Genomic DNA, 72,089 nt, shown 5'->3' with positions numbered 1-72,089 from the left:
AGCCCTTGAACTTCTGCGTCATTGACCTGCACATCGACCCACCCAAGATCACCAATCAACGACTGTCTCCCACTGACTCGAACCATGGAGTGTCAATCATCCACCCCTCCCAGCGGCTAACTGTGAAGGGATGCTGGGACCACTCCAACCTGCTTCCTTGACAGCGGCCCTCCAAGTGCACAGAGGACCACCTTCATCCCTACCCGATGCCTGCTTGCTGCCTGGGTCCGATGATCCAACATGCCCGAACTGAGCTTGATCCACTTGCATCTATGTTCGACACCGTACTGCTGACTTTGAACTTCATCCCCAGGTCACTTGGACACTAGAGACTGGTTAGGTCATGATCAATCCTGGTTTCATCCAAGATATATCCTTTATTGTGGATAATGATTCAACTAGCACCCTTGGAACTGCACTCTGAGTGCTACTTTCTCCAGTATGTTGGTTCTTCTCTGTCCTTCCTTTGGGGTGCGTTTTTGTACAGTATTTTCTATTTGTTCGATTTTCAGATGGTGTGTTTAAATACATTTTATAGGAACTTGATTGGACATTTCCTTTATTTTAGACTGTGAAACTGTGTTGTTTGGGTCACTACAGGCTCACATGTACACACCTCTTCACAGCATAGTGCCCTCAGCCCATGTTACCATAAAAGAAGAAGGAGATATAGCTCTTTAATGTCCCTGTTTTGTGTTTTGGCTTGTAAAAGTGTGAGGGCAGAGTCGGCCAATTTACCTATACTCATCAGATTCCAATTCGTCACACTAGTAGCAGCTGTGGAATTGGAACAGACTGTGCCTGTAGCCTGAGAAGCCAAGATAAAAGTGTACAGTTAACGTTTGTTTTTACTGCCAACCTAATTTTACAACCATGGTGTCACGCTCACCTGATTCCCACGGAGGCGCAGATCTGGCTTCGCGTGCTGATGCTTCATCAATGGTAAAGCGCAGGACTCTGAAGATGGACAGGTAGGGCCCCTCTACTCTGGCTTCTCTGACTCGCAGGAATATTCCCCTGTGCGTGAAAAGGGAGTATTACCTACTGACGGAATAATGCTCAAGCCTCCCACTCCCTTCCAACCCTCCACGATCCCCTTCCACGATTCCCCGTGAAGTCTCACCTTAGGGTCTGGAAGGATGAGTTCTCCATCCTGCTTCTGATGCAGGGGCGCGTTGAAACCCAGTTACTTCACTGGATTGAGGTTTGTTGGAAGTTCAACTAAGCTTGACTATTCAGGTAAGGCGCTATAAGAGTTCTGTTGCAAGTTCAAAAGTTCAAGCCTTTAATAATGTTCATAGTCTTATTGCAGCAAGCGCTAACGCTTATGTCTTTTTCCCCTTAGGGGCCGGGGTTCGGAATGCCGGAGATATGGCGCCGACCCGAAGTGAAACGTGCAGTTCCAAACAATGACAGGTAAATTCTGGATGAGCGTTCGGGTAATGTCTTTGCATTCGCTCATTCAATGTCTTTGTCTTTTTTCCCCATAGGGTCCGGGGTCCGGAATGCCTGGAAGCGGCAGGACCCGAAATGAAATGGGAATGACCCAACAGGTAAGTCTTAGAAGGAAACTGAGCTTTGCCTATTCCCTTCCTTCTCTCACCTTGTGTTCTTGTCTTTTTCTCTCTAGGCTCTGGGAAGTGGCTGCGGATCCGGATGATCGCTGCTGAAGATGGAGGTGCCCAGGAAAGGTGAGTGAAATGCAGCGCTGCAGCGATCGAAGCGAAATGCTTTTAAAAATGATGTCTTCCCTTTCAGGATCGTCGGTGTTATGTCTCCGTGATACAGCTTTAGCAGGTAAGGTCTTCTTTCTCTCCAATTCTCTCTTATCTCCCTTTGCAGGTGACCCAGGATGCTGACAGGCGTGGCTGAAGTCCAGATGCAGGAGCTGACACGGTGAGCGTCCAGCTGCGAGGAGCAGAACAACGCAAAGCGTGAGTTGCTGATCGGGCGTGGTTTAAATAGCTTTGGAAGAAGTTCCAGGTATGTATCCTTCCACCGATCAGGTATGTATCCTTCCCCAACCACACCCAGGTGGAAAGTAGTCCCACAGGTAAAGTAGTTCCATTCAGGCCTCAAGAGGGCCTGGATGTAGCAGCATGGTCTGCATCAGGTAAGTGCACATTAAAACACTTGAACACATGTCTAGCTTTATGAGCCTGGTGCCTAAGGCGCCAGGACAGGGGTCCAACATGAGCCTGGCGCCTAAGGCGCCAGGACTGTGTCCAAAGGGCCCCAGCTTGGGCCCGCTGGCACTTCCCTGGGGGGAATGATGCCTGCCTCTGGGGTTGCTGGGTCGGACCTGGCTCCTTGGAGGTAGGCATCATGACACATGGAACTTGACATGACCATGGTGCAGACCTTGACAGCAAGTGTTTTGAGCAACCTCTTTCAAGAGAGGGCTGTCACTCACAGCAGTCAGGTAAGGAAAGCCTTGGCACCACCTCCCCAAGGAAGGACTTAGTGCAGCCGTACAAGGAGGGGAAGGACATTTTAAACTGGTTAGAAAAGATGGAGTTAGTTTTACATTCCCGGGAGGTGGAAGAGGAGCTGTGGGGTTCAACCCTTACGAACCATCTACAGATGGTTGGAACTGTTGTAATTATTCAGTTTACTCCAGAAGACAGACCCATCTTTTCCAAGATGAAGGCCACCATCCTCAGGAGGTTCTGCAAAACCCCAGAACAATACTGCAATAGCTTTAGAGATCTCAACAAAAAGGGGAGTCAAACATTTGAGGCATTTACACATCAGTCCCTGAAACATTTGAGTGTTAGGGTCACATGTAACATAGTTGACACATTTTAGGGCATTTTTAAAATGATTGCAGGTCAGAGCATACTTGAACAATGTGAGATGGAGTACACCTGCATCTATTGGACAAGAATGACCCTCAGGAGTTTACAAAGGCAGTAAACTGGTTAGTGGCTACTCCATTCCAGAAAAGGCTGTGGTTAGTGCATCCATACAAGATGACAACAGGGTTAAGAAAATTAAGTATATGGAGGGTAAGGACAAAGGTCTGTACCATCTTGCAAAGAAAGGTCCCCAAAAACCAAGGGGAAATTCCAATCACCTACATTGTCTGCTCCATCAGAAAGGAGAAATGACTGCACCACTAACACTGGGGCTCCCACATTCCGGCCCTCTCAGGGCTACTTTACCTGCAGGATCAGAGATATAGAAGGGAGACCCTGCCAGCATGGGTAGACCCAAACCAGCAGTAGTAAAAGCTGCACTCATGGAGGAGGAGGAGGAAGAAGAAATATTCAACTTGGGCATCTTAGAGGATCTATTACTACTTGGCCTGCAGCTGGCCGAATGCATCCTAGTATCTCTGAGCAGAAAAGATACTGTGGGCCTCATTACACGGACGGCGGTAACCATGGCGCTATTAGCACCATGGTTGCCGCCGGTATTTTACCTAGTCCGCCTTGGTGAATGGGGAATTACCGCCCCATTCCAAGGTTGGCGGGGCAGTAATTCCCCATTCACCAAGGCCCTTCCCCATTCCCATTTGAGCCCCGATAGGGACCTCGTAGTATGGCACTAAGGGATTACCGCACCGGTGCCCTTACCGGTGCTGGTAATCCCTTAGCGCCATCCGTGTAATGAGGCCCTGTGTCTTCCATTGAGGCCCCAGTTCCTGATAACACAGAGATTTGCACGGAAAACATGTTCATTAATGGGAGGAAAGCACCAGCACTTTGTGATACTGCTGGGAGTGTCACCGCTATCCGACAACAGTGGGTGCATGAGGATCAGATCCTCCCTGGTCCACACGAACTAGTTAGGATATGCGTGAAATTACTGAGTTAAAAAGTCTGACCACCAAAAGTCTGTTTTTTTCCCCCCATTTTTTCGCATATATATATGTGGGGGAGATCCCCCACCTTACACCTATGCATTTTTATTAACTTTACCCCTCTCAAATAAACATATGCGAATATGCGAATAAATGGAGGTCAGCCATTTGGTGGTAGGACTTTTCTACTTAGGTAATTTCGTCCTAACCCACTGAAGAGAATAATGAATTGAGAAGCGTTCCTTCAGATCACATGAAAACCTCATCCAATCAAGAAAACACATAATGTCATCACAGCTCACCAATGGATGCGTCTCAGTGACACACATTATATTGTCAAAACAACATAAAATAAAACACTTCTCAATCCCAACACATACATGCATTAAATCACATGAACACAACCCACTAGATATTTTGAGTTAATTTAGAACGTTTTTTAAAATATTTTTTGTGGAAAACTTCCTAAATTAACTTAAAATACTCATCTTCAATGACTAGTAACTACATTGATTACCATAGCAGTAAGGGATCATGGGAGATATGACTAACTTTTTGGCTACATTGGGCGCCCCGCTCTCTGCCAAGCTAAAATCAAAGAAAAACGACTGGACAGATTGCCATCAAAACAACAAAGGATTACGTCTGAACGCTTCGTGCCCAACTTGTTTCTTATTTGGCACAAATCCAGACCAACGATTTGGGATGTGCGCATAATCAAAAATTGCACTTTTTACATACGGAAAAATGAATCGAAGTGAAAAACACACTCTTTTTTTAATCCTTTATGTATTTTGAACCATAACATGGATTTGCACAAATCTTTCCTTTTGTGGGGGACCCGGGCCCTAGTAAAGGAATATCAAACACTGTGCTTCTCCTTCCTATGACATAAAAGGTATTGGCCATAGATGTTTTGCTTTTCCTATGGATCAGAGGTAACACCTTAACTATCTGGTGGCTATCCGCCCTCTAATAGAACAGCTTTGCTAATAACCCTGTGCGCTTGCACCTGCTCATACCTGCTCGTACCTCTGGTTATTTTCTTTGGACTTTCATCATCAGAATTCCAGCTTTGGGTGTGGTGACTGCAGTGCAGGAGCCATTTGAACTTATCTTTCCTCTCCTGGGGGGACTGGGCCCAGTATGGGAATGTCAAACACTGTGCTGATTCGTCTTATGACTCAAACTGTATTGACAATGTAAGTTTTCCTTTTTCTGTGGATAATAGGTTTCACCTTAACTATAGGGTGGCTATCGCTGCTCTATAATACATACGCTTTGCTAATCTTCCTGTGCACTCGTACCTCCTAATACCTGCTATTACATTCTTTGGACTAACAAAACCAGAACTCCAGGCTTTGGGTGTGGTGACTGCTGGGCAGGAGGTCTTTGAACAGCCCCACTCTTCCTATGAGTTGAGATTGCAGCGCTGAAGCAGCGCTTAAGTGGCACCACTTAAGTGGCACCAAAGCAAAGCCCTTCGCCATCATGCCATCATACGCTGCTGAGGTGGAGAAAAAAAACGGATGGCTGACAACTTGACATTTTCAACGGTTGGCAATTCTACCCCCAGGGGCGTTGCTAGGGGGGGGCTAAGGGGGCTATAGCCCCTGATCTTTTGGTTGTAGCCCCGGATAGAATCTCAGGAGCTACAGCCAAAAGACTAGCTAGCCCCCAGTCCCAACAGTTCCGACATCAGTTTAGCCCCGGGTCTTTTCCAGACCTAGCAACTCCCCTGTCTACCCCTATGCGAGCTCTTTGTATTCACTGTATATTCACAAGACAACGTAAAATAATACAGTTCTCGATCTCAATGCACAAATGCAAAATGTTAAATCGCCTTAATACAACACCTACATATTTAAGGTTAAGTTAGAAAGCATTTCTTATATATTTTATTTTCTATTAAAAAACTTCATAAACTAACTCGAAATACTCATCATCCCAAATTAATAACCAGACTGATTACCACATTACAATGCATCTAATGCATCTTAGGTTTAGAGTTGTTCTCATTCTTTTTGCAGTTTGTACCACTTCTCGATCTCTGCAAAACGCAACAAAAAAATAGAAAATATCGCTAAGCCCCAAACCTTCACCAATCATCCTTCTCTCTGATGGTTTTGGCATATAAAGGAGTTTGCTTATAGGTTGGATATGGACGAGCTTTAGAGTCACCCTGAGCTATTGATGTGACATGTAAAGCTATCGTTATCAATACTTACACACAATTTATTTGGGGTGAATATGTCACGAAGTGCCTTGATTTGTCTATGGGGTATGAATACTTAATGCATTTACGATGGAAGATTATTTATCTCTCATAGATAATCCTTTGAAATGCACCCTACTGTTAAAGATGAAGTTTCAAAATCTACTTCTGGGTACAGTTAAAGCTAAGTTTGATAGCAGATCGTATCCTATATGCTGCGTTTGTTCCACTGCGCAGGCAAATCATCCAGCTTTTTCTCCTCATCTGTCCACAATATAACGCTATCAGGCGAAGGAATTCAAAAGCTTGTCTACAAAATTGGGGTTTGAAACAATGTTTGCTAATGGACATCTTTGCAAAACTGCCAAAATTCACTACTGTATTCATGCAGTCTCCACATTTATAGCCAGTGCATGGAAGAAGAGAGATTCTCTCCTGAGAATAGTGCAATCATTTATCAACAAGGTTTTAAGAGAATGTCTGCATTGTTTGTACATGATGTTTATATATATATATATATTTCTCTTCTCAATGTAATGTATTTTGTGTGTTGTTTTCAATTATTTCTTTTAGCGTTTTCTCTGTGGTTACATAATGTATAACTTTCCGAATAAAGTTGTTATGATGATGATGAGAACTGATAAAGCTTGGCAGCAGAAATACATAATGCGAGATATAACACATTTTTCTGCTCCAGGGGCACCCCACTCTGCGCCAAATTATTTGTTGCATTGGCACCAAAACAACAAAATCCTTTGATTTCTTTGTGCCCAATGGGTTTCTTCTTTTTGGCACAAATCCGCCCAGCACCGTTTTGTTGATTTGCACGGAAAGTCCCTTCCGAGTACAGGAATGTCAAACACTGTGCTTATCCATCATACGGCTCAAATGTTATGATATGTTGGGGAACAATTCGAATCTTATTTTTTGACCAAGGTTTTGAAATTTCATTTGTGATTTATCAAATTAAACCCATAATGTTTGAATCATTAGTACCCGGCGAGAGTTACCCGGCTGAGAATCCCTCGATTGTCAGCCGGGATTCCAGCCTCCTTGTCCACAGCACAGGGCGTGACAGCCCCTCAGCCAATGAGGAGGCTCGAAGCGTGGCCATCCCCGCTCAGAGCCTCCCCACAGCTGAGAGGCTGCCTTCGCCCCCCGCTGGGGACTAAGGTAAGCTTTTTTTTGTTTTCTCTCTCCTTTCTTCCCCCATCCCTCCCCACTTACCTTCTTGCTCCTTTGTCCCCGGTGGGGACGATGGCAGCCTCCAGCCGTGCGGAGACTCGGAGCGGGGCTTCGCTTGGGCCTATAACTATGGGGCCCAGGGCATTACCTGAGTCAATGCCTCCGCCGCTCGGGTAATATTGCTTAATTAATGATCCTGATGTGTTTGTTTTTATTTGTTTTGTTTATTGTATACACATTCTTAATTTACTTTATTAAACAGAATAATAAATAACAATGTTGGGAACTTCAAGATAGTTTGGATCAGCACAAAGTATCCTTACTTTACAAGGGTTTGCCAAATGCCTCTTCTATTTCTTTCATCAGGATTATTCATGGCCTCTTAGACAGAGTTACTATACTGAATTATGTCTTTTTGGCATGGGCAGCCCTCCATAAGTGGTTAATCAGTTTTCCTCCATTATCAAGAAGGCTCAGGTACTCTTTTTCCATCTGTAGATTTGTTGGCGCAGGATCTACAGCATCTTCTAGAGGTGAGATAAGCCCAGAGGTTGTTCAGGTGCCTGAACTGGTTCTTGTTCACCTGCATGCCTTATGGCCCTATGCCTATGCTCCCCTCCTTAGTGAGCTAATTCTCAAGCTCACTTGTGCTTATGCGCCTGGCACTTAATTTATTCTGCAGCCCTTCAGCTGGTTGTTATCTAACCCTCTTAATGTCCCCCTCTTCTCCCTGGAAACAAATATGCTTTAATTGTCTAACATTGTCTAGCACTATCCGTGCATGCCTACAGGATTTTCTATTGACCACCCTCTCACTTTTTGTTTCTTCTCCTCGTCTGGGAGTTTTCTGCTTTCCCTCTTCTTTACCTTTTCCAATCTTTCTGTCTTCTTCCCTCTTCTTGGCTCTTTAGCTTCTTCATCCTCACGTGTTATCTCCCATCCTCATTATCCAACTGTTCCTGAACAAACCGACTACCCAGCACCTCCAACACCTCCTGCATCTTCTTCCTCTTTCATCTTCATCACATCTGCTCCTCAACTCACTGCACCACTACTCTGAACTCCCACTGCACCCATATGGTTCCCATATGGCCGTTTACTGTGGTTCCTTCCATCACCCATGGCTGGGCTTGTGGTAAAGACTTGCACTTGTATTTAATACTCAGGGATTGGTTGGCTTACTCAGGCTTCTCGTGCCTAAATTAATCTGCTAAGACTTTGCTGGCTTCACTCTCTCTATGGGCTGAGAATGTAAAAAGGGTATACATCATCTTGCATTTCATCAAATCGTGAATGCATGATTGCATGCACATGCCAAACTTGATAGTCGTCTGCTCATCCAAACGCTGAAGCGGCAAGCTTATCGCTACTGGACATTTTAGCGGGGTTATCAAAATGTACCAAATAACGCAGGTCTTTAATTACCAGGTTCGCTGATTTGAACATGCTATTCTGATTTCTTAATGGGGCATTATTGATGACAGACCTGATGTGCTGGTCCCCTGCCCCATTTGGTGGAGGAGACTGATGGATCCTCCCCATGCTTCCTTATGCCCGAAATGACATAGTCGGTGGTAGGACCAGGCACACTTAGAAACCCCCAGAATCACATTCATGCATAACCTAGGGCCATTATCACAACCCTCATTATTGGTTTGGAAAATATTCTCGACTCAGCATTGCCACATGCACAGATTGGCATTAACACATGCAGATTCTCTCTATCATTACGGCTTTACCACAGTGATAAGTGATGTGGATTTTGAGATACACTGCAGTATTCTGGAAATCCATCAATCATTTTGTGAAGATATTTGTTTATCCCCTTCCACTCTTTTTAGGAGGACTTTAATGCATTGGGGACCAGTTAATGGATTGGGACCCTTGTTAAGGAGATGGGGACCAGGGGCATTGTCATGCCCTTTCTAGTTGTAGCCTTGCAGATGGTTTTCTTGCAATAAAGGGATGTATTTGTACATTCGATTATGTACAACAGAGGATCATTCCTCTAGTTTAACATTTTTTATAATGCACAGAAGGGTGAGAAATTGGGCATAAGGGACATCCCCGCCTGCCCCCACCCAATCTTAGTTGTAAGCCTGCAGAATTGTCTTTCTTGAATTGAAGGGATTAGTTTGTGCCAGTGGTAGAAGTGTACCAAAAATGTTTGTGGAAGTGTCGTCTCAGCAGGCGAGAGGGTAGGTGGAAGCATAGTGCAACATGTGAAAAAGTGTTGCGGCCAGGGCATTGCAATAGCCTGAGCGACTAGTAACCAAGGCTCATATTACAACATTACACTTGGACAGGGATATGAATGGCCCAATCCTCTATATAGAATAGTTAATATGGTCGTAGAAAGTAGAGGAATGGTAAACAGAAAAAAATAATAGTGGTGGAACCCCGGTCCGGACCGTTCCCACTCACTTCGACAACTGGTTCGGACACGCCGTTACTAGAGGAAAGAAAATACGATTGGGCTGGAATGTACCCTTAAATGGAGCTACATTTTTGACAAATTTGTATGCAGTATTTTTACCTCTGCATCAGGTGCCACTAACTGAACACAGTATGTCTACAGAATGTGCCATACATGTTGAACACTTCATGTGTTATAATATGTCAAACTGTAAAAACAGAGCGTATTGAGAATTCGGCCTCTTTTTACAGAGACAGGTATGGCCATAATGATTGTCCAACACATATACTTGGCTGCTAGTTTGAAGGTGCAACCCTCTTGCCCTTTAACGTTTTCAGACACAAGGACAAAACCAATATATAGCCGGGCAGATTCTTACCTACTGGATGCTAAAAAGGCTCTATTTTCATTAGACCTCAGTTACACTTAAGTTCTAATTGTATTGCTGCCTCTGGAAAAAAAAACAATTATGGACGTTTCAGTTTGGGAAATCAGCTGTCTGAAACAGTGGAACAATAGCTGCTAATTGTCTTCATTTCTCGGGTTTTCGGTCTCTTCCTCACAGTTTCTGTGACATGATCAAAAACCCAAAGATTCACAGGAGAACAAGGTCACCCTTGAGTACTTCTGTGGCATGAGCCTCTGTTAAATAGTAAAAATCGCTTTGTACTAATGCTTGCGTGCACATGCTGTAATATCCTTGCGTTGAGCACATCACTGGTAATTCTATAAAGCGTAAATCACGTGACGTGGTCAAGTTCAAAGGTAAAACTGAAATGCCAGAAATGATGACCAATTTTTCTTCATGCACTTCTAAAAAAAAACGCAGTGGATAGGATGTTTTTGTTGTTGTAAATCTTAGCCAGGATAAACAAAAAAAAAAACAATCGTCCCCTCTGCAGTCATTAAGCTAGACATATTGATGTTACCAATGTCGCTGCTAGGTGGCCACTGCTGGTGTTTTGCCTGTTTTCCACCAGTTCCTGTACCTATGTGTGTCCTCTCAATGGACGTCTGTGAGTCTTCAGCATCACTTCTGCACTTTTGGAGATGTGCCTACCAATGCCTCAGAGAGGAAACACATGTTTCTAAAATGAGCCTCATGTGTTTATATCTGCTGAAGTCTCACCGCACCATTGTGGACACTGGTTATACAAATCTACTGTAAATGAAACATTTACTTACACACAACTGGCAAAATGTGGATATACTATTTGGGGATTTTTCATCTCTGGTGTTAATGCTATTAATAATATAGCAATATGTTCCTAAATAGCATGTTCCTGGGTGCATCTGTAAATGCACTCTTGCACTCTAAATTTCGCATTGTATTACATACTCTCCAATGACATGTTAAAATATTAATAGAACATACGAGTACTACACCTTTATGAGAACATAGGGGGCATGTTTAGAGGGAATGTTGGGTATCAATGCATGTGCACTACAAGGAAGGCGCTAGCACATGTTTTCATTTAATGCAAGCAACATTTGGCATGCAGGGCCTGTTCGGTATGTAGCCACTAAACCATCCCTCAACATCCCTTGTTTCATCCTGTTCCTTTCTCAGTGATCAGACGCTCATCAGATAACTACTGTTTCATTAAGATTCAATAACATAAATACATCTGTTACATTTGATTTATTTTCTCCAACATGTTACTATTGCATTCATAATTGGCAGGTGAGCAGTTGTGAAATGACCACTGCGGAAGCTGCCTAATAATCCAGTATTGATTTGCACTGGCCACTGTGAAGAAAGGTCACATGTGTTATAATTACAATGGGGTTGCACACTTTACGAAGGACATATTTGTTTCTGAATGTCAGTGCCTTCTAACATATAAGATCAAGTAGTCCAATTCACAAAGATAATCAAATGCATGTGTAAAATGTTGCAGGAGTAAGTTATTAGAAAGGATGGTGATCACTTATAAATGGACATTGCATATACATAGATGATACACACGAAGGCCATTGCTCAAATTCAAGCAGATAATGCACCACTTTGTAACAATTGAATTCCCCTTTTCTCCTTACTGGAAATCCTTTTCATGTATCTGTTGTCACTCCTACAAACATACTGATAATTAGAAAGTACTTGGTGCCATTCCCTGCATTCATTGCACATGCACAGCTGGATCACGTGTGCGTAAATTAGATATGTAGATACACGTGGCAAATGCTTATGTACATGTTTGGGAATACCCTTGTGAATTACAATTTAGTTGGTGTGCACTAACCTGTCCATTCCTCTTCCTGAACTCACATTTTTTGCAAATGTATTGGCAAGTGATGCATGCACACACGTTGTGAAGCAATGTGTAACTCACACAAAAACGTGGTCAATTTCTCCAATGATATATTCTGTAGTGCATTGTTCCTTTTGGCATAAACTTCAACATGTTTACGGAGTAAATTAAAAATAATCCTGAAAAAATATCAGTGAGTTGTAGCAAGGTGTTTTTTTTTTCGTCATGCTTGCACTTGTTTTAATTCATTAGCCGTCAGAAGCACTTGCTGCAAATATGAGTGCAGTGCATTGAGACGTCTCTGATTCACGTGCCTGTTCTGCTGATGAGCAAAACGTTACTTTCTTCTGCTCCTCTGTCATTCTTCTTGTGCAAAGGAATCGATGCAGCTGGGTTCCAGGAAGAGCACACAGAATCTCCCGCATTGCAACATTTCTGGCCATCACGTTACAAAATGTCAGAAGAGAGGGAGGGGATGACATTTTACAGTTTGACTGAGAGGTTGTCAAGACGTTTGGCCACGAGTATTAATGAACAGCACTGCCAGGGTTTGATGTGGACAGCAAAGGAATCAGACGCTTTGACAAGTGAAGCTGTGCTCAACTGGAAACCCTTGTTGATGAGTTCATCCGGAAAGATCCAAGTCTGATTTTTGCTGTGAATTTAAAATGTTTAGACATTTTTGTCCTTACCATTTAAGTATTTTAACATCGCTTAATATATATATACCAAGCACATGTTAAAATGAATGGAGAGCATACACAAAGGGAACGAATGTGTGAAATATGAAATTCAATTAGTTATACCCAGTGGCGGCTGGTGAATATTTGAACTGCTGTGGCGTAAAGGTATGTGCCTAATATACATCAGTGAGCGAGGGAGCCCGAACCAAACCAGGGGGATTTTGTGTGGTACTCTCCCACCCCAAGAAATGGTTTTAAATAATGGGATAAAATGGTGCATTTAACAGCATTTTCTGTGAAATATTGGATACAAAGCCATACAGTTTGCAATCAATGTTGTATGCTAGCACATGAAAAATCCCCAAAATGCAAGTTACCATCAGTGCCCAGGACCATTGCCCAATGCATTTTCATTACACCTTTGCCCACAGCATATGATAGTATATTCAAGGTTCTCATGCTGGCTGTGCCCATAAATGTCCATGCATGCTGCACCAATATGTTAGTATTACCATGTAAGACTCAAAGCCAGTAAAAAAAAGGTGCCACACAAAGAAAGTATATCCATCTGGCAAATCTGCCCTAGATCAGATGTATACCAGTGACAACACTTGTTATGTTTGTTGTACCCTTGATGCACAGTTAAGATGCAGAGTGTTATTATGTGGGTAGACTGGCCTAAATGCAATGTAGAAAACCAAAAGAGGTGATAGCTGGAAGTGTGCCCGAAGTGTGTTGTTTGGCTGGCTTCCCTGTCGGTTCCTGCCTGTCTCACTCTCCATGCGCACAAGGAAGCAATAGCATGCCGCTACACGGCAAAACTTTTCATTTGAACGTAACATGTAATAGCTCCTTACTTACTCCATCTATTTTACTTTTGGGCTCTTTGGACTCCTTTGAACTGCCATCAAGTAACTAAATTCTTTCTTTCTCTATAAATACACAGTTGCTGCCCGGCCCCGCCTACCTCCTCCCAGCAGCCCTATTTCAGCATCGGGTTCGCGCACCAGAAGTACACCCGAAGTGTGCTGTTTGGCTGGCTTCCCTGTCAGTTCCTGCCTGGCTCACTTTCCATGCACACGAGGAAGCAATAGCACGCTGCTACACAGTGAAACTTTTCATCTGAACGTAACATGTAACAGCTCCTTACTTACTTGGTTTATATTAGTTTTGGACTCTTTGGACTCCTTTGGACTGCCACCAAGTAACTAAATTCTTTCTTTCTCTTTAATTACACAGTTGCCGCCTGGCCCCTTCCACCTTCTCCCAGCAGCCCTATTTCAGCATCGGGCTCGCGCACCAGCGCGCGCGGACCAGAAGTGTACCCGAAGTGTGCTGTTTGGCTGGCTTCCCTGTCGGTTCCTGCCTGGCTCACTTTCCATGCACACGAGGAAGCAATAGCACTCCGCTACAAGGCAAAACTTTTCATCTGAACGTAATATGTAAAGCTCCATACTTATTTGGTCTATATTACTCTTGAACTTTTTGGACTCCTTTGGACTGCCACCAAGTAACTAAATTCTTTCTTTCTCTTTAATTACACAGTTGCCGCCCACCTCCTCCCAGCAGCCCTACTTCAGCATCAGGCTCGCGCACCAGCACACGCGCACCAGAAGTGCGCTCAAAGTGGGCTGTTTGGCTGTTTGGGTGAGCGGGGCATGGGTCGCACGGGAATGTGCTTTCATACTGCTGTTTGTCCGCTTGTGATTTTACTACTCTTCGATATTCTGTAAAGTAGTGGCTTTCTTCCAACTTCTCTTTATCGTAACTTTACGTGTTCCCTCTGAGCACGCGCTTCTGCTGTACTTTGTGAAACTGTTAAATCTCTTTCTATTTGGTGAGGCATGAATTAGAATGCGTGGTAGGCAATCCATCTCATAGCTTGTGCCATCGCTACCGTGCTATAATTACCTGCCGATTCACCCGCTCTGACTAGATGCTATGCTTACACAATTATCACTGCATATTGTCGCCTCATAACAGGAAGCCTTACATCGTTACCACTGCTTTGAGAGGAAACTTTTCTTAAAGCATTTATTGCTTTGACCATGTGGTAACTATGTAATGATGCCCCTGTTCACAGCAGATGGGGCACCTTGTTAAGTACTAGCTGACAGTGCTGTACCTGAATTACATGCACAAATTGGCATGGTCTTTCCTCCTGGTGCTCCATGCTTCACTATCTGCGCAATTATTTTCTTTCAGGAAGCCGGTCCATCTCCACTGATCCATCGCTTCCACTTACGCATGGTTGGTAGTCTCAGAAGTGGTAAAATCTGTAAAAACCAAGACCGCAAAGACTCTACCATGACCACTTCCTCCTTGCAGCCCTCGGCTCTTCCGATGGCTCCCAATAACACGCCTGAGCTTCAAAGCTCATCTCACGCCTCTAATATTGTTCCACATGACTCCAATCTCAATAAAGCCTCTAATTAGGATGATGCTACCTTACATGATATAGCTTTTGCCCATATGCATGCTTAAATGCATACACCCCTGGATGCCATTCGAAAGCCGCAATCTTTCCAACTCCAAAAGGCCTTTGACATTGATCTCTCCCAACAACATAGTTTTCTTAGTATGCATGAGCATTCGTATAGGTCCCCCACCGTTCCATCAATTAACCTACTAAATGCTATGCCATCTGATATATCTATTCTTGCTCCTGCAGTAATGGCCAAATTGGAGAAAAGAGTGTGCCTCTCTCTCTGCCCTTCCATGCCAGCAGCGGTTGCGGATGGCGGAATTGATAATGTGCACTTGTACCACCATATGCCTGGCACATCAGCTGACACCAATATCACGCACATGGACGACGTTTACAATGCTTTGATTCCCTCGTGGCCCACTGCAAGCTCGCCTAAACTGAGTGCTTGCAATCACTCTCAGCAAAACCAAGATTTCATCCAAGCACCTTCTGATTTTAATAAGTTTTTGCAATCACAACTATCACTGAATATGCGTGATCCTGCTTTGACTCCCCCAATGAACAACTCACATTTAATGCATGACTCTTCACATTTAATGCATGACTAAGTCATGAATCTTCATTTCCTGTACTCACAAGGATTTTGAACCTGTTAGATAAGGGCCACGATGTCCCCCATTATCAGCTAAGAGATCTCAAAACATGGATGTCCAATATCTTGACTAGGCTACATAAGCTTGAAGATTTCAAATGCGCTGAAACAACTATAATGGCCCGTAACCCTGCTAAAGTCTTTCATTCACATCAGGTGTTCACAAGATCGTTAGGATCTCAAATAGTGGAGAACTCATTCTCCTCAAAATCAACTCAAACATCTTGCATCGAGCAAGATAGCCACTTAGCTCCACGCTCTTATGCACAAGTTCTTGTTGATTCGGCTGGAACACCTGAAAGCAATCAAATTGATTATCCGAAATCATGTCAGAACGCCTCTATTAACTCAGCAAAAATTGAACAGCTGCAAATATTATACAAAGTGTATTTTTCTCCACTTGACGGCAGTCTACTTAATTGCTGTGTGCAGCCTCAAGATATGACCATAGAAGCACTGCACACTACTGATCACCCAGACAGACCTTCTGCTTTGACTTACTTAATAGAGTAGGATTCAGGAGGTGCTCTCACTGGCAGAGATTCACATGATGCTTTTGTTGAGATAATTCAAATGAGCTCCTCCAGAAATGTCTATCACGAAAAGAAAAAACGGCTGCATCTCCGAGCACTCAAACAAAGGGCTCTTAGACAAGCATCACAAAAAGTTGCAGAAAGAAAATCAAAACATATTACTACAGTTAAGATCAGAGGACACAATTCACTAATTAAAAACATATGTAATTTATCAAAAGAAAAGGCGATTCTCGATCTTAGCCAGCTCAATGAAGAGAGCAAGGCAGCTCTGCATATGTAAGCAACACCCCTCAAGTCTGGGGGCACGTTAAACCTAAAAAAAATAAAAAATAAAGTAGCCATGACCAAAGCTACAACCAATGAGACCTTATGAGAAGTTCCACCCTATTTGGAGGTGAAAAAGGACAATGTACCAATGGATACTGCTTTGGTCTCCACTTCTACACTTGTAGCATCCTGACAGACCCAACAGGACCTTCTGCCCATCCATAGCCTTTCTCTCACATTGATTGAGGACTCTCCATCTATCCCTCCATCAACTCTGGTAGCAACTGTTATTTTTCCATAGGTTCATTCTTCAGTTTCCTTACCCATAGATAACAACACCACAAACATGTTGCAACCTAGAGCTGCATCCAACAGCTCCTAACAAGAGCCCTCAAAGAAGGAGAATCAGGAAAAACTCTTACCTCGTGCCTTTGTTGGTTTTGATTTTATGGCTGATACGTCTGACATAATTGACTGGCTTAACGACATCTCTATCAGTGGGGGGAAAAGACCCAACTGCTCTTTTGACCTACAGGCATTCCATAATATTCCTGCGCTGAGAAGGCTCAACTCCAAAGATATAGATTGGATCACACTCACCATCATTAACAATAACCGTATGATTTGTGAGTTTCATTCTTCAATCATAATCAAATTAATATTGGCACACAGATTAGATCTCATACACATTTGCCTAATGCCACACTTATTTAAATCTAAAGCCGATGCAATCAGCTTTATTGAAATTTATGATATTCTTTCTACAGAACCCACCAAACTATCTTCTAGTAACTAAACCCCTATTCCTCCTGACCCTTATGATCGCACAACTCAAAACTTTGTCCACTGTCATCAAAGGCTGGTCATGGCTCGCACCCCTGGCTAACAGTCTCAAAATCACCAAGGAGCCAACTATACCAGCGTAGCCAAGCTCTACTATCAATTGCCTGTGGAACTCCTGTGGATTCTGTAAAGTATCTTCCTGGCTGAATGCTGCATTTAATCAATTTTCCATCATTTTATGCCAGGAAACTATGAAACTACAAAACTTCCAGATTAACGGCTCCACATTGCACCTTGTTAGTGCAGAAAAGGGCCTCTTGGGAAGGCCTTCTGGACAACTTCTTATCTTAGTGAATAACGGCTTCCTCGCTATGTCAAAAACTCTCTTGATGTCTCTTGACATCTTAGCCATTGTACAAACTCCTGCCGATGTCTCCCAGGTACCCTACCTGCCAAAATATTCTCACACCTCACTAGGATATTTGAAGAGGCACTTCTGTGAGATCCCAACTGTAGGATTATCCTAGGCAGTGGCTTTAATGCCTGTTGATTATCTTCATTTGCAATGTCAGGATTTCTGCAACTCATTGAACAAAATTCAATCCCTATTACCAGGGGTAATCGATGGATTGACTATCTAGACCAGTGGGACATCTCTATTTTAGTCCTTGACTCTCGAGCCTCTCAATACACATGGCATTGCGGCACAAAAGCCTCCTGCACAGATTTCTTTGCAGTGTCCAACAATTTATTAGGCATTTGCAAACCGGTAATGACTATAAATCCTGGCGTCGGGGATCATCTAGTTATCTTTACGCTCATCGAACAGGTCATTCCTTCTCTTCAAATCAACTCTAATTTAACTCTTATTGAATGTGATCGGCCCAGTATCTTTATACACTGGAATCCGTATTTGTGTGTCAAGCTAATTCTCATGATTGACAAACAGCTGAAAGCTGACTTGCACGCTGGCTTTAAATCACTGTCAATTCTGCAAATCGATGACAGGCATAACCAGTTTATTACCTCTATGCATATCAAACTATCGCAAGCACAAGTATCCTCCAAGTCCTCACATGGTCATGCACACAGTTCGGAGATTTGTTCCTTAAAACGCTTAATGAACAAGTCATTAAAGTATTTAAAATCACTCAACGTATGGCTTGTTTCCTTTCCCCATAATAAAAAAGTAATTTGCAATTCTTATAGAAACTTTTGCTCAAACATTATTCACCACCTACATATTCTTCTCAACCAGAAGATGATCTCTCATTTATGTCGCAATGACAGAAGATCAATATGGGCGATTCTAAGAGAAGTCTCTTCCAAGTGTGGCAACGATTGTTCTTCATCTATATATACTGACCTGTGGATGAACTATTTCTCCAAAAAATGTCTAATGCCCTCCAAATTTCATCATGTAACACTAATCAACTCCCTTAGACTTAATTCCACTATTTTTGCTTGGTCTGTTATAGATATAGAATGGGCTAGCTCCAGGCTGTATCACCCAAAAGCCCCCAGACTGGATGGTATCCCTTCATGTGTGCTTAAAAAGGATCCTAGCTTTTGGGATGTTGTTCTTAAAACAAAATTTGATGATATCTATTTTTCCACTACTTTAACATGATCTTGGCTCCCATCCATCATCGTCCCTATTTTCAAAAAGGGTAATCCTGCTGATCTGGAAAATGTCCACCCTATTGCACTACTGGATGCCTCAGCCAAAGTTTTTCTATCCTCCTTCTAAGAGAGTTGGAAGGCCTCATAAACCACAATCAAATTCCGCTTTCAAATTGGCTTCCCCAGGCAGATGGGCACGTTTTTACCTGCCACTATTCTGGCCCATTTACTCACCAAAAGCAAATCATGCATCTCTGGTCAGATATACATGGCATCCATCAATCTCTCAGCGGCCTTCGACTGTGTGATTCGCAATTTACTGTGGGAAAAAATGTTCAAACTTGGCTTTTCTTCACAACTGATGACTTTAATATCTAAACTGCATCAGAACACTTCGTACTTGGCTAAAGTTAACAAACATGGAGCTATAACCCAGCCAATACCCATTTGCGTAGGGGTTAAGCACATCTGTACTTTAGCAGCAACCCTATTCAACTTGTATCTCTGCGATATCGATAATCTATCGCACCAAGAAAATAGCTTCCCGGCCAAACTTGGGAACTTACAGCTACATTGGTTGGCATTTGCCGCAGATATTCTCATCTTCGATCACACACCATTTGGGTTACAAGTCAAACTTGATCTCTTCACACATTATTCACAGGCTCACAATCTTCACTTTAATGTGACCAAACCGAGAATCATAATTTTCAACAATCTTAAAAGTAAAATATTCTCTTTTAACTGGTCCATTGATGGAGTTCACGTTGCTCAAGGAAAATCGGTCAAATATCTGGGATACGATCTAGGAGATTGAAACTCATTAACTATGTGGAGGCTTGCGCTCTGCAACAAAATCACCCCTTTACTCGCACAGATGCGAATGGTTTACAGTAAATATTGTAAATATTCAATGCTGCTTCTAATCGATTTCTACATCTTAAAAGTAGAGGCAATTATCTTCTATGGACTGGACATGTGCCTGATCAACATCAAAGCCATTCTCGACCAAATTCAAAGGTCTTTGTGGAACCAAACATTAAGACCAGCACATTTGTTACCGAATGCCATATTAAGACATTAATTGGGTCTCTCTGCTTTGTCAGCAAGATACCAATGGCGACTACTTAATAACTTTGCCAAAATGATGTTTCCTCACACCAATTTGTTATATGAGATTTATTCTACAAACTCATTAAGCAAGGTTTATGGTCCATAGTCCTGTAAACATAACTTATTCACATGTTGACTTTTTGGAATATTATGAAGTATATGTCGTTTAGTTTGACGACTTACTAATTATTTTGTTACTCTTACGTTTTTCAAAATAATTTGTATGTTCACTTCACAGTTTATCTATGCAAGCAAAGTGTATTTCGGAAGCAACTAACTTGCTATTCTGATCTTTATTCATGTTAAACTTGAATGTCATATTGCAAATATTCCTTTAGAATTTAACTGAATTTTGTTTCAAGAGATTTTTATGATGAACTGTCCTTGTAATTGTTTATAATGTGTAATATGCAAAAGCTTTGCATGTTGTCAAAGTTTGTTTTCAAACCAAAAACAACTGAATTAGAAAATAAAAAAATAAAAAGATAGCCGGAATGTTCAGAATTAATCCAAACCTCAGGCTCTGACTGGGCAATTCTCCAGACCACCGTTCCTTGCCTGCCAAGCCACCACAAAAGGGGAAAGACCATATGTAAATCAGGTTTTGTACCACCCCAAAAGGGGCAGTCCGGCCCAAACTGCTTGGTAACATTCCATCTGCATGAGTCCAATAGCAGATCCCCAGGCATGTTTCAGCCTCATTGGGCCTCAGAATTGAGTAGCTTGGGTCTCTAGGCTCAGCAGGCACGGTTCCCACATATGGACATACCCGCACCACTCGGGATAACTAAGTAAAAAACAAAATAGGTAATGTCTGGAAGGTTTAGAAATAATCTAAACCTCTGGCATTGCTCTTAGCAAACTTCCAGACCATTGTTTTTTGCCTGCTAAACCATTACAATTGTCAAAGTCCAGTAGTGTATAGCCTTGCTGTCACATCTCCACAAAAAAAGATGGAAAGGCTTTTCAATCAGTCACATAAGTAATTGGTGGGTCTGGGTTGAAATTAATCCTACATTCTGAAAGTAAAAGATGCACTGATATGCACGTGTTTACAATTAGGTTAATTGTAAGTCCAGATTTTTGTGTTTTCCCCATTACTACACATATTCATTACTGATGTTTCAATTTGTCAAGAAAGTCATTGCTAGCAAACACACATTCTCAGAACAGTTTTGGCCAAGATCACAAGTGCAATCCCATCACTTTTAGTTGACTATTAAAATTAAAGGGTAACTCAAAAGTACAATGCAGTGCACACTTTAGCTGAGTGATGCAAATAAAATGACATGCTTGTCTATCATCAAACTAATCACAAATCATATATATTGTCAGCTATTTTGGGGCAAATGCACTTATATATGCTATTATAAATTCTATTGCAAACATGTAAATAAAGGGGAAATGTGTTTGTTTCCAATTCTAATTGAATTGTCCTCAATGTAGTGGGTTCACAGTGCATCCTGTGCTTCTAGTGAGGTGGACAGAAAACTAAAATGATGCAAATTTTTGGAGAGTGAACTATGGGAGTAAATAGTAAATATTCAAACAATGGTCAGCCTAACTGCATGGCTGTAACGAAAACATAGCATTGCAATCATTGTAATACAACCTGTCAGTTTATCAGTGTAGAGTCTTGCATAGCTGCATCATGTCTGCTTGGCAATATACACAGTTTGCTCCAGCCCTACTGACCTTTTAGAAGTTATAACCTTGACCTTTGGACTCAACTTATTGTAAAATGAATAACCTTAGTTGCCCTTATATGGCTATAAAACAAATCAGCAGATATTAATTCCAACGCCAAATACATTTATTACTTTTGTCAAATTGACTTTTATTTGTGTTACGGCCAAAATGAGTATTTAAAAGGTACATTCTTTAATTGAGATGCCACATTATTGTTAATCATTGTTATTGTTTTTAAAGAAATACATGAAAAAGACACAGTATACCTTATCTTTGCCTCAATTATGTTCAAACACAAAAAAAAACATACACTCATTTTGGTTTTTGGATCAGCTGGGGTTTAGTTCTAAAGGATTTCAATTAGTCACACTATAGTACCTACTTGTGTAATAGTCATATATTTACAAATTAATCCATTATTTTATGCATAAAAAAACATACATAACGTGTCTCCAAATTCTGGATGAAAATTGTTAAAGAATTACATTGATTTTAACTATGACTCATAGTGAAGTAATGCACATATCCTGCGCCATAAATAAAGGAGAGTTGCCCTGATACTGTTTAGCTTACATGGATCAATACCCCTTTGTGAACAGTACCTGTAGAATCAATAGAGGTTGAAGCAAAGGACCACTTGAGACTGAACATTGGGCAGAAGTTACTTAAATATGACAACAGATTACCTAGCCAAATTGTAGGTCACTGCCATGATGGATTCCCACATATTAGACTAATAATGCAGGCATGTATGGTTCTTTCAAACCATGTCGTAGAGAGCCAGACCACGTCTTAATTAATGTGTAGTTGTTTTATGGTGTCGAATGGGCAACTATCAATTCACCTATTCCAAAAGACTGTCTATTAATGTCATTTGTAGCCTGACTAAGGTCTGATATGAATGAATCTACATTACAAACATACTCTCACTGTATAACCCTTTGCTTAAAAACCTGGTGACTGTTTTAAATGTCTTGCAAAAAAGGTGCATATCATATCAGCATTTAGTGGAAAGATGTGTAACATGGAAACAATGTGCTTTTAACAGTTTATTGCAATCTATGGGTCTTTTCAAATACATGGTGAGTAAATGTAATGTGCTAAGACATACAACCAACTTCCTAGCTAGTTTACATGATGTTCAAACTGTGATTCAGTTGCATTAGAGTATTTTGCATTTTTGACATTTATGAATGTAACTTAATCACACCATTATGATGTTCCTGTTGTTGATACATTATGCCTTTAAAATCCTTAAATAATATTCATTCAAAGTATGTAATTGTTTCTTTATCAAATAAACATAAAGGATAATCGTGTTTTGTCTCCATTCAAGCCATAACTGAATGAATGCACAGAGTCTATATATCCACTTGATTTCACAATGCCTTAACAAGTTTAAAATGTTCTAACTTTAATGTGCTTTTTTGTTATCAAGTGTTTTATCCTGAAGAGACTTTTGCAAATAGTTTCTCATCTTTGTGTTGATGAATCCAGTGCAGTGAGAGTGTAAGACTATTGTCCCTATATTTCATTGATTTCATGCATTTCAGTAAACTGTCATTTACCAGTCTAAATACACATCATACATACAATGTTTAACATTTACATTTAATACTGCGTACCATACATTTGGTGTACAAATTCAAAAAAGATGTTATATATGTTGCTATTTTGATATTGAAAATTGGAAAGCCCATTAGTGCAATTTCACAAGGCTTGCACATGAAACATGCATAAAAATGTGCATGTAGGTAAAGAGTTGTTGTTACATTTAATTGTGTTGGCTGTAGTAACAACATTGACACAGTCTTAGTTTTGCAATATGTTCTTTCCTGAATGTGCTTGTTGGTTTCTTAGATATAAATTGGGAATAACAAGGATGTTTTGCCAAAAGGGAACGTTAACATGATACTAATCATGTTGGTATGCTCCAAAAATACTTTGATGGGTTTTTGAGAACATGTTTGACTGCATTAATGTTATCCTTGTGCCTTGTGCTAATTTATAATGCCATTATAAATAGTGCGACAAGACAGAAGTTTCCCTGAAAGGTTATATCTTTAATTGTAAATAGCATGCCCATCTTATCTCTGAAGCATGTTGGCAATTACTTGGCATATGAGATTATGGAGTGGTCTATAATATCTGACAATCGTTCTGCAAATGATCCTCTACCAGATATTATTTGGTGATAGAGTGGAGTTGTTTGTCTATTTGCATTACAATTAGACTACTCTGAGATAATTGGAATTAGACTGTTCTGTGACAACTTGAGCAGCATACTTTGTGATAATCTCTGAACCAGACTATTCAATAAATATGAGCAAAACTCAGAGAAACCAGCCACTCATACTCTTATTAGGCCTCTACGCCACTAAGGCCACCATTACTATCTCATCATGCCCACCCCAGGACAGAAACATGAGACTTAGAGCAAGACTGCCCGTCTCTATGAGCCTAAAAAAACTTCAAACCCACCCAAAACAGCATTCCTAAATGGAATGCCACCCAAGTCTGTGAATCTTCGACCAGGCCAAGGCAGGAGAGCAGGTATACCAGCCTTAACTCTACACATGCCCCCACCCTAATAATTCTTAAGAAAACCAACACCCCTATAATTAAACTCCCACCCACCCTAAAACCTAATACCACTACAACCTTATCTGATTGCTTATCAGCTCTAGATCACACGTGGCACATACCACTGAAATCGCAGACATCCTAACCAATGGGGACCTGGACCTGCTTGCAATAACCGAGTCCTGTCTTCTTGAGGCAGCAGGACCCGCACTTATGCTAGCCATATCTGATGACTACCATATACTCAGAGTTGACAGACCCAATGCCAGAGGCAGCGGCCTAGCTATCATTTCCAAAACTAACCTATCCACTAGATTGGCCACTCCACCATCATGCCAATCATGCAAGATACTCACAACCAAACTTCCCTTATCCAGTAACAACACCTTAACCATCCATCTGGTATACAGACTTCCAGGCCCACAGGGTACCTTCGAGGAGGACATAACGAGCCTTCTAGCCAAAAACACAAAAGATTCCTCTCAGACTTTACTGATGAGGGACTTTAATCTGGGATTCACTGACCTTGATAATAAACATGCCCAATCAGTAGCAGCCATACTGACGGATCATGGGCTCACACAAAAAGTCCTTACTCCTGCCAATATCAAAGGAAGGACTCTTAATTGGGTGGCAGATCTGAATTGTAACATTGCTATCACTAACATTGCCCCGCAATCTTGAATGGACCAGCATCTAATCTCCTTCTCCGCCACACTAGATCTCCTTAGCCCTAAATATATCATCATGGCACCACCACTCCCAACTAGAAGTAAAAAGGATATTACAGGGGAAAAATGACCCCCTCATCTCCTTCCCTCCATTAACAACCTCACCAGCAATGCAGACCCTAACTTATTAGTGGAGGTCTTTAACAACTCCATGAGTAAGGCATTGGACATTATTGCACCTATCAAACTTCGCAAAGGTAGACAAAAATCACACCTTAATTTCTGGTTTATGCCCCAACTCAAAGAATTAAGGCTCCAAAAAAGAAAGCTTCAATCACTTGGCCTCAGTCTCCCACCGATGAGAACAAAGCCAAGCTAACTGACCACTCCAAGCTCTACAAAAAATAAATAATTAGCAAAAAAAAATACTTTCAACGATAAAATATCAAAGGCTAAATCTAACACCAAGGAATTATTCACTATCCTCCGGGAAAAGCAAGCACCAATCCCTCCCGTTGACAACATCCCAAAAGCCAAGAAATGGTGCACCGACATACAAAATGCCTTGTCGAATAAAATTGCTTCCCTCCAATCAAAAATACCAAATAAAAAGACCTCATTGCTCCCATCTGAGCAACAACCCACTGACCAATCCACACCGAATAGAACCACTACACCCTTCAGATTCACTAACATCTCTTTCCTTCAGATGGAGAAAATGATACTCTCCCTAAAACCGTCTAATTGCAAGGGAGATAGCTGCCCGTCCCAAATTAGAAAGGACGCAGCTAGAGACCTAGCCCCTTTTATTTCGAAGCTTATTAATGCCTCCTTCAAGACAAACACAGTGCCCCACAACCTTAAAGAATCTTGGGTTCTCGCTCTGCTAAACAAACAAACTCTGGACCCCTCTATCCCGACCAACTACAGACCCATTACTACAGTCCCCTTCTTACTAAAAATAATCGACAAAGTAGCCTACCTTCAAATTCAGGACTACCTTGAAGCCAACCACTTATTAGGATCACATCAATCTGGCTTCCGCCCTCTACATGGAATGGAAGCCGCCTTAATAGACCTTAAGACCCAAATCTATGAGTTGAAGGATAATGGGAAGACAGCTATACTACTCCTCCTTGACCTAGCTGCAGCCTTTGATCTGGTGGATCATGCAGTCTTATTCAATCACCTCAGGTCGGCTGCCCACTTCTCAAGTGATGCCATAATCTGGGACCAGTCCTTTCTAGCAAACCGCATGATGAAAGTCTTCTCCCCTTCAGCCTCCGCTGACCCCATACAAACATCATGCAACGTACCACGGGGATCCTGGGTCTCACCTACTATGTATAACATCTTTACTAAGCACCTATTTGACAAGTTGGACAGACTGGGTGTCACCTACACAAATTATGCAGATGACACTCAGATCCTCATTTCCCTTTCGGGCAACTTTCTCGAGGACACAGCCTTGGTAAACAAGATATACCTCTTCATTCAGGCATGGTTGGCATCCCATGGCCACTGCCTGAATGACGACAAAACTTAGATACTGGTCCTAGGTTCAGCTACAAACCTAAAAAAACTCAGCCCCAGTTATGCCTCTTTCAATATTGACAGCAACACTATCAAGGTGATGCTGGTAGTTAAAACGGTAGGTCTCTACCTTGATTCCACATGAACCTTGAAGAAACAAGTCAACTCACTGGCATCTTCAACTGCCTACACCTGCAAGCTCATCCGGGCCAGCAGACCTTTTCTCTCTGAAACCAGCTGCATCACCTTGGCTAACGCACTTATAATGTCCAAACTTGACAATTGTAACGCCTTTTACGCAGGCACTAACAAGTAACTCACTGACAAAATCCAAAGGCTGCAAAACAATGCCCTAAGAGCAGCCCTAAATATCCCCAATAGAGAGCACATCTCCAAATTCAGAAGAGATGTCCATTGGTTAAATACAAAGGATAGGATCCTCTCAAAACAGCTTCACTTACATCCAAGTGCCTGACCAACATAGCACCACCATATCTCTCAGAAAGAATAAACAGGAGAACCTCAACCAGATCTACCAATGCCCACCTCCTAGAGATTCCTAGATTTAAACGAACCACAGCTGGTGGTTCTAGCTTCCCGGTCAAAGCAGCCCTATCATGGAATGCACTGCCTCTAGACATTAGAACTGAACCACCTTACTCTAAATTCAGACGCAACATGCTGAATTGTTTACATACAAACGACTGTTAACACTCACCCCACCTTAACTAGTACTGTACCAGATACCTGCCACCCTATCTCTGCTCCACTGCCATCTGGCTGTCTTGTATCAGTCTTCACAGTCTGCCTCGCCTACTGTACCTATTACCTACTGTACTACCTGACTGTTTTATGTAAGATGTGACCTTTTGCACCATGCCCTCACTGTAACCTGCAAGTGGTAGCATGCTATATCCCTGTATGCCTGTACCCACTGCATTTGCTGTAAGTAAGCTTAAGTATACCTGTCCTGTTTCCGCCCAGCTACCGAAGGGTTCGGTGCACATCACCAAATAAATAAATAAATAAAAAAACAAACAAACAAACAAACAAACAAGGTACCGTGTTTCCAGAAAGGCCTGTATTAATACTTTTAATGTTATACTGAAAGTCCTTTGTTATAATAATTTATTTTTAAACATACCTATTACCCATTGATAGAAATTGTATTTTAAAAATATGGATACAGGTTCTCTGTAAAAAAGGAAAACAATACCTACTGCACTATGGATGCATAGCCTCCCTGCATGCACTTCTATATTATTTTGAAAGTATTAACAAACTTTTTTTAAGGCGTGCCCGGTACCCGGTAGGAATAGAAGATATAATGGGGGTAATTCATAGAATTCAGTGCACAAGTGGCGCACGCGGCTGGCGCACAGTGTGCGCGTGTGAATCCCTGCGCCAGCCGCGTGCGCTAAAAACCATTTCCGCGCACAGCGTATTTATGGATTCCAGCCACCAAAACCAGCCGTGGCGCACAGTGGTGCAGCGACCCTGCAGCAGCGCCAGTTACGCCCCCAAGAACGCCTCTCGCGCAGGGAAAAGCCATCAATATACCAAATCCAGCGCAAAGGGCTGCGCCAACCCTGTACCAGCACGGTAAGCGGGCTACGTGTATCACTGGGGTGCGCGGGAAGTACCTCACGCGATTGGCCCCGTGCGAGCAGGGTACGCGTATTTCAGGGGTGCGCGGGAAGTTCCACACGCGATTTCCGCAGGGTACGTGTATTTCAGGGGTGTGCGTGAAGTTCCACACGCGATATCAGCAGGGTACGTGTATTTCAGTGTGTGGGGGAGGTTTCACACGCGATTCCAGCAGGGTACGTGCATTTCAGGGGTGTGCGGGAATTCCCACATGCGATTGGGCCCGTGCGAGCAGGATACGCGTATCTCAGGGGTGCGCGGGAAGTGCCACACGCAATTTCAGCAGGGTACGTGTATTTTGGGGTGCGGGGCAAGTTTCACACGCGATTTCAGCAGGGTACGTGTATTTCAGCGGTGCGCGGGAATTTCCACACGCGATTGGGCCCGTGCGAGCAGGGTACGCGTATCTCAGGGGTGCGCGGGAAGTGCCACACGCGATTTCAGCAGGGTACGTGTATTTCAGGGGTGCGCAGGAAATTCCACACGCGATTGGGCCCGTGCGAGCAGGGTACGCGTATCTCAGGGGTGCGCGGGAAGTGCCACACGCGATCTCAGCAGGGTACGTGTATTTCAGGGGTGCGCGGGAATTTCCACACGCGATTTCATCATGGTATGTGTATTTCGGGGTGCGCGGGAAGTTTCACACGCGACATCAGCAGGGTACGTGTATTTCAGGGGTGCGCGGGAAGTTCCACACGCGATTCCATCAGGGTACGTGTATTTCAGGGGTGCGCGGGAAGTTCCACACGCGATTGGCCCCGTGCGAGCAGGGTACGCGTATTTCAGGGGTGTGCGGGAAGTTCCACACGCGATTCCATCAGGGTACGTGTATTACAGGGGTGCGCGGGGAGCACCACACGTGAATTGCACATGTGGGTCCTCCCAGGTGTTCCCTCTACACCCTCCACGGCCCCTGCAGGTGGCTCACACCACAGGGGCCTACCCTGCACATGTCCTGCAGGCACCCCATCCACCATGGCCATGCCCCCCAGCCAACTCACATGTCAACTTGCACTACTGCCCACCAACGCATGTCCCCCTGCACCCCCATCCACCAGGGGCACCCTCCACACGCCCCCATCCATGTCTCCCACCACCCCCCAGCAGTGCAGGGGCACCCTCCACCAGGCCCCCACCCATGTCTCCCAGCACCCCCACCCCCCAGCCACCAGGGGCAGCCTCCACCAGGCCCCCAGCCATGTCTCCCAGCACCCCCACCCCCAGCAGTGCAGGGGCACCCTCCACCTGGCCCCCACCCATGTCTCCCACCACCCCCACCCCCCAGCCACCAGGGGCAGCCTCCACCATGCCCCCACCCATATCTCCCACCACCCCCACCCCCCAGCACTGTGGGGCACCTGCCAGCAGGCTCCCACCCATGTCCATCTCATGTTCCCCACCCCCCTCACCCACCAGCACTGTGGGGCACTTGCCAGCAGGCCCCCACTCATGTCCAACTCATGTACCCCTGCACCCTCACGCCCCAGCACTGTGGGGCACCTGCCAGCAGGCCCCCACCCATGTCCAACTCATGTTCCCCAGCACTGTGGGGCACCTGCCAGCAGGCCCCCACCCACGTCCAACTCATGTCTCCCACCACCCCCACCCCCCAGCCACCAGGGGCAGCCTCCACCAGGCCCCCACCCATGTCTCCCACCACCCCCACCCCCCAGCACTGTGGGGCACCCTTCACCAGGCCCCCACCCATGTCTCCCACCACCCCCACCCCCCCAGCACTGTGGGGCACCTGCCAGCAGGCCACCACCCATGTCTCCCACCACCCCCACCCCTCAGCACTGTGGGGCACCTGCCAGCAGGCCCCCACCCATGTCCAACTCATGTTCCCCCCCCACCCCCCAGCACTGTGGGGCACCTGCCAGCAGGCCCCCACTCATGTCCAACTCATGTACCCCTGCACCCCCACCCCCCAGCACTGTGGGGCACCTGCCAGCAGGCCCCCACCCATGTCCAACTCATGTCTCCCACCACCCCCACCCCCCAGCAACCAGGGGCAGCCTCCACCAGGCCCCCACCCATGTCTCCCACCACCCCACCCCCCAGCAGTGCCGGGGCACCCTCCACCAGGCCCCCACCCATGTCTCCCACCACCCCCACCCCCCAGCAATGTGGGGCACCTGTCAGCAGGCCACCACCCATGTCTCCCACCACCCCCACCCCCCCAGCACTGTGGGGCACCTGCCAGCAGGCCCCCACCCATGTCCAACTCATGTTCCCCACCCCCCCACCCCACAGCACTGTGGTGCACCGGCCAGCAGGCCCCCACTCATGCCCAACTCATGTACCCCTGCACCCCCTCCCCCCAGCACTGTGGGGCACCTGCCAGCAGGCCCCCACCCATGTCCAACTCATGTCTCCCACCACCCCCAGCCACCAGGGGCAGCCTCCACCAGGCCCCCACCCATGTCTCCCATCACACCCACCCCCAGCAATGCAGGGGCACCCTCCACCAGGCCCCCACCCATGTCTCTCACCACCCCCACCCCCCAACAGTGCAGGGGCACCCTCCACCAGGCCCCCACCCATGTCTCCCACCACCCCCACCCCCCAGCACTGTGGGGCACCTGCCAGCAGGCCCCCACCCATGTGCAACTCATGTTCCCCACCACCCCCCAGCACTGTGGGGCACCTGCCAGCAGGCCCCCACTCATGTCCAACACATGTCTCCCAGCACCCCCACCCCCAGCCACCAGGGGCAGCCTCCACCAGGCCCCCACCCATGTCTCCCACCACCCCCGCCCCCCAGCAGTGCAGGGGCACCCTCCACCAGGCCCCCACCCATGTCTCCCAGCACCCCCACCCCCCAGCCACCAGGGGCAGCCTCCACCAGGCCCCCACCCATGTCTCCCACCACCCCCACCCCCCAGCAGTAGAGGGGCACCCTCCACCTGGCCCCCACCCATGTCTCCCACCACCCCCACCCCCCAGCCACCAGGGGCAGCCTCCACCAGGCCCCCACCCATGTCGACCACCCCTCTGCCCCCCAGCACTGTGGGGCACCTGCCAGCAGGCTCCCACTCCATTATCCTAACAAAAGAAAGGAAACCTATCTAACTACACTAACTAATAAAATAAACTATATACAAAAATGTGGCCAATGTCTGAAAGGTCCAAATAAAATCCCAAAAAAAATGAAACCTAACACTACCTACATAACTATGTACAAGGGCAGCGGGCTAGTCTGACGGCTCACTTGTGGATGTCCCGGGCCAGGGCATCATCGTACTCCTGCTCAATGTCCCGGAGGCGGTCCTCCTCCATGGCCCGAGGGTCCGTAGGGCCATCGACGTGTCCACCTCCAAACCCCTGCGGATTGCCTCGAGGCACTCGGCCTGCCCCAGGGCCCTCCGCATGGAGTTCTCCGCCCTGACCATTGTGAGCCGTGCCTCTTCCGCCCGCTGCCGCTCCGCATCTATGGCGTGGCCCAACCGCTGCCACATGGAAGACACTCTCTGTCCTGGGTCCTCCTGCCAGCAGGCCCCCACTCATGTCCAACTCATGTACCCCTGCACCCCCACCCCCCAGCACTGTGGGGCACCTGCCAGCAGGCCCCCACCCATGTCCAACTCATGTTCCCCAGCCAACATGTCATCACAATCTAGATCCCTGGTCCCTATGGTCAGCCTCCAAATGCGAAATACCCACCCGAGTATTGCATCCACCCACTCATAATTGGCAATTACATGACAGAACACCAATTGCAAGTTCCAAAACAAACACATTTCCCTCACATACACCCAATGGGTGTCAGTGAATCTCAAAACCCATATCATGAAATGCATGAAACCAATGAGATGATACTACACATTGAAGTATGGTAAAAAAAAATGTATTAAAGCAAACATAAATAGAATAAAAAATTAAGAATCATAAATGTGAATGTACAAAAATCAAAAGAAGCATGGCCGTGAAAAAAAAGGCAAAACCAAAAATCATATCCCAAAATAATGGTGTCCAAAGTCACTGTCCACAAAACAAAATCCAATGTGAAATAAAAAAATTAAAAAAAAAGCCATTGCTCCATGGTTAAAATGTGAGAGAACAATACAATCCAACAGTGAACTATGTACATGGGAACAAGCCAGGGTCCATTATCCCAACAAAAGAAAGGAAACCTATCTAACTACACTAACTAATAAAATAAACTATATACAAAAATGTGGCCAATGTCTGAAAGGTCCAAATAAAATCCCAAAAAAAATGAAACCTAACACTACCTACATAACTATGTACAAGGGCAGCGGGCTAGTCTGACGGCTCACTTGTGGATGTCCCGGGCCAGGGCATCATCGTACTCCTGCTCAATGTCCCGGAGGCGGTCCTCCTCCATGGCCCGAGGGTCCGCAGGGCCATCGACGTGTCCACCTCCAAACCCCTGCGGATTGCCTCGAGGCACTCGGCCTGCCCCAGGGCCCTCCGCATGGAGTTCTCCGCCCTGACCATTGTGAGCCGTGCCTCTTCCTCTCGCTGCCGCTCCGCATCTATGGCGTGGCCCAACTGCTGCCACATGGAAGACACTCTCTGTCCTGGGTCTTCCTGCCCTCCGGCCGATGCCTGCCCCTCCGATGTTGAAGGCCCCGAGCCTTCATGGCTCCCACCACGTTGCTGCTACTGCTGTGCCTCTGCCCGTGCACTGCCTCCTGCTGTCTGCACATCCTCCACCGGCTGGGGTGCAGTCGTTGATGTGGCCACCCCTGCTGGACGTCCGACTCCCGACTGTGGCAGGGATGCCTCCTCCACCAGCCTGGCCGCACCGCCAGAGGCAGCTCCACAGGGCACCCAGGTGACTGATGGGTGGGAAGATGGCACGGAGGACGACTGGCGCGTAGGGGGTCCAGTTGAGGAGGGGGTCGTAGCAAGCCCCATCATACGGAGGAATCCGGCCTGGGTGACCTGTCCCAGCAGGCTGACATGGTCAACGAGCCATTCGAGATGACATGCAGTCTCCTCATGAAAAGACTGCATTTACCTCGAATGGCCCATTGACGCAATGCCACACCACTCAGAACAGGCTCAACACGGACCCGGATAGCCACGTCCACAGACAGAGGAAGGCCAGTTGACGTGAGCTCATCCCCTGCCTGAAAACGGGTCTGGACGTAGGCATCCCTGCTGGTGCAAGATGATGCAGGGACAGGATCAGGGACACTATTGAACACAGGCACCTCCGCGGCGGCCTCTGCTGCCTCCTGTCCCTGGTCCTGCACTGCACCACTAGCACCAGTGGGATCCCCACCTCCAGACCCTGTCTCTGTTGCTTGCACGGCCTCCTCCTCCACCAAACCCCCCACCAACCTGGATGACTCTGTGGCATCTTCCCCTGTTGGGCCCTGTGGGGTCCCAGCTGCCCCTTCTGCTGCCAAGGAGTCCAACTCCAACCTCCACCTCTTGGACCTCCCCCCGGCAGCTGCGGCCTGGGACGCGGCACCGGACTCCTCACTCCCCAACGAGATCACAACATGGGAGGGGAGCTGGGCATTGCGTCTCCGGCTGGCGGTGGGATCCCCGCCGCTGTGCTCCACAGCACCTTCTCCGCCCTCTTAATCAGTTGACGTTGCAGACAGGGAGAAATAAAACACAGGCATCAGGGCACTGTACAATGGACACATACACACATGACAGTTGTACATGAGTGGCATTGTCAAACCTCAGACATGTCATCACAATCCCCAACACACATGTCATTTCAACTCACACACATGAGCCATACCACAACTGCCAGCACCATCCATACACATACAACAGCATGAGCAGCCAAAGGTGAGCCAGACATCACATGCACACAGGAAGTGCACCACACATGTACACACACAACCACACTTGCATGCATGTGTACACCTCTGCAAGTGTCGCAATGTTCAGACGGGAATCCATGTCACATCTGCCGATCAGGCTTCCACATGCCGCTGTCACATGCATCCATGTTGCATCACTGTTGCACCCTTGTCAAATACACACACATGCACATGTACACAGCGCTGATACATGCAGATGAAAACAACATACATGCGTGACATCACGGACATGTCTACTTACATACACATTCATCCAAACATGTGTGCCCACACAACTGCATTAGGCATGCAAGCCTACACACACAAGCACCATCCATGTCTCACACATTCCAGCCCTCGCATGTGTTAGCCCCACGGCCCTGTACACCCCCACCCATACTCGACCCCATACAAACAGATGTGCAACCTGCACACTACTGAAAAATCACCACACGCACTGTTCACAATCAGGATTCATGTACACTTACCGCTCGACTCCAGACGGGTCTGCCTCTCAAGGACCTGGACGTGGATCGCTGGGGATATGCGTTCCAGGACCCTCATCTGTTCTTCCGACAAGTGGCCCCGGCGCCCCTTGGCATCCGCTGCCTTCAAGAGGCGCCGGGCCTTGTTCAGGGTCCTGGACCTGAAGTCCTCCCAGCGCTTCTTGACATGTTGTAAGTCGCGGACTGCCACCCCCTCCGCGTTGATGGCAGTCATGATGTCAGTCCAGATCCGAATCCGTCCTTCCTTGTAGGCGTGGGAACTTCCGAAGAGGGCATCATACTGCCCCAGGACTTGCTCCACCAGGACACCAACTTCGGTGGCACTGAAGCTGGTGCCCCTCTGCCTCTCTGGCCGAGGGTTGTCAGTGGTCTGAGATGGTGTTTGCCCCGACATGACAACCCCAGAGGCAGGAGTGGGTGGGCAACTGGGTCCTGGTGCTGGGCTGTGGAGCGATGGAATCCCAGTCGGGAGTCTTCGGTTCCAGCAGGGGTGGTCACAGCAACAGCACCCCTGGCTGATTTGCAGGCAGCAAATGGCAGGGCACGTGGGCAGCAGGCAGTCAGGCAGCAGCAGATGGCAGGTGGGAGCGTGCTCGGGGCTCTGGGGGGCAGTAGTTCGGCCTTCTGGGCAGGAGCGTGGTCTTCCGTGTGCTTACGCGTGGCCAGCTTGATACGGAGTGATTTGGCACATGAAAAATCTGCACGTCAGTGTGTAATTCGAGGAAAGGCCGTTAGCGCGTAAGCGCGTCTGCACGCATACGCATTTTCATTGGACAGAAGGCCCCTCAAGCGCAATCGCCCCTGTGACGTGACGCGTACAGGCCTGCATGGGCATTTCAGCACGCGTGAAAAACTGCACGTCCGCGTGTAATACGAGGAAAGGGCCCATGCGCGTAAGTGACGTGACGCGCACGTGCTTTTCCCTCAGCACGGGTTAAAGGTGAGCGGGCCCTGCAATTCGCTGTACGTACCTTTCATGGAGACCGACGTGTGTTGCTGCTTCCTGTTGTTTCGCGGGTCATCACAACTTCACAGCTATCAAGGACATATCTCTTCTTTTGGCGGGGGTATTGGCTACGTGTGTTTTCCTGCATCGCGCTAGTCAGACGGTGAGTCGCACACGCTCTTTTTCCCACTGCGGGTGCCCCTGTGTATCGCACCCATTTTCGATGTCATAGTAGCCTGCGTGTCCCACGCGTACGCGTTATTCGTGTTACTGGGTGCCACCGCATACAGCGGGAGGTTGAATCCACGCACGTAGGCTGCAGGGTTGCGTGCACGGTTTTACTGCAGTTTTGGGGTGCCTGAGCGTTGCGTGACCCGTCACCACATCACCGGGGTCATATACAGCCTTGCAGGTGCAGGGGGGGCTGTTAACATCTTGCTTCCCACCTCCTTCACCCCAATTGCCCAGGTCAATTGTGGTGTAGACCTCCCATTGGCACCACTCCATCTGTGCCAGCACTACTACATCTCTGCCATTGTTGGGAGGCCACCAAAGGTGAGGGGCACCTCAGCTGGGCGTCCTCCTCATGGCGGGCGTGGTCGGGGACGTTGCCGTGGTGACCAGAGTGTAGGGGGACTCCAGGGTGTCCAGGGCAGCCACAGAGGGGGAAGAGGCAGGGGTGCGCCACTTGAGCACAATGTTGTGCCATGTGTCGGTGCAGCCATGCCACCACCCCCTGTGGTTCCGGGGGATGCAGCTCCTGCATCTGGCACTGGCACCCGTACGACCCGGCAGTCCGTTCCATCGACTGCCACGGGCCCAAGGGTAGTGGTAGCTGCAGGTGCAGCTGTGGACACCGCCACCCAGGCTCAGGGTCTGCCAGCGCAGGCTGCCTTGGCACTTGAAGAGCCCTTGGTAGATCTCCAACAGGCCAGGGGGGAAACCATAGGGGCACGCCGGGCTGCTCAGACCAAGACACGTGTCCCTGGGGCAGTCATGTCATCTGCTGCCCCGTAACAGCCGGGTGTTGGCAAGTGCAGGGGCAGATGCACCCAACAGCACCCCGGTTGTGAGTCTGCCAACAAGGACCATTGCGGTCAATGACCCTGCCACAGCTGATGTTGCTGCGCAGGGTCCATTAGTGGGCACCCAGTTGCCACTGACACAAGTCAGGCCTTTGGTCATCCCTCCACCTGCCACTCCCTTGGCTCAGTCCACCGAACCCACTGGCCATACTGGTCAGGGCGGCATTAGCCAGCCAGGGTCTGTGCCACAGTCCAAGAGGAGGAAGGTTGCACCTGCAGCACAGGCTGGGACCCCACACACAGCCACGACCTCCTGCACGTCGAGGAAGAAGCCTTTCTGTAAGCAGGAACTGGACTTCCTTGTGGACTACGTGCGGGGCCACAGCCGTGACATGCTAGTGGGTGCCAATAGTCAGACTACGGCTGCCCAACGTGACACCCACTGGAAGCATGTTGCGGAACATGTCAGATCATTCGGCCATGAGGTGCGCACGGCGCAGGAGTGCAAAAAGCGTTGGAATGACATCAAGCGCAGCACTAAGGCTAAGCGTGCCTCTAATTACAACTTGACTCTGGTGACTGGCAGTGGGCCTGCACCAGAGGAGGAAGAACTCACTCCGCATGAGGCTCTCGTTGCGGAGTTCATACCACCTGAATTGGTCGAAGGAGTGGGAGAGATGCTGGACTTTGATGCCCAGTCCAGTGAGTGTCGATGCGTGTTTGTTGAGGACGTGTGTGTTTTACTTGTGGGATTTGTTGTGCATGATTGCTGCTACATGTGACGTGTACATGGTTCTGATGTGTAAGTAATGCAATGCTTCCGTCATGCATGTCTCCTCTGCCTGCATGCGGGACTCCATGTGGGCATGCTCCCTTGCCCCTCCTCCGCCACTCTGCACCCCAGTTCCACATTTGCACTGGTCTGCTTCAATCTTGCCAATGTGTAGTTTCTTGTTCATGTGTCCTGTGTAGATGCTAACTTCCAGCGTAGAAACTGCCAGACATATGCCGTGTGGTACAGCCTTAGTACTCGATGCAGGGTATCTCACTTGTACTGTGCTTGGGTCAGATGTCCCGCAGGGACATGAGTGCCCATTCATGCTCCATGTGCATTGCACGCATGCCCCTATGTGTCCTTGACTGGATGATCACTGTAATATGAGTCCTTGGTTACATACATTGCCTGCCATCTCCTCAGCCTCCCCATGTCAACTGTGGCTCAGTCCTGCGTTGCACACATGTTTAGGCTCTGACAATCTGTGTGGCTCACAGGCCTCAGCCTGTACAATGGCCAACTCTTGTTGTGTCTTCTTCACAAGTGGGCGGCCTCCGGAGTTTTCATCATGTGTCCTGCCTTCTGTCCCAGCATCATTTGCAGTGTTGTAATTTGTATCACATAAGCTGTTGATGCCAGTCAACACTGCCTGCCAATACACAGGTGTATGGTCAGCCTTTTGATACCATGCTAGGCATCCCTGCTTTGGTACTGGGGTGGAGGGGTGCTTGGCTTCTAGACATGGTACACATTGAATGCACAATGCACGTGATGTGTGAATTTGACATTGCACTGCTTTCACATTTCCTGGCAAACACCATGGAGTGCTTGTACATGTAGGTAGTGAGTGGCGTACACATTTTCTGCACTGCATAGACCCACTTCCATGGAAACTGCCACCTTTCAACAGGTCTGATCACAGAAGCTATTCAAAGTAGACCCAGCATGCATGCCAGGTCATATGTTGTGTGTCACATGTCTGCCGGATGCCTTTGCTGTCGGTGTGTGTGTGTGTCGTGTGCTTCTGACATGTGTAGTGACCTTTTTTGTCTCTATTTTTCAGGTGATGACGCAATGGAGGCGGAGGATGGTGTTGTCATGCCAGACACAGGGTTGGTAAGACCACATCAACCCGGCACTAGTGGGGGTCGTGGGGTGGCAGGCCACGAATACCCCCAAGTGCTGCAGTCCATCTTGTCTCTGGCTGCCTATGAGTCCAGCCTTGATGACGACTCTGACGTCCATGTTGAGTTGGATGAGCATCAAGTCCATGTGTCAGGGGTGAGTGATTCTGATGTGGACACTCCTCTGTCTGCGACACCTGCACTGAGGGATCAGACATCACGTCGACGGGGGCATGTAGTCGTGCAGCCGCAGGCGGTGCCAACACAGCGAGGACCCCCGGTCCTTGGGTCCCGAAGGGGTCAAGCCCGGCAACGTGGTCGCCGCGCGCAACCGCTGTAGACTGAGTGGGAGCAAGACATGACTGCCAATTCCGAACGGCAGGGGGCAGCAATGGAAAACATCGCTGAGAGCATGGAGCGTGTGGCCCGATCTGTGCTCCCCCCTGCTATGCAGGTGCTTCGCCAGCAGCAGGCGGCACGGTCCACGGCCCGCTCGCTCAGGCTGGACATGGCGGCCTCAAACAGGGCACGCCAGGCTGAAATGTCGTCTCTGCGTCAAGCAATTGCTGCTCACGCAGAGGCGCACATGGATGCCCTGAGGGAGGAGTATGCTTCCCTCAGATCCACTCTGGGTGTCCTTATGATGTCCCAGAGGCAGCAGGCAGGGTAGAGGTTTGCACAGCTTGAGCGTACCATCTCGGCTGAGCTACAGGCTTGCCGGGAGGTGCAGTGGTTGTCCAGCCAGGCCTTGCAGGAGGAACTCTGTGTTACACGTGCTACCTTGCAAGAGGAAGCACGTGTATCACGTGAGGTTCTGCATGCAGAGCTATGTCACATCGCCACACAGAACCAGGCTCACCTGTCCGGCAGACTTGCTGCCGACGAGGGGCAAGCTGCAGCTAGGCGTGGCCAGGCTACTGTGCCACGTCCTCCTTTACAGGATGAGCCAGACTCGGACCACCATCTATCTCCCACATAGGTCGGGCTGTGCAGGCGTTGAGCCCGTGGAGGTTTTTTTTTTGGCTCAGCATCATCGCATGTGGATGTTCAGCAGCACCCTGTACCTCCCCCCTCCTGGGTGCCTCCCCTCCCCCCCGGGATGCATGTGGCCATTTTTGATTTTTCTTTTAGTTTAGTTAGTTAAGTTTCTGTTTGATAGTTAGTTTAAATAGGTAATGTAGGTTTTCCATTGTTAGTGTAATTTGTTAATAGTTAATTTAGTTTAAATTGCTAGTCTATTGTGCTTTCATGTGACAGTGCGGTGCTTTGTGGGTTTTTAAAGGCATCCACTGTCTGTTCCAACTGGGCCCTTCATGGTTCTCTTGTGTATGTGTTTGCGGCTTGGGGTCCTTGACTCACATATGCCACTCCTGCCTCCCTTATCCATGGGCTCGCAAGGATGGTTCGGTGTTACAGAATATTACACAAGGGCTTTGGACTGTCATATCTGTGACATGTCTGGTGCTGTGTGACTTGTGTTGACATCACTAGTGGGGATGATTTTGGTGTTATTGTCCACTGTTCAGCTTTTTCTAGATGGGGTGTGTCATGATTAATGTGTACATTGATTGCTATGCATTGTGTAGTATGTTTCATATCTTTCCTGTACACGTGCTTGTTGCAATTCATGCTGTAGATAGTGTTCCACACTTTGGATGTGAAAATCGGACTGATGGTGTGATTTGTGATGTGACTCTCTGACATGGTCAAGTAATGAGATGCCTGATGAGACACACACAGATGACTTTGAAGCATTAATCATGTGTTTCATGCCCTTTCTGCAGGGGGATGAGCCTCCAGAGCACCTTTGCCAGCAGACATGGCCCATTGGACAACGGAATTCTGGACCCGTTTGTTGGTGCCCACCTGCACATGTGTGCACAAGCAGAGGCACGGTGATTGCAGACCCACATCCTAGAACTGCTGACATGTTCCAAGGAACGCCAGGCAAGGTGAGCATCACAGGGGGGCCACGACACAGCGAAGCTTGCACCAGGCAAGTTGCACATGCAGGCTTAGTCACAGCACTGAGGGTGAGATTAGACGAATATTGGTGTTGAAGCACACAATGCAGCTCAGATGTGTTTGTGGACTGATGGCTGTTGATAGTAGGGTTGTCTGGGACACATGCAGGGGCAGTGGCACATACCCTCCGGTACACCAAGGTCCATTGAGGCACTTGTGTCAACCATGTAGCCTTCCGAAGCATGGAAAGGGGCAGCTCACAGGGACATACAGCAAGGGACATACTTAGGTGCAGTGCATGTCTTTTCCAGGTACTGATAAATGAACTGCCAACTTTCTTTCGGTCATGGTGGTACGCAACTTGCTCTGTAGTCATGGCTTGCTATATGGGTCTGTCTGCTTACCCAGGGAACATTGCATGTTGTGTGAATTGTGACACATTGGTGTTCCATTTGCCACGCACCCACCAGCGGCTGACTCACTGCATTGACTGTGTATGACCCGTCACAGAGGTGATGTTATATATGGGTACGAAGCATCGACCCCAGATTGTCTGTTTGTAGAGTAGTTTGTTGCTATGGGGCATGTTTGGTGTTGTGTTTTTGTGTAATTGGCACGTACAGGTTGTTGACTGTGGCTCTCTTTGCAGCATTGCAGTGCTCCTGTAACCGGACCTGAGAGTGCGCAGGCAGGAGGCCAGCACTCAAAACCAGAGCTAAGTGTCGTGTTGTTTTTCTTTCGAACTGCTCTGCATAGGCTTGCTGGGGAGTGTACTAATGCATGGATGTATGTGTGGTTCAATTTGGTATGTTTTTTCTCCCTAATCACCCATGATCCTATGCAATTTTGAAACCTGTACCCTCTACCCGGTGTTCCTGCTTCCTGTACCTATCCAAGCAACGTTCCCTGACCCTCTTTCCCCGCTGGGGTTGCGGATGCCTGTGTAAGCCCCGAATTTGCAGGCGCCAAAACCCTAGAGGGGGTGGTTGGTTTGTACCACTCCTGAGCCTTGACTACAGAAGGCCATGACAATGATGTCCAAGCTTGTTTGGATTGTGTATGTGTTCATGCAGGTTGTACATTTTCGTGCATTCCCTAGTTTCATGTGTCATTCCTCCTCCCCTCTCCTGCCACTCATTCCAGTCATCCAGTGTGTCAACACCTGTCCCGACTGCATATCCCTGAACCTCCTTCCCCACCAGGGTCTCAGGGGCCTGTGTGAGTTTGACCTTGCAGGCACCCGGGACATGGTGGGGGTGGTTGTTTCGTGACACTCCCGCGCCTGTATAGGGGACCTGTGACAGTACACATCCGTTCATGGTGCATCATCCTATGTCATGTACCACACATGTCTCACATCCTGTCGTGACATTGTTTTGCTGTGCTACCTTGGTTGTTGCATCATTGTGGTAGTACTTGGCCTTAGTGTGGTACTGCTACGTCAAGTCATCTACTGGAGGGTGTTCTGGTTCGTTTTCCTGGCTTGGATTTTGTGATTTTGAACATTGATAATGAGGGTGCAGGCACCTTTTTACACACAAGGTGGGAGATGGTGACGAAGGGTAAAGGTGATCCTGTGGCCAGGTGGAATTGAGGTTTGAAGGCTCCATGACCCAAGTGCAGTTGTTCAGTGGGTCATGGTCATTTGTGAGGGAGGGGGGGGTTGTTGTTGATAGTTGCCTTGCCCTGCAGTGTGATGGGAACTCTGACATTGTAATGGTGGTATCCTATGTACATGTTGTGTTCTGCTGATCAATGCCTGTTCATGTGTTGTGTTTTCCTTTCAGGTGCGAGGGGATAGTTGTGGTTTGACATGCTGGGGTGTACACATGGTGAATGTTCACATGTGATGTGTAGAGAACACTGATGGTCACTTGAGTGCACATGCATATGTGGAGTGCATGTCCTTGCAGAACCACACACTTGCACTCTGATGCACTACATGTACTCCCACCCTTGCATATCCACATGTACACTGTTTGCCATCTGGTGCCCACTGTGTCCCTGCAGCACATGTTCTGTGACCGATTATTAATCCAGTACATGCCTAATTTGCTGTTTGATGTGGTCTGTCACTTAGATGTGATGCTCAGGGTGTGCATCACACACATTGGCTGTTCACTGTGCTGTGCGCTGAGCAGTGTGTTGCAGGAGTAGGACACTGCACACATGAGCTGCAGTGTTGATTTTGCAATGCATAATGTGCATGTAGACAGGCATTCATTGTTATGTTACGTCTACGACTCTTGTAATGCATTTGGAAATGACTTATTTTGGGTGGGAGATTTTGTTGGTCTGTCATTTCATCTGATTCTGGGTCAGGCATCATTGTCTGATGCCACTGTACATTTAGGACATGGCAATGTGTACCTTATCGTTACTGTGTTGGTGTATGGGTATTGCTTGCCATGTCATGTTGTGGTTTGGGAGGGTTTGAGTGACATGACAGTGATGGCCATGGCCTGTTTTGCAGGTGTGTGTGATGCACACCTTGCATGTCAGGGTCATCCGCTTCTCAGAGCAACTAGCTGGGGGTAGATTTCTCTCCGCGGCAGGGCCCTCCCCCTGGAACAGGCTTCCTGCCTGACTTGAACTTGAGGGGAACCATCTCCAGTTATGGAAGCACCTCAAGACCTTCCTCTTTGCTTCTGCTTCCTCTCTGCCTCTCCCTTGCAGAATTCTTCACTGGAACTGCACTGGAGCTGCAACTGGCCACTCTCACCGACCTCGGTCCCTGGCCAGCCACTCTCCACTTGCACTGCCTCCCTGGCAACCCCTGCACTGCAGTACTGTCTCTCTATCCCTACAGCCTTCCCTTCCCAGCACTTGTCTGCACTTACCTTTGCAGTTGCCACCAGCCGACCTATGTATTATTTTTTTGGGCTACTTCCCCTGTACTGGACTCCCCCCCACCCTTCCGCTTGCACTTTTCCCTTCCCCCTACCCCTGCACTTGCACAATCTCAATGACACCTGGCCTAGTAGTACCGTTGTCTTCCCTTGTTCCCCCCTCCCTGCCTCATCGCGCCTTGAAATACTTGTGTATGGGCCATATCATGTCATATGTCATATGTGTGCCTTTTGGTCACACATGATAGCTTGTGTTTAAGTAGCTAGGGATGCAGACGATGTGGCACTTCCATGGCAACTATCTCAGGGTGGTAGGGTTGTGACAGTTGACTGTCTCTTTGTCATCATCGATTGTCACCTTTTATGTGCCAGGCCTGTGTGCACTCCGCAGGGGTGGGAGTTTAGGTGAAAAATGTGGCCACAAGCTGGGTGCGGGCTTCCTCGCCACGTGCCCTGTCCCCTCCCATGGGCAGCGCCTGTGCCTGTGGTTGGGGATGTGGGGGCACCACCATGTCCACCGGGACGCCCTGCCGTGTTGCTACATTGTGCAGGACACATGCTGCCACAATGATCCTGCACACTACTGGTGGTGCATAGAGTAGTTGCCCACCAGAGCGGTCAAGGGAGCGGAAACGTGACTTGAGCACTCCGAATGTGCGCTCCACTATGCCCCTGGTTGCAATATGGGCGGCGTTGTATCTTACCTGGGGTGGTGTGGTGGGGTTCCGGATTGGCGTCATCATGTGGTTGCTCAGAGGGTAGGCACTGTCCCCTGGGGAGGTGATAATAGTTGAGATTATTAGGGTTTGGATATTTGTCTGTGTGTGACTTGCATGCATGTGCAAGGGCATTTGTAATGACCTAGGAGCCATGTGTCGCCATGCTGCCCAGCTTCCAGGGCCCGGCTCAGGGCGGACATTCTGTATATGAAACTGTCATGGGTGGAGCCAGGGTAGTTTGCATAGACAGAGGTGATGATTCCCTTTGCATCGCATACCACCTGTAGATTGATGGAATGCCAGTGCTTGCAGTTTCGGTAGATGTGCTCAGTGGCCCTAGGTGGACGTAGGGCCACATGGGTGCAATCTATGGCACCGAGCACTTTGGGGAAGTGTGCCACCCTGAAAAAATCCAGGACAACGGCCTGCCTTTCTGCGGGTGTTCTGGGCATGTATATGTGCCTGCGGACTGATGGGCGCGCTGTCATGATTGCCAGTACCTGGTGTAGGCAGCGTGACTGCGTGGCCTGTGAGACCCCCCCCCACTATGGCAATGGTCCGCTGAAATGACCCAGTGGCCAAAAAATGCAGGATTTGAGCAGCTTCTCCAAGGGGCTCAATGCTTGGGAGCAAAGGGTGGGGGATGTGAGGTCATCTTCCCACTCCCTGACCAGGTCTAGGCTGATATGGGGTGGAAACCTATACCTGCCGTAGACCTGGTCGTCAGGCATCCCAAAAAGGCTTGTCCGTGGTGCGAAAATGCGTGCCCTGGCTATTCTCCTCCTCTTGCGGTGTCCCACGATCAGTGCAGCGACAAATGGGGCATTCATCGTAGCTGTATATACGCGTTTGTTGTTTGCGCGCACTTTTATGCTGTGCGCGGGGACGCTTCCGCCTGCCTAAGTGTGGGCGGATGCGTTGATGCCTGTGCACGTCTTTTGCCGTGCGCGGGTTTCCCGTATTCGGATACGTGGTAAGACTGTACGTCCGAGTGTCATCGCGTGTGATCGGAGGGGAGTGAGCGTACACGCGATTGGCCTGGGTACGTGTGTTTCGGGTTGCGCGGGAAATTCCAAACGCGATTAGCCTGGGTATGTGTGTTCCGGGGTGCGCGGGAACTTTCACACGCAATTGGTGGAAATCCACGTGTGTTCTGTCATCACGTGCAAGGAGGGAAACACCCGCGCGCGTCACATCACAGACGCGCTCACGCGCTAAGGGCCTTTGGTCCAATGAAATCGCATATGCGTGCTGCCGTGCATACGCGCTAAGGGCCTTTCCTCGAATTACACGCTGACGTGCAGATTTTTCACGTGCCAAATCACTCCGTATCAAGCTGGCCACGCGTAAGCACACGGAAGACCACGCTCCTGCCCAGAAGGCCGAACTACTGCCCCCCAGAGCCCCGAGCACGCTCCCACCTGCCATCTGCTGCTGCCTGACTGCCTGCTGCCCACGTGCCCTGCCATTTTCTGCCTGCACATCAGCCAGGGGTGCTGTTGCTGTGACCACCCCTGCTGGAACCGAAGACTCCCGACTGGGATTCCATCGCTCCACAGCCCAGCCCCAGGACCCAGTTGCCCACCCACTCCTGCCTCTGGGGTTGTCATGTCGGGGAAAACACCATCTGAGACCACTGACAACCCCCGGCCAGAGAGGCAGAGGGGTACCAGCTTCAGTGCCACCGAAGTTGGTGTCCTGGTGGAGCAAGTCCTGGGGCAGTATGATGCCCTCTTCGGAAGTTCCCGCGCCGACAAGGAAGGATGGACTCGGATCTGGACTGACATCGTGACTGCCATCAACGCGGAGGGGGTGGCAGTCCGCGACTTACAACATGTCAAGAAGCGCTGGGAGGACTTCAGGTCCAGGACCATGAACAAGGCCCGGCACCTCTTGAAGGCAGCGGATGCCAAGGGGCGCCGGGGCCACTTGTCGGAAGAACAGATGAGGGTCCTGGAATGCATATCCCCAGCGCTCCACGTCCAGGTCCTTGAGAGGCAGACCCGTCTGGAGTCGAGCGGTAAGTGTACATGCATCCTGATTGTGAGCAGTGCGTGTGGTGATTTTTCAGTAGTGTGCAGGTTGCACATCTGTTTGTATGGGGTCGAGTATGGGTGGGGGTGTACAGGGCCGTGGGGCTAACACATGCGAGGGCTGGAATGTGTGAGACATGGATGGTGCTTGTGTGTGTAGGCTTGCATGCCAAATGCAGTTGTGTGGGCACACATGTTTGGATGAATGTTATTGTAAGTAGACATGTCCGCGATGTCACGCATGTATGTTGTTTTCGGCTGCATGTATCAGCACCGTGTACATGTGCATGTGTGTGTATTTGACAAGGGTGCAACAGTGATGCAACATAGATGCATGTGACAGCAGTATGTGGAAGCCAGATCGGCAGATGTGACATGGATGCCCGTCTGAACACTGCGACACTTGGCAGAGGTGTACACATGCATGCAAGTGTGGTGGTGTGTGTACATGTGTGGTGTACTTCCTGTGTTGCATGTGATGTCTGGCTCACCTCTGGCTGCTCATGCTGTTGTATGTGTATGGATGGTGCTGGCAGTTGCGATATGGCTCTGGTATGGCTCATGTGTGCGAGTTGAAATGACTTGTGTGTTGGGGATTGTGATGAAATGTCTGAGGTTTGTCAATGCCACTCATGTACAACTGTCATGTGTGAATGTGTCCATTCTACAGTGCCCTGATGCCTGTGTTTTGTTTCTCCCTGTCTGCAGCGTCAACTGATGAAGAGGGCGGAGAAGATGCTGTGGAGCACAGCGGCGGGGATCCCACCGCCAGCCGGAGACGCAAGGCCGGCTCCCCTCCCATGTTGTGATCTCGTCGGGGAGTGAGGAGTGCGGTGCCGCGTCCCAGGCCGCAGCTGCCGGGGGGAGGTCCAAGAGGCGGATGTTGGAGTTAGACTCCTCGGCAGCAGAAGGGGCAGCTGGGACCCCACAGGGCCCAACAGGGGAAGATGGCACGGAGTCATCCAGGTTGGTGGGGGGTTTGGTGGAGGAGGAGGCCGTGCAAGCACCAGAGACGGGGTCTGGAGGTGGGGAGCCCACTGGTGCTAGTGGTGCAGTGCAGGACCAGGGACAGGAGGCAGCACAGGCCGCCGCGGAGGTGCCTGTGTGCAATCCTGTCCCTGATCCTGTCCCAGCATCATCTTGCACCAGCAGGGATGCCTATGTCCAGACCCGTTTTCAGGCAGGGGATGAGCTCACGTCAACTGGCCTTCCTCTGCCTGCGGATGTGGCTATCCGGGTCCGGGTTGAGCCTGTCCTGACTGGTGTGGCGTTGCGTCAACGGGCCATGCGAGGTGACCTGCAGTCTTTTCATGAGGAGACTGCACGTCATCTCGAATGGCTCGTTGACCACGTCAGCCTGCTGGGACAGGTCACCCAGGCCGGATTCCTCCGTATGATAGGGCTTGCTACGACCCCCTCCTCAACTGGACCCCCTACGCGCCAGTCGTCCTCCGTGCCATCTTCCCACCCATCAGTCACCTGGGTGCCCTGTGGAGCTGCCTCTTACGGTGCGGCCAGGCTGGTGGCGGAGGCATCCCTGCCACAGTCGGGAGTCGGACGTCCAGCAGGGGTGGCCACATCAACGACTGCACCCCAGCCGGCGGAGGATGTGCAGGCAGCAGGAGGCAGTGCACGGGCAGAGGCACAGCAGCAACGTGGTGGGAGCCATGAAGGCTCTGGATCTTCAACATCGGAGGGGCAGGCATCGGCCGGAGGGCAGGAGGACCCAGGACGGAGAGTGTCTTCCGTGTGGCAGCAGTTGGGCCACGCCATAGATGCGGAGCGGCAGCGGCCGGAAGAGGCACAGCTCACAATGGTCATTGCGGAGAACTCCATGCGGATGGCCCTGGGCGGGCCGAGTGCCTCGAGGCAATCCGCAGGGGTTTGGAGGTGGACACGGCGACGGCCCTGCGGACCCTCAGGGCCATGGAGGAGGACCGCCTCCGGGACATTGAGCTGGAGTTCGATGATGCCCTGGCCTGGGACATCCACCATTGAGCCGTCAAACTAGCCGCTGCCCTTGTACATAGCTATGTAGGTAGTGTTAGGTTTCATTTTAGTTTTGATTTTATTTGGACCTTTCGGACATTGGCCACATTTTTGTATATAGTTTATTTTATTAGTTAGTGTAGTTAGATAGGTTTCCTTTCTTTTGTTGGGATAATGGACCCTGGCTTGTTCCCATGTACATAGTTCACTGTTGGATTGTATTTTTTTTCACATTTTAACCATGGAGCAATGGCTTTCTTTTTTATTTCCCATTGGGTTTTGTTTTGTGGACAGTGACGTTGGACACCATTACTTTGGAATTTTATTTTTGGTTTTGCTTTTTTTCACGGACATGCTTCATTTCATTTTTGTACATTCACATTTCTGTTTCTTTATTTTTGATTCTATTTATGTTTCCTTTAATACATATTTTTTTTAGTGAACTTCAATGTGTGTTATCTCATTGGTTTCATGCATTTCATGATATGGGTTTTGAGATTCACTGACACCCATTGGGTGTATGTGAGGGAAATGTGTTTGTTTCGGAACTTGCAATTGGTGTTCTGTGATGTAATTGCCAATTATGAGTGGGTGGATGCAATACTCGGGTGGGTGTTTTGTATTTGGAGGCTGACCATAGGGACCAGGGATCTAGATTGTGATGACATGTTGGCTGGGGAACATGAGTTGCACATGGGTGGGGGCCTGGTGGAGTGTGCCCCTGCACTGATGGGGGGTGGGGGTGGTGGGAGACATGGGTGGGGGCCTGGTGGAGGCTGCCCCTAGTGGCTGGGGGGCGGGGGTGCTGGGAGACATGGGTGGGGGCCTGGTGGTGGGTGCCCCTGCACTGCTGGGGGGTGGGGGTGGTGGGAGACATGGGTGGGGGCCTGGTGGAGGCTGCCCCTGGTGGCTGGGGGGTGGGGGTGCTGGGAGACATGAGTTGGACATAGGTGGGGGCCTGCTGGCAGTGCTCCACAGTGCTGGGGGGTGGGGGAGGTGGGAGACATGGGTGGGGGCCTGGTGGAGGGTGACCCGCACTGCTGGGGGGTGGGGGTGGTGGGAGACATGAGTTGGACATGGGTGGGGGCCTGCTGGCAGGTGCCCCACAGTGCTGGGGGGTGGGGGTTGGGAGACATGGGTGGGGGCCTGGTGGAGGGTGCCCCTGCACTGCTGGGGCTTGGGGGTGGTGGGAGACATGGGTGTGGGCCTGGTGGAGGCTGCCCCTGGTGGCTGGGGGGTGGGGGTGCTGGGAGACATGGGTGGGGGCCTGGTGGTGGGTGCCCCTGCACTGCTGGGGGGTGGGGGTGGTGGGAGACATGGGTGGGGGCCTGCTGGCAGGTTCCCCACAGTGCTGGGGGTGGGGGTGGTGGGAGACATGGGTGGGGACCTAGTGGAGGGTGCCCCTGCACTGCTGGGGGGTGGGGGTGGTGGGAGACATGGGTGGGGGCCTGGTGGAGGCTGCCCCTGGTGTCTGGGGGGTGGGGGTGGTGGGAGACATGAGTTGGACATGGGCGGGGGCCTGCTGGCAGTGCCCCACAGTGCTGGGGGGTGGGGGTGGTGGGAGACATGGGTGGGGGCCTGGTGGAGGGTGCCCCTGCACTGCTGGGGGTGGGGGTGGTGGGAGACATGGGTGGGGGCCTGGTGGAGGCTGCCCCTGGTGGCTGGGGGTGGTGGGAGACATGAGTTGGACATGGGTGGGGGCCTGCTGGCAGTGCCCCACAGTGTTGGGGGGTGGGAGACATGGGTGGGGGCCTGGTGGAGGGTGACCCGCACTGCTGGGGGGTGGGGGTGGTGGGAGACATAAGTTGGACATGGGTGGGGGCCTGCTGGCAGGTGCCCCACAGTGCTGGGGGGTGAGGGGAGTGGGAGACATGGGTGGGGGCCTGGTGGAGGGTGCCCCTGCACTGCTGGGGGATGGGGGTGGTGCGAGACATGGGTGGGGGCCTGGTGGAGGGTGCCCCTGCACCTCTGGGGGTGGGGGTGGTGGGAGACATGGGTGGGGGCCTGGTGGAGGCTGCCCCTGGTGGCTGGGGGGTGGGGGTGCTGGGAGACATGGGTGGGGGCCTGGTGGTGGGTGCCCCTGCACTGCTGTGGGGTGGGGGTGGTGGGAGACATAGGTGGGGGCCTGCTGGCAGGTGCCCCACAGTGCTGGGGGGTGGGGGTGCTGGGAGACATGGGTGGGGGCCTGGTGGAGGGTGCCCCTGCACTGCTGGGGGGTGGAGGTGGTGGGAGACATGGGTGGGGGCCTGGTGGAGGCTGCCCCTGGTGGCTGGGGGGTGGGGGTGCTGGGAGACATGAGTTGGACATGGGTGGGGGCCTGCTGGCAGGTGCCCCACAGTGCTGGGGGGTGGGGGAGGTGGGAGACATGGGTGGGGGCCTGGTGGAGGGTGCCCCTGGTGTCTGGGGGGTGGGGGGTGCTGGGAGACATGAGTTGGACATGGGTGGGGGCCTGCTGGCAGTGCCCCACAGTGCTGGGGGGTGGGGGTGGTGGGAGACATGGGTGGGGGCTTGGTGGAGGGTGCCCCTGCACTGCTGGGGGGTGGGGGTGGTGGGAGACATGGGTGGGGGCCTGGTGGAGGCTGCCCCTGGTGGCTGGGGGTGGTGGGAGACATGAGTTGGACATGGGTGGGGGCCTGCTGGCAGTGCCCCACAGTGTTGGGGGGTGGGAGACATGGGTGGGGGCCTGGTGGAGGGTGACCCGCACTGCTGGGGGGTGGGGGTGGTCGGAGACATGAGTTGGACATGGGTGGGGGCCTGCTGGCAGGTGCCCCACAGTGCTGGGGGGTGAGGGGGGTGGGAGACATGGGTGGGGGCCTGGTAGAGGGTGCCCCTGCACTGCTGGGGGGTGGGGGTGGTGCGAGACATGGGTGGGGGCCTGGTGGAGGGTGCCCCTGCACTGCTGGGGGTGGGGGTGGTGGGAGACATGGGTGGGGGCCTGGTGGAGGCTGCCCCTGGTGGCTGGGGGGTGGGGGTGCTGGGAGACATGGGTGGGGGCCTGGTGGTGGGTGCCCCTGCACTGCTGTGGGGTGGGGGTGGTGGGAGACATGGGTGGGGGCCTGCTGGCAGGTGCCCCACAGTGCTGGGGGGTGGGGGTGCTGGGAGACATGGGTGGGGGCCTGGTGGAGGGTGCCCCTGCACTGCTGGGGGGTGGAGGTGGTGGGAGACATGGGTGGGGGCCTGGTGGAGGCTGTCCCTGGTGGCTGGGGGGTGGGGGTGCTGGGAGACATGAGTTGGACATGGGTGGGGGCCTGCTGGCAGGTGCCCCACAGTGCTGGGGGGTGGGGGAGGTGGGAGACATGGGTGGGGGCCTGGTGGAGGGTGCCCCTGGTGGCTGGGGATGCAGGGGGACATGCGTTGGTGGGCAGTAGTGCAAGTTGACATGTGGGTTGGCTGGGGGCATGGCCATGGTGGATGGGGTGCCTGCAGGACATGTGCAGGGTAGGCCCCTGTGGTGTGAGCCACCTGCAGGGGCCGTGGAGGGAGTAGAGGGAACACCTGGGAGGACCCACACGTGCAATTCACGTGTGGTGCTCCCCGCGCACCCCTGTAATACACGTACCCTGATGAGATTGCGTGTGGAACTTCCCGCGCACCCCTGTAATACACGTACCCTGATGGAATTGCGTGTGGAACTTCCCGCGCACCCCTGGAATACACGTACCCTGCTGATGTTGCGTGTGATACTTCCCCCGCACCCTGAAATACACGTACCCTGATGAGATCGCGTGTGTAACTTCCCGCGCACCCCCGAAATACACGTACCCTGATGAGATCACGTGTGTAACTTCCCGCACACCCCTGAGATACACGTACCCCGCTCAATCGCGTGTGTAACTTCCCGCGCACCCCCGAAATACACATACCCCACTCAATCGCGTGTGTAACTTCCCGCGCGCCCCCGAAATACACGTACCCCGCTCAATCGCGTGTGTAACTTCCCGCGTACCCCCGAAATACACGTGCCCCGCTCGCACAGGCCCAACAATTGCTGTATGTTGCCACTTTTGTAATGCGCAGGGACTCTACCGCCTGCCTTCGTGTGGCGGACGTGTTTCAGCTTGTGCGTGTCTTTGGCTGTGCGTGGCTTTGCCCTATTCGATTCAATGAATACGTGTGGTTCGAGTGCGTGTGGGCGTTCCGTCTGCTTCCCTGCAGTACATCCCCAGTTACGCCCTTATTTTCGCGCGTTGTTCCCCATTCCGCGTGTTACGCCCCATGTCCCGCCCACTTTCTGGTGTATGTGCCGAGGTTGTGCGCTTTTACTGTGCGCGTCGCGCACGCCTTTCGGGATGTTGCAGTGACTTGTGCGCCATGCACTGGTTTGGCGCACATCCCGAGGTAAACACGAGCAGGGACTTCCATGAATCGGCCCCTATCGTTTTTTTGCGCTTGCGCCTGCTTGCGCCTGCTTGCGCCTGCTTGCGCCAAGATTTTCGGCGCACGTTTGTTCCATGAATCGGCCCCTATATGTCTATACAGATTATGGCTTAGTTGTTCAAAAAATATGTTCATAATTTTAAAATTACATTGAGAATCCTGCTGACCAGGACACATGACTGTGTTTGTCAAACCCACCCGGTACCATTTAAAGACATTATTCAATTATATTTTTAATAGGATGCTTGTTATATGTAAACGTATGTGCTTAGGATTTATATTAAACTTGCATTATGACAGCTCTGAAAGAGACAACGTGTATGAAGGTAGTGGGAGAGAGGGACACATTCAAGGGAGCTCTGCTGTTATTTTTATGCATGCAGGCAGGAAGTACCCAGGGCTCTGTGTAGTGGTGAGTTTATAGGTGTTCTCTGTCAAGGGCATAGAGGCATTTGTGTCTGAATGGAAGCCTCATGTGCCTGTGGTGCTAGGATGCATTGGTTCAGGTTATGTTACATATGTTGGCTGTAGAGCTGTAGAGGTGTAGAGTTCTGATGTATGTTGTGAGGGGTTAGTGAAGGGAGCAGTCAGAGACCTTGTAGAAAGGACAACCTGGACGCACATATAGCAGGTCAGAATATGTCATAACAAAGCATGCAAAAAGGCTTGAAATGCATTCTCACTGACGTAAAATATTATTTTACTCTGATACAGTCTCCACCATAAAGAGGGAGAGTTTAGTCTGATACGGGTAGAGTTGATTTGGGTACAGGGTCTCCCCTTCAAGGTGGAGAGTTTATTTATGGTGATACATAGGCTCCCCCATCAAGGAGTAGAGTTGATTCTGATACATAGTCTCCCCCTTCAATGGGGAGAGTTTATTCAGCTATAGAGTCTCCCCTACAAGGGGGAGAATGTCTTCTGCTACAGAATCTCCCCCATCAATGGGCAGAGTTTATTCTGCTACAGAGTCTCCCATTCAAGGGGGAGAGTTTATTCTGCTACAGTGCCTACCCTTGAAAAGGGAGAGATTATTCTGATATAGAGCCGTCCCAATGAAGGTTAGAGCTTATTCTGCATCAGAGTCTCCCCATTCAAGGGGTAGTGTTGATTCAGATACAGAGTCACCCCCTTCAATGGGGTGTGTTTCTTATGATGCAGAAACTCCCCCTTCCAGGGGCAGAGTTTATTCAGATACAGAGTCTTCCCTTTAAGGGAAGAGTTTATTCTGGTAAAGAGACTCCCCCATCAAGGGGGAGAGTTTATTCTGCTACAGAATCTCCCCCATCAAGGGGAGCGTTTATTCTGATAGAGAGTCTCCCCTTTCAAGGGGGAGAGTTTATTCTGCTACAGAGTCTCTGCTTTTCAGGGGATATTTCATTCTGCTACAGAATCTCCCCCATCAAGGGGGAGAGTTTATTCTGCTACAGAGTTACCCCTTCAATGGGGAGAGGGTCTTATGATACAGAAACTCCCCCTTTCAAGGGAAGAGTTTATTCTGATACAGAGTCTCCCCTTACAAAGGGGGGAGTTTATTCTGCTATAATTTCTACCCTTCAAAGGGGAGAGATTATTCTGATATAGAGCCTCCCCCAATAAGGGGGAGAGCTCATTCTGCAACATAGTCCCAAATTCAAGGGGTAGCATTGATCTGATACAGAGTCTCCCCCTTCAATGTCTTCCCTTTAAGTGGGAGTGTTTATACTGATACAGAATCTCCCCGTCAAGGAGGAGAGTTATTCTGATGCATAGTTCTGCCTAAATGTACCTCGTTTCAACCTAACCAAATCTGGTGGTAGACGCTTCCCTGTTTTGGCAGCCCAAACATGGAACTCACTCCCTCTCACACACCGTACTAATCAAACTTACCCTAGCTTAAGACGTAACATACAGAAATGGCTGAGAACTAACGAAAATCACCCGGCAACCAAACTCCCAAGAACATAGCATATCCAAATGCCAGCCTTAACGCCTTTCTTTGAATAACAATGACCCCGGATTTATACCTATGTACCTAGCAAATCGGCCGTTCCTTTCTTGACCAAGTGTAACTGATACACTTTGTAATTATTGTACATTTGATTTCTATGTATATACACATGTTATTGTACCTGCAACATGTATATTTAGTATTATATAATGCACAACCATGTTTATATGTGTCATATATTGTATCCTAAGTTTAACATTGTCTTGTACTGCTTGCACCCAGTCACCTACGGGTTTGGCTGCACTTTGTAGATAAATAAACACAAACAAAAATAGTCTCCCCTTCAAGGGGAGAGTTTATTCTGATACAGAATCTCCCCTTTAAGGGGGAGAGTTTATTCTGATACAGAATCTCCCCCATCAAGGGGGAGAGATTATTCTGGTACAGTGTCTCCCCTTTAAGGGAGAGAGTTTATTCTGATACAGAATCTCCCCCATCAAAGGGGAGAGTTTATTCTGATACATAGTCTCTGCTTCAAGGGGGATATTTTATTCTGGTACAGAGTATCCCTTTCAAGAGGGAGAGGTTATTCTGCTAAAGAGTCTCTCCCAACAAGGGGCATAGTTTATTCTGCTACAGAATCTCACCCATCAAGGGGAGAGTTTATTCTGATAGAGTCACCCCTTTCAAAGGGGAGAATTTATTCTGCTACAGAGTATCTCCCCATCAAGGTAACGGCACAACATTTCAACAGACTCAAAATCCTGCGTAGAAGAGTAAAGACACAATTTAAGAAAAAACGCTAGATGTTAGAGTGTTCAAAATGAGAGGAAATTAATTTCTTATTATGGGGGAGAATTTATTTCACGGGGGAGATTTAATTACGGGGAGGGTTTATTTTGTGACACCGGCACATGTTTATGCTTTCTCTTTCCATGTTCTGAGACCCAGCAAGCCTTGCTTACCATGTGCCCCTCGCAATCTAACACATCCTCTTGTCTGTACAGTGCCCTTCATTGTTAGAGTGTCAGTGTCTCTCTAGATGTGATACTTTCCTTTTATACCACTGACAAGCGCTTGCCAGCCTGCTGTGCCATCACATTATATGCAGAGACGTTTTTATGGGAGGGCAAAAGGGGCACTTGCCCAGGGCCCCCACCTCGAAGGGGGGCCCCCACAAAGCTGCCTGATCTAAATATGAAAGAGTCCATTGTTCACCAGACTTAAATAGCACATGTCAGGATACTTTATGGCATGCTGCTGAGGTTCTAAACCCATTGCCTGTCTGTTTTGACAAGTACGTTCTGCCTTGATCAATTCATCATGTAATGCCTTCTGTGTTCATTGTGGTATACATACTTTGTGTCTTCCTAACGGTACAACTATGCAGCATTATTTCCTTGCTGTGGGAATTATGTTGATTATGTGCAAAGCTAGAGCTGAAATGCATATTGATAAATTGAATGCCACAATTGTTTAGAAGTTAATTCAGAGTGGTAAACACTCATTGCAGAGATATGTGTACATATGCAAGATTATAATAACACATTCCAGCAAAGCTAGTTGAGCCTTTCCTATGTATGAAGTTTATAAACCTGCCTGCATATTACCTGGTTTTATAGCACAACAGGTGCTATTATCAGCAATGTAACTTCACCATATAGGGATTGCTATAAAAACTCACATATCGTCTGTATGGTGAAGGTCTAGACATTGATTTGTTCAGATGGGGTGTTGTAAAACTTAGGCAATCACCTCCAATGATGAGCATAAACTGTTAGTCCAAGAGGTGAATAAGTATCCAAATTAAAGACTGTGGAACAAAAAACATTCATGCTTGTATCCTGGCTTTGTCAGCAGACGATACAGTGATCCTGGTCAAATCATCTAAAATCTCTTACATTACTTTGCTGTCTTCTGTGAGGTGTGCCTTATTGCATGCTGGTGGCATTGTGTAGCCCATTGCTTGATCTTTCTTCTTATGTAGGCCATTTTACTGGAAGGGGTGGTATACAGAATAGAGAAGACCAGATGTTGCAGGCCTCGGGCAAGCATATTTTAAGGTCTGCTTGTTTGACCCAAAAAACAGTTTGCTTTGTTGTAAAAGTCAAAGGTTTTTATGCACGTTTATAAATGACAATGTCACAAGCCATTGTTTTGGAAGTATTTAAAGCTTTAAAATACGAAAGAAAAACCCAGATTAAATGTTTTTAAATAACATAGATTGGTATGCTGGCACTTATATACTTCAGAGAACTAATCTAGAATCGTTCCCATTTTGCATAACACCCTTCTATAATATTTTATTTTTAAAACTGGTCATGTTTGATAATGCGATTTTTGTACTTTCCAAGTTAGTTTTATGAAATGAGATTCTTTTAGTTCATTATTAGAACTGGAAAAGAAAGTGTTCAAATGCAGAAATTGCAGAGTTGGCACACGTCCACCCCTTAACCAATGTGAGATCCTGGGCATCTCATTTAATCTTGTATCGCCTAACCTCTCAAAATTGCCAGTCCCTAATCCTTTCAGAGTGACTTCCTTCTTAGCGTATGATCTTCATAAAAGCCTCATTCATGGTTTCACTATGGTGTTGCTTCCACTAGAATAGTGAGCATTGATATATTGCACACCACAGGCACTTGTTCCTTTGATCTCTAATGGCAACACTATTTGAAAACCATATTCCACTTCTTATCTCAGTCTGTCTGGATACAGACACCTTCCTGGTAGCTTCTACTCTGCATCCACTATCCATGCTATGGTATGTGTAGCTTTCTCCTTCTTTCCAATTAGTCTCCTCTATTCATGCTTGAGCCCTTTGGTCCCACATTAATACTATAGGCTGCATACCTTCCTGGATGCTATTGATAAAAAGTATCCTGCATCTATACTAAAACAGAAGTAACCTCTTCGTAGACTGCTAATGTTGACCTTCAAATGCTACTTGTTTATCATTCTGATTAGAACAAGAATGAAGAAGGTGAGGGGACTTAAAGGGAGTAAACATGTTTATTTTGAATGCTGCAAGGCAGCATATCATCCTATAGGTTGTGATCATGGCGAGGGGGTCGCAGGTGCTACCAGAGATTCTTGATCACTTAATTCCTTTGGTTTGGTGGAGGGGGGGCCCCAAAGATGTCCGTGTCCCAGGCCCCAAAAGTGGTTCAGATGGCACTGATTATATGTGTACATGCCATATGCTCTGATCATTTTTTTGGCACAATGTGTTTTCACTGGCAAATGTGAAAACTATCACAGCAGTATATCGACTCCAAATGCCTCAATTATGCCACAAGTATGCCACATTCAATAAGATCTGGATGAAGTTTCCTGCAACATACCCAAAAAACCTGAATGTTGGGTGATTCGTCAAGTACAAACCTCAAAGTAACTTTTGTAAAAGTGTGTCTGACATTAGTTCACATGGTTTACATAGGCGCATGTGGCTTGAGCTTCAACTCATTCACAGGTAGCTTTCAGGGAGACAGGAGGTCATTGCTGGAGGCATGTGTAGGGATTTCAAGAGTAGTTGTAAGAAGAAGAGTAGGGATCAGTAATCTGTGAGATTACATAGCCAGTATAAGAGTGAGATTAAGATGGGTTTTACTTTTGCAGCACTGTGATATTGTCACTGGCTTGGAGTAGGTGAACAACACATCTCATTTCGACAAATTTTGGAAGGCGGCAGACATGCCAGTCAGTGTTGATCTCTTTCACTTGAGTGAACGAGGCAGGTGCTCTCGGGTGAAACGTGGATGGTGGAGTGGGAGTCTCCATGAACCCCTGAGGCCAGCTACTGGAAGAGCAACACTTGCTTGATGTTTCTGGTGGTGAGCAGCTGATATTCGAAGGAGCGAGAAACACAACAGTGTCCTTCTCTTGAAGCGATTGAATGGGACGGACACTTGCGATTGGATAACAACTGGGAGCAGGAAGAGTGTGAGGACCGAGCGAAGTACCGGAAGTACCTCTTTGCCTCTCCGCCGAGGCGACGTGGCGGCGAGGCAACAGGGACTTCCGGGTGACTCCGCCTAGGTCTACAGTGCGCATTGTTTGATTCAGAAGCATGATGCCGTTGACCTTAAAAACAGGTATGCCGATTATGAATCCCCTTGCGAGGGCAAGCGAACAGTCCACTATGCGGCAACGCCCTAATAGTTACTCATGTTCCACCCCTCGCAGAGGCAGTATCAATAGTGGTGCGCTGACAAACTCTGATATTGTAAAGTTTTGTAGTGGCACGTTATCAGTGCATAGAGCAAGGAAAGCAACAAATGAGGAAATAAATGTGGGTAGTTGTGATTTACAGTGCCCGACGCATAATACGTTAAAGGCCAAGAGTGATGTATGTGTTCCAGCACCACTGGTAAATGTCTTAAAAGCTCCCCTTGTTTATAATGAAATCGAGGTGTCCATATCGGACACAGCAATGCTTAACAGTGAGCCTTTGCCTGGGAATAGTTGCAAATTAAAGCATACCTCGCCTATAATTGTACCTGATGAGGCAATTATTGATTGATTTGGAAACCAATGACTCTGTTTTCTACAACAATCTCATGCCAGATAATTTTTCTGGGTCACCAGTGATGTTCTCGGAGGCTACACACAGTAGTGTGGAATCGGTCTCTTCAACTAACCATATGTCGCCTATTAGAATTCAGACCAATACTCGCAGTACAAATACATCTGTGATTATTCATCAGTCTGATAATTTTCTAGACGTCATACTGCAGGCGATGAACTTTGCCATCCAGGAGTTGGGAAATCTCTTCCAAGCATGTCATCAAAAATTACACATGCAAGGCGAGAGTTTACAAAAAATTCTTGCATGGCAAAGCTTGAGGCCTCATCTGTTGGAATCACAGAGTACTATAAAACATCCAGTGACAAGTCCCAAATGCCATCGAATTTCGGTGGCTTGTCAAACAAACACTCAGTTGCCCCAGGAGCAGCTTCCAAAAGTAGTTCCACTATCTAAGGGTCAAAAAGAAAATATGCAGTTGATACCATGCATCAAGAACATAATTTATGATGTAACAGTAAAAGCAGACTTGGCTTCAGAGGGGGAGAACCCAACTCCAAACTTGGCTATTCTAAATCATAACCTAAGTAAGGAAGTTAAAAAAAATGTACAACATATTTACACCAGGAGCTCCTTTAACAAAAACAAAAAAACAAAAAAAAGAAAAGTAATAATAATAACTTGGTCCAAATGAAACTACCGAAAAATCAACAAGCCCCAAAGAATATAGGGAAGGCGCCATCAAAACAATTCTTTAAGGCAATCACAATTCCTAATAAAAGCACCCTTATGGCTTCACAAGCGATAAAGAAAAAATATAGTCAACAAAAGCAAGCAAAAACAAATGCTTTTGCGTTACCTAGCACAGCACAGGCCATGCATTATCCACTCTTGAATGCCTTGATGGATGAAATAAGGCATCCAACTACTTCTGAATTGAATCAAATAGCTAAAGTGCTGAATGTCCCAGGCAAGGCATCAGGACTAGTTACTGAAGCTATTGAAGACTCTCATAGGGCTGAAATTAGAAAAGCAGTAGATGCATATATGAGGGGGCAAGTTCCAACACGACTCATTGATCCTGTAAACGACATTCTGCATCTTAACACAAATGACCTGTCGTGTAAATGTAGCAATGATCATAAGCTACATCGCCAGGAATCGGAGAATAGCCAAAAAAGTGTAAAAACATATATACCCGTGCAAAGTGCATCCCATGCAGTAATGAATCAGAATTCTGGGATGAAGGACAACTCTTCGAGTAGTATAATTCCTTCTAGTAACAGTGGTATGCTCCAAATTGGGCAGGCACACTTAACAGCTGGTGATTTGCCATCAGAACTATCTGGTTCTATTATGCACTTAATCAAAACTGCCTTAGGCAATTTGACTGCACAAAATTCACAAAAACTTGTTCTGGAATTGAACAATGAAATTAAAAACAGTAACTCTAAGAATGCAGTGCGAGGCCTTACAAAATGTCCATCTCAACACTCTTCAGTATTGGCATGCAGGTCTCCACCAGTAACCCAATATGACTTAAACAGGAGAGCGATAATGGCAATATTCTCCGATGTACAACAGCTGGAGGATATTGTCTCTTCAGATTTGGCTCTAGTGGAATTTGTTAATAATACAAACTTGAATGCAGTTAGATTGTGGATGAACTCAGGGGTGATCCATAATCTTATTTGGCCGGCAAAAGATGCCCTGTTTCAGTTGGGCTTTACGTTATCCATAGAACCAGGAGTTGGAACTCCACAGCATTACGAAAGGAAGCAAGGGGGACCTTTTTAAGGTGAATTGTTCTGGGTCCGTAACAGTGAAAAAACCTCTACAGATCGACAGGCAAAGTAAATGTAACCTAGATCATAATCAACATTAACCACAGTCAGAATTTGGTGTGGGCTAAATATCTCTTGTGAGCTGGAATACAAGAGGATATAAACATCTGCTCAATAACGATCAAAGCAATTTAAATAAACACGACATAGTGCTTCTGCAAGAGACTTGGCTCACATGCCCCCCCATTTGGAAGAACTATGAAATTCATTTAAATCCTGCATTAAAAACCTCTTTAGGCAGGCTGACTTCTGGCCTGCTGACATCAGTCAAAATGACAAAGGTCCTGTCATCAACTTTTTGTGCTGCCCCAAACAAGTTCATGTTGTTGACCAAACTGCTGTCTTTGGAAGAGGAGTATGCCATTCTTAATGTATACTGGACCCCGATAGCACTATCAGATGATGGGTTCTTTAGGGACTTGAATGCCCTGTTGGATATGGTGGTGGAAGAGCAAAACATCAAGTATCTTGTGCTAGCTGGGGATTTGAATGTAAACTGCATTGTCGACTCAGAGAAGGTAACAAAGGAAGACGCACCAAATGGAACTTTTTGGTGAAATCTAGAGGTTTACATGTTCTTAATGGTGCCTTGACCTCTGATATACCCCCAGCGACAACTTGGCATAAACGGGATAGTACATCAGTAATCGACTATATTTATGTGAACTCTGCTTTATGGCCTGTCATGAAAATGTTCTGTGTGATTGAGTCGGATTTGAGGTATCATAACATTCTAATGGCAGTTTGGGGTGTTGTGGTGTCAAATCTAGTGGCCTTTAGAAAATCAGCAAAGGGATGTTTGGTGGTAAATGCTAATAGGAACCGCCTCTGATGGTCGGAGGACAAATCTTTGCATTTTAGTAATCTCTTCTCTCATAGTGGGTTAGGCAATGACTATAGCGCTAGGAATGGGGCGATAGTTTACTGCAATGCTATACAAGCATTTCAACAGCCTAACTGTCTGGTAGTACCTAGATTTAAACTTACCACGGTCGGTGGGAATAGTTTCCCTGTGAAGGCGGCCAAAACCTGGAATCTATTACCCAACAATCTAAGAGCAGACCAGCCGTACTCACTATTCAGAAGGAATGCTATCCAATATCTTATCTCCAACGACCACTAGATTTAGGCTTATAATATTCCCAGACTTGACACTTGTCCCTCTCCTCCTTCCCACGATATGTTATGCGTACCATCCTCTATGTAACTCATCGACCTGCACGATGATGGTCCTGCACATTTGTATACATTTGTATACTATTACTGTAACTTGTATAATTTGTATAATTTGCACAACTTGTATAATATCTATAATATCCTTTACTGTATCTTGTATAATATGTATAACTTTTACTGTATCCTGTATAATCTGTAACAATGTAAGTTTCGCATTATCCTACCTGCTGCGCCCTTCTACCTACGGGTCTGGAGCGCATTAGAAATAAAACAAACAAACAAACAAACAAACAGGGAAAAACATAGAAAATTAGCATTCCAGTATTTGCACAACTTTGATAATGCTGTAAGGCAAAGAAAAACACAGTATTGCAGTGACTTGAGAAAACTAGGATATTGTCCCTGCGCCAGCAAGATAGTTGTAGCAAAACAGATTAGAACAAGGCATAGAAATTGGATTAAGGGACACAGAGCACATCTATTCCAACAAGATGGTGCTAACACATAATGAAAATGCGGGCCTATATAAATCAGGCAAGAGTGGGTTCACAAATAGAAATGCAATCCACTCCAATAAATACACAACTTTGGGTATCATACTTTACACAGTTATACATGGTAACTGAAGGCAGAAAGACCCTGGAGCAACTTGAAATTCCAGTTGATTTTAATCAAGAAATTGACCAATCCGATATTCTACACCTTATCAAAACATCTAGTAACTAAGGCAGTCGGACCAATTACATATTGAAAACTCATCCGGAGATTTGGTCCTCGATACTGTATAAAATCTTTACAGTGGTTAATCATACACAGACACTACCTAAGACGTGGACACAGGCCATCACGGTCCCTATTTATAAAAAAAGGTGATTGTCAATCTCCGACTAGCTACCGGCCAATTTCTCTCTTGGATGCACCATGGAAAATGTTCTGCCGATTAATCCTTAAAGAGCTAAATGATTGGGTTGCAGCAAAACAACTAATAGATCCCTTATAAGCAGGCTTTGTTTAAAGGACTGGGAACGATCCCAAATATATTAGCCCTTTCTATGATTCACTCACAATGCGTTGCCAGTGGTCAGGTGCTCTACTTGTGTTTCATTGTATTGTATTGTATTGTATTGTTTTATTTGATAATGCGCACAAAACCCAGGGGTAGCCGGGCGCAGCAGGTACAAGGTTACTTAAGCTTGGGTTACATACAGAGTATAGGCGAGAAACAACATAACAGTACAGTAAGACATATCAATACACGCTGTGTGGAAGAAAAAAAACTAGCATATTGTAGATTTGAGGGAGTGTACAGGTATAGGTATGAGAACAGAATCATTTTGGACAACGGTATCATGGTCATTGGGTGCCTCAAGAGTTAGTTGTCGTTTGTCCAGAGCCAGTTTTTTACCTTGCATCTAAAATTGGAGTAGGGTAAGTTGGCTCTTAGTGCAGTGGGCAGTGCGTTCCAGGCCTGGGCAGCTTTGACAGGGAAGCTTGCTCCGCCCGCTTTGGAGCGTCTGAATCTAGGGGTTTCGAGCAGGTAGTGGTTAGTAGCCCTGGTATGGTGCCTGGATGATTTTCTAGTCAGTCTGGCTGAGATGTAGGGGGGAGCAGTGTTGTTGAGCCCTTTATGGGTAAGCAATAGTGTCTTGAGCAGGACTCTGTCGCTGATTTTGAGCCAGTGGTGGTCTTTCCTAACGTTTGAGATATGTGCTTTGCGGGGTATGTCAAGGGCTGCTCTAAGAGCGTTGTTTTGAAGGATTTGCATTTTATTTATGATGGATTTGCTGGCACCTGCAAGAGGGCATTGCAATAGTCCAGTTTGGACATGACTAACGCATTGGCAAGCATGATGCAGTTGGTTTTAGAGAGGTAAGGTCTACAGGTCCTGATTAGTTTGCAGGTGTACGCTGTAGAGGATGCCAGGGTGTTGACTTGTTTTTTGAGGGATAGAGTGGAATCGAGGTAAAAGCCCAGGGTTTTTACTTCGATAGCCACCTTGATTGTGTTGCCATCTATGTTAAAATTACGATAGTTGGGGCTCAGTTTTTTTAGGTTGGAGTCAGAACCCAGTATTAGTATCTCAGTTTTGTCGTCATTTAGGCAGAGGCCGTGGGAGGCCATCCATGCCTGAATGAGGAGGTAGATTTTGTTTACTAGAGCTGTATCTTCGACAAAGTTGCCTGATAGAGGTATGAGAATCTGCGTATCGTCCGCATAATTCGTGTAGGTTACCCCTAATTTGTCAAGTTTGTCGAAGAGAGGCTTAGTAAAGATATTGTACATAGTCGGGGAGACACATGAGCCTTGTGGGACACCACAAGTGATCTGGATTGGGTCCGCTGCTGCTACAGGGGAGAACACTCTCATCGAACGGTTGGCTAGGAAGGATTGTACCCATGCTATAGCTTCACTTGAGAAGTGAGCGGCAGACGCTAGATGGTTGCATAATACTGCGTGATCCACAAGGTCAAAGGCCGCTGACAGGTCAAGGAGGAGGAGCATAGCTGTATTACCTTTGTCCTTCAGCTCGTCAATTTGTGTCTTGAGGTCAATGAGGGCTGTTTCGGTACCGTGCAGTGGTCTGAAGCCAGATTGCCGTGTACCTAACAGTTGGTGCGTCTCCAAATGGTTTTGGATTTGGAGGTAGGCTACTCTATCAATGATTTTAAGGAGGAATGGGACCGTAGTAATAGGCCTGTAGTTAGTGGGGATAGCTGGGTCAAGTGTCTGTTTTTTGAGAAGGGGGAGAACCCAGGATCCTTTAAGGTTGGTAGGTACAGTGCTCGTGTTAAAGGAGGCATTGATAAGTTTTGAGATGAAAGGTGCTAGATCTCTGGCTGCATCCTTGATGATTTGCGCAGGGCAACTGTCGTCTTGGCAGTTTGATGGTTTAAGGGACAGAATGACCTTTTCAGTTTCCAATATAGAGATATTGGTGAACCTGAAGGGTTTATCATTGTTTTGTGGGGGTGTGCTGGGTAACTCCTTCAATGGGGTGGTGTGAGTACCGTGAGGGTGCAAGGAGGCTTTTTTCTCAGCAATTTTAGATTGAAGGGTTGTGATTTTATTTGCAAGAGCATTTTGGATGCTAGTGCACCAGGATTTGTCCTTAGGGACATTGTCTGTGGGGGCAATAGGGTTTTCCAATTCACGAAGAATAGTGAAGAGCTCTTTGGAATTAGAATTGGCTTTACTAATTCTATGATTGAATGAGTCTTTTTTCGTTTGAATAATTTCCTTTTTGTATTTTTTGGCAAAGTTGGCAAGTGTGGTTTTATTGTCGGCAGAGGGAGTATGCCTCCAAATAGCTTGGAGTTTACGTTTTTGGATACGCATTTCTTTGAGATGGGGGGTGAACCAAGAGTTAAGGTGAGTTTCATGTTTACTTTTGTTAAGTTTGGTAGGGGCAATCAAGTCTAACGCTTTGGTCATGGCGTTGTTAAAGGATTCAACTAACTCACTAGGGTTGGAATCGTTAGGACTAGCTATGAGAGTTGGTAGGAGAAGTGGGAGTAGTTTTTCAACTGTGATTTCTTTTTTACTTCTTGATGGCATGGGGGGTGCTATTTTATTCTTATTGGGTTTGGGAGGTTCGATGTTGGCTGTGAAGTATATAAGATGATGGTCAGTCCATATTTGAGGTAGGATACTGGAGATGGTGATGTTGCAGTTGTGGTTGGCTATCCAGTCTAGCGTGCGGCCTTTTGTATGTGTAGGAGATAGGACATTTTGGGTAATGTCGTGATTGGCTAGAATAGATTGGATTGCCAGTGCTTGTTTGTCTTCAGCGTCATTAAAGCCTAGGTTAAAGTCGCCTAGTAGAAGGAGCTGAGTGGAGTCTTTAATGCTGTCAATGAGGAGGCTAGATAGGTCTTCCTCAAAATTGCCTAGTGGGCCTGGTGGTCTGTACACAAGAAGTATTGTTAGTGTGCTGTTGTTTGAGATAGGTATTTTGGCTGAGAGAAGTTCGCACGATGTGAGAGCTGGGTGTGAGGTGAGTCTGGCAGCTAGATGTGTTTTGGTTATGATGGCTAGGCCACCTCCTCTAGTTTTGGGTCGGTCGACTCTAAGGAGAGGGCAGGGCCAGCTGCATCATGGAGCCAGGTTTCAGTGACAGCAAGGATATCTAAATTGTCCGAAGACAGTATATCTGCTATTTCGGTGTTGTGTGCTATAATGGACCTAGCATTGATGAGGGCTCCTGATAGTGTTGGATTTATCTTGTTATCTTTGGTAGTTCTGGGATTGGGGTGGTTGGGTCTCCTCTGTTTGTAGTATGGGTAATCAAGTGGTTGAGGACGATTTATCGTCGCAGGGTCTAGGAGGTTAAGATTGATGGTGGTGGAGGTGCGCGTGGGTACTGGTGGGTTGGTTCTCTTATTTTTGATGTCATAAAGTCGTGGGAGCCTAGCTCTAAGTCGCAGGTTTCTCTCTTGCAAGTTGCAAGGTGTAGAGTTGGTAAGGGCCATTATGATGGTGATGGTTAGGAGAGTCCAGGCTATGGTCCCACGTGAGTGTGAGAGGCAGGTAGTAGGGTACATATTGTGAGAGCGACAAGATAATGCTTGTATTTGGTGAGTTCGGAGGGGATAGGGGTGCAAATGTACTATCAGTCTAGGTTGGAAGATCCTGTTAGTATCTGTAAGGCGGATATGCTACAGCAAGGGTTCAGGCTTGGGAAGTCCTAATCGTGGCTAGTAATGCCAGTATAGTGGGGCATGGCACTTAGAAATTGACAAAGGCATGAGGCACAACACAGTTTAAAGTGGGCTAAAATTGACCATGTGACACAGCACAATTTAAGGGTGGTCTGAAAGCGACCATAGGGCACAACACAGTTTAAAGTGGTCTGAAAGCGTCCATAGGGCACAACACAATTTAAAAGTGGTCTGAAAGCGACCATAAGGCACAATTTAAGAGTGATCTGAAAGCGACCCTAAGGTACAACACAATTTAAGAGTGGTCTGAAAGCGACCATAGGGCACAACACAATTTAAAAGTGGTCTGAAAGCGACCATAAGGCACAATTTAAGAGTGATCTGAAAGCGACCATAGGGCACAACACAGTTTAAGAGTGGTCTGAAAGCGACCATAGGGCACAACACAATTTAAAAGTGGTCTGAAAGCGACCATGAGGCACAATTTAAGAGTGATCTGAAAGCGACCATAGGGCACAAAACAGTTTAAGAGTTGTCTGAAAGCGACCATAGGGCACAACACAATTTAAAAGTGGTCTGAAAGCGACCATAAGGCACAATTTAAGAGTGATCTGAAAGCGACCCTAAGGTACAACACAATTTAAGAGTGGTCTGAAAGCGACCATAGGGCACAACACAATTTAAAAGTGGTCTGAAAGCGACCATAAGGCACAATTTAAGAGTGATCTGAAAGTGACCATAGGGCACAACACAGTTTAAGAGTGGTCTGAAAGCGACCATAGGGCACAACACAATTTAAAAGTGGTCTGAAAGCGACCATAGGGCACAACACAGTTTAAGAGTGGTCTGAAAGCGACCATAGGGCACAACACAATTTAAAAGTGGTCTGAAAGCGACCATAAGGCACAATTTAAGAGTGGTCAGAAAGCGACCATAAGGCACAACACAGTTTAGAAATGGCGAGTATACTCAGGCCACACAGCCATACACTAATTGTGCAACACGGTTGCAATGATGGTTGGGGATGTATGCTGGTAGTGAGCTTCTTACCTTGAATAGGTGCCGGCATAATCAGGATGTTGTAGGTAGGTTTCAGGAGGAGCATGGGACATTGATTTCAGAGCCGCATTTGACTCTGTGGACAGGGCTCTGCTATTCACTAAATTGAAATTTCATGAATGTCTTAATACATTTATATCTTTGCCCATGTTATTTCGTATAAAGACCATGATGCAAGTGCGAGTAACCTTGGATGGCAAATTGTCCCCCACAATTTCTACTTATCGAGGCTTGAAACAAGTTTGTGACCTTGCCTCGTTTTTGTTCAATTTTTTTATTTTGGACATTGGAGCCTCACTTGCAGGCTGCGATGGCGATGCACCAAAACTTGGTGATCAAAAGATTCCCTATATATTATATGTGGATGATTTGGTTCTCTTTTCGCAAACTCCAAAGGGCCTTCAACTAATGCTACAGCGATTAGGCACATGTTAGAGATTAATCTAACAAAAACACAAATTGTTGTTTGTAATAAAACACGAAATACAACCAAACATAGATACACATGGTCACTGCAGAATCAGCCATTGGACACGGACCTGGAATATAAATATTTAGGTGTAATTATCCATCATGCCAAATCTGTGCAGCAAGACGCACTTGATCTCAAAAATAAGCTCCAGGCCTTAATTTCTCAAACGAAAATCTTAATGAGAACATTTGGAAAATTCTCTATGAAACACACTGGGGGTAATTACGAGCTGGGCGGTAAGGGGTTAACGGCGCCGGTAATGGTGCCGGTGCCATTAACCCCTTACCGCCCTATTACGAGTCTGCTCGTAATAAAACCAGACGCCCTTAGTGGGTCCCGCTAGCAGACCAGGGAGCTAACAACGGGCACCGTTATTAACGGGCCCGTTGTTAGCCCCCTCCCCATTCCCATTCGAGCCCTATGGGAGCTTGAATGTAAATGGGGATGTACCGGATCCGGGTTCCTCGAATGAGGAATTACTGGGTCCTCCAAGGTTGGAATGGCCTGGTAAATCCTCATTTGAGGAACCCGGTACCCGGTAAGGAGGTAACCAAGCCACAAATTGCGGCATGGTTATCTCCAACCTCGTAATGACCCCCACTGTTTTGTTTTATAAAATGAAGGTCATTCCCATCATATTATATGGTGTAGAAAGTGCAATACCAAATAATCGAGCCTGTTGGGATCTTTTGGAGTCTAGTTATTGGAAACAGGTATTATATCTAACCAGCAGCACTCCAATCGCCATGATACGTTATGAATTGGGCATTTTGTCATTATATTCGCAAGTGATCTGGAAACAATGTGCTTTACTCCTTAAGTGTTTGGTGGGACTAAAAAACATCTCCATCTTGTCAGTAATATCACGTCATTTGTTAACATCCAAGAACAAATTCCCAATCACCTGGCGTAATCATGTTCTAGACAGGTTAGATGATGCTGATGTTACTATAGATCTCCTAATCACCAATCCAAATCGGGCTAAGTCGAAATTATTTAAAAAAGATTGGGCAGATAACCTTACTAAATGCACTCTATACAAAGATTTCGATAGTCTCCTGTTCGGTTAAAAACAGTATGGGTTAATGGCAGAATACCTGGTAAAATGCCCTTCTACTATAGTATGGGCACAATATCTGAGATTCAGATTAAATTTGTGGAACACTCGTGAGGTACTATGTAGAAGGAACATGTTACCCTCCAAATAAAATTACTGTTGATTTGGTTTAGATCATAATCCAAAAGAGACTCTTCAACACCTTGTAGTAGAGTGTATAGAATTGAGGGTGACTTGAGAAAAGTACTTTAAGAGAGCATTTACTTCACTCTGCAGTTTAGATCAAGATCATGCATGGCAATTTTTATCTTCAAATTCGCGGATAACAGTGCAAATTGCCATAGTGCAATATTTAGATACGATCTTACCTCTATGTACAGAATACTTATTAGGAGATGTTCTTTGTGATTGATTCTTTTTTTGGAAATTTTGAAGTTTGAAACTTTTTTTAATGTGTTTTCTTTTAAGTTAAACGTTTGTAAAACTGTAATAAGTAACTACATGAAAATAATATCAGTATTATTGCAATAATGAAATGTAAAAATATTTGAAAAGTTGTTAAGTCAACTAAACAAATAAAAAAAATAAAAAAAGAGTCTGAGGAGCTGGGAATCCATATGGTAAGCTTGTGGGAGAGTCACACTTGCCTAATTTTGCTGGGAAGGAGCATCAAAGAATCAGTGAGGTGGGTCACACACCATTCAGTGTCTGTCTCTTAATGGAAGTGAATGAGACATATGCCATTATATGACACCTGGGTTGAGAAGTGAGCGCTGCTGGGAGTCTTTGGGGACAGGTTGTGGGAGAGTCATTCATGCCTAACCTTTCTTAGGAGGAGGAGCAGATATTCAGGGAGGTTAGCCACATGAGCCAGTGTACGTCTCTTGACATGAGTGGATAAGGTATGTGCAATTTGGTGACACCAGGGAGGAGGAAGCTGAGGATCCAGGAATTCATTGAGGCCATCTAGTGGAAGAGTCAAGCATGCTTGATTCTGCATGGACGGGGCAGCAATGATTCAATATGGCTGTGGGTGATACCCAATTGCATACATTTTGAAAACCATGACTGCACTAAAATGAGCAAGCGGCAGTGGGAGTTGAACTGCAGGTCTCATTACACCAGGTCTTTTTTCACTCTTGCAAGGAGCACTTGCAATCCATGCCGGAGTGGCCATAGTCAACAGAGGGAATCATCCAAGTCACATTATAATCCTTCATCACAAGTCACTTTAAGGCCAATTCACCAGTACAAGAAAATGCACAGTTATTGCTTCAATGACAATGAACATCCACTGAGGCAGACAAGGAAGGTGAACTTTCAGTACCTCCCAGTATCTCGACATAAGGGGGAGGTATGCAGATCTTATCTCATGAAAATCAGGGGAGAACGACAGACGGAGTACTTGAACAGTGGGATGAGACTGCAAATCCCTATCATTATAACTGCTGCTCCCATCCAGCGGCCAGACTGTAATGATGACAAGATGGTTAATAATCTAAACAAAGATTATGTTCCACCATTGCTTTTGGAAAACAGTGATACTGAGGTGGAAGATGAGACTTGTATTAGCACAAATGCAGAGGGATACTTTCACTTTTAATTGATGCTCACACTCACCTTTATAAAACCCCTTTGGGAAACATACATATGGTGCTTTGCATCATAAAGCACATAAGATAATGCCCACATATACCCACCCTGTGTGATGTTAGCTCACCAGTAAGGTCAAAGGAGTGCAAGTACTTTACAGAAAATAAGCTGCAAACAAATCTGGCCACATGCACACTCTGCCAGAACACAGTGGTCCAAGCAAATGCAAACTTGAGTACCACATCTCTGCAAACACATAAGCAGTTGTACCATGCATAGATATGGGAGGCATTAAAACGATCTCCCTGTAATTCAGTCAAGTAGCATACCTCCACAAGTCCACACTATTACCCCTAACAATTTGTAATCCCCACCCTTGTTTGGCACTGGGAGTTGCACATCACCTCTACCCCTTCCCCAGAACAGTCCATCGCAGAGAACCCTAGCCCCCTCCCACCCCCCCCACTGTGCCTGGGCAGTCAGTGTTTTTAGCGTGTTTGCGCAGGGTGAAAAATATCACAAGCCCCATGAAAGACAGTACATACTTGATGCTAATCTGGCTATAATGTTAGCAATACATCCCTTGCTCTACTCATTTTTTGAAAAACACTGGATTCTGGCCTCTTAATGGATCACTGCTGGGATGTTTCCAACCAATGTTTATTATCTTTCAATGCAGCTCTTGAATTGCGCAATGAGGTTATGACTACCATGGGGTAGACACAACAACAGTCCAGGTTACAAAACGTTCAATCTGGCAAGGGCATGTGGCTTGTCAGGGGTCACCCATATGGCACATCTAGTGAGGGTCCAGCTTTAACCTTGTGGGGATTCCCCAGTAGTTTTATTTAAAAGTAACATTAGTACCTGGTGGCAAAGCAAAAGTGGCTGCTTTTCAACTGCAGGTCTCATTACAATGAAGAGCCACTCAGCAATTGGGAAAAAATGCTTTGCTGCAGCTCTTGCAACATCAATTGGTGTAAGAACGCAGGAAACAGCAAGAACACCAATCAGTCCTAATTTTGCCAAGTGAACTGAGATTATCAAACTCATGAAGCATGGGTGGCAACATCAATGGATTTTACATCACTGACACCTGTGGAAATGTGTGAGAGCAGTTAGACACAGCCTACTGCAGGGAGGAGAATATACTTGCAAACATCCACAGTGACTCAGGCATCTTGAATACAGATGGGTCATCAAGAACAGACAGTGGACTATCAGCTGAACATATACTTAATGCCAACCTGCTGACCACTTCGCTCATGGGAAGTGATGGTGACTAGGTACAGTATTGGTGCAACAATCTATCTATCTGGCTAGCATCCTTCATGATGTAGAATTACTAAGCGTTCCCCTCAGACGTATGCAGTCCAAGAGTCTTTAAATGACCAGTCACTTAATTGCTGAAGACTGTGGGACTTCTACCGATAGCCATTTGACCAGTTCAGAAGATGAGGATAATAATGTGTTCCTCAGTACATGTTATACACTAAATAACGTAGCAGGGTTGCTTCACTGTGCATGTTGTTGGGTAACAGTTAGCTGAGGTGCTGATTGTGACTTAGAAGCCCTGACTAGTTGCTAACTTAAA

The sequence above is a fragment of the Ambystoma mexicanum genome, chromosome 4q (assembly GCF_040938575.1).
Source record: "Ambystoma mexicanum isolate Mex_15411 chromosome 4q, UKY_AmexF1_1, whole genome shotgun sequence".
NCBI lineage: Eukaryota > Metazoa > Chordata > Amphibia > Caudata > Ambystomatidae > Ambystoma > Ambystoma mexicanum.
This window is presented reverse-complemented; position numbering follows the sequence as displayed.